Genomic DNA, 72089 nt, shown 5'->3' on the forward strand with positions numbered 1-72089 from the left:
ATCTGCATATTCTCTATTAGCATAAAGGTCTCAGCATACATCAAAAATTCTGATTGCACCAGAACGTAGAGGACCTGCATGCACGTAGGGGCCTGTTTTTCTCTCCTGGAATGGAAATGGACATGGGAGGTTGGCCTCCAGATGGGCCCACATCAGAGGTGTAGCCAATGTTGCAATCCTAGTCATTCCTCATATGTTAATGTGTTTGTGTCTGTGTAAGACTAGACAGAAATTGGATTGCTTTTAAAAAGCAATTCTTAATCTATTCTTAAGCAGTTGGATATCAATTTATAAGTGGTATAAGATAAAATGAAAAACTGTCTAGACTTGAAGTGAAGAAATATAAATGACATTTGCGTAAAGGACTCTTGTTCAGCACTGCAGAGCTGAAAGTCGTAGATCTGCTTCTGCACACAGTCCCCTTTCAACTCTGTCATCCAATTTCAGGAAGGTTTCAGTTTCCCCTGTGATTTTGCAAGAGGTTATGAGTAGCACAGAACTACAAAGGTTCAAGTCCAATCCTGAACCTTTTGCCCTCTCTTGTGAACTCGGAAAACATTCCCCAGGAATCACCTCTGTGATTTGAGAGATGATGGTGGCATACAGGCTATTCTGTCTCTGCCAGTCAGGTCAAGGTCCACATGTCCAATCCCTTTAAGCTGTCCCTCTTCAAATTAAAAAAATCTCCTCACTTAGGCCATGCTCTTCTCAAAGATATCTCTGCGTACTGCACAGTAAAGTCCTCTTGTATAATACTACTTCAAAGAACAAAAGTGCTATTTGCCTCTTGCCTCAAGGCCCATGTGCCACATCCTTTAAATGCAATTATGAGTACTTAACATGAGTAGTCTCGCTCATTGTCGCTTTTTGAATTCTTATGCGAATAATTGGCAGTGTGAGAAAGGGATTCATGTTGCCATTCAGTGTCAGGCCTCTTTCCAAGCTCCTTTGAAAAATAGCCTGTCAGAAATTCAGAGATTTGAGACTCTCTTGTTGCAATAGCTTCAGAGGAAGGGTGGAAGTGAAGGTTGCCAAATGAACTATAAATTTTTTGGAACACCCCTCAATCAGAGCCATGTGGTGTGCTAGTTTTAAAGGAATATTTGACAAGGTGGTCTTTTTAATTAGAGTTATGATACAGCATATACCCCAGCCACTGTCTGTTGATTTCTTTGGTAGGCTATTCACAAATGTGACTAATTAAAAATACCTCATATAGAAGCTCTTTTCATTTAAATGTGCACTTTGCCTATTGAATGGAGTATGCACTCAGTTTTTCTGGTCAGAAAAGAATATTCACACAACTGCTTTTTTTGTGTGAATGAGTGTTCATTTTAAATGTTAATTCTAAAGTGTAGAGTCCAAATTGTGTACTGCAATATGAGTGTTGAACGTAATGTGTGATGAATTGTGTGAGGCAATGCAGATCAACAGTCATTCAATGTACACACATTGAATGAAATATGTGAGTAGAGCTGTAGTGATTTGGTATCAGGAGCAAGAGAATCTATTTTAGGAGATATAAGAGTGAGGCATTGTTTCCTTATGGAGTGGGCTGGGGTTGGACCAATGTTGTAGGAGGGAAATAGCATACAACATGAGAGTGCACCTTAAAGGTTTATGGGAACTAGGGAGAAAATTGTAAGGGTCACAGGTATGGGGGTGCCAGCTTGCCTTGTACCTCAGCTGCTAAAGAGACTTGTTGTGATTTCTTCCAATTTAAGACCTCATTTAAGTGTTATAGGAACCTTCCCCCCCCCCCAGTATATAGACAAAATTTCATTAAACAGGGCACTTAACACCTACGTATGCAATACTTGTACATTGCAATGGCATTAATCCAGACTACAGGTTGTTGAACAATGAGGGCCTATACAAGGAACCTGAATTAAATGAAACATTGGCTACATGGAATGAAATGCAGCTAATTCGTTTTACACACATGACTTCAGGTGCCAATAAAACTGGGTATGAGCCAGCTCTTCAAACCACGTAGTAGTGTCCCTAAACATAAAAGTACATCTTCTGGATTTTGTTATTTTATAGAAATAAAGCAGGACCAAATTATCGTGGGGGGGGGGGGCAGGGAAGAGAGTGTTTTAGTGCTTTGCACCCACAGCAGCTCCAATCCTAATTACACCTTGCTCCCATGCTTTATTTTTAATGGAAAAAAGCTTCAAGTAAAAACAAATGGAAGCTTTTTTCCATTAAAAACTGCTTGGGGAGTGCAACCAGGCCTGGAATCACAGCAGAGGAAAAGTTGTAAAGCCCTCCTAATAGCAGTAGTAGTAGTTCTGGCCCATTTCATTCATCATCTCTCTGCCCTATTTACTTAAAAAATAAAATCCACTAGATTTACTTACAGTTCAGATTCACGTCCAGGTTGACCCTTAGCAATCAATCATTTTGGAAAACCTCTCACTGTTCTTCACATATGATAAATCCTTATCTTCTGACATGTCCCTATCTTGCTCTTACTTTGCCTCTTGAGCAAAATGTTGTCCAGTATTTTAAATTGTTCTTCAGTGGTAAGGAGGGCAGGAGGTCTGGTCTAGAGGGTAGAGCCTCCATTTGCCTGAAGATTAACATCCACAAGGTCGCCAGTTCGAGGCCACCGGCACCGTGCGACCTTGAAGCAGCTGGCAAGCTGCAGCTGAGCTGTTCCATCTGCTCGGACCGTGGGAGGATGGAGGCCAGAATGTTAAACCAGATCGGAGTGTAACAGCTTGAATGTGGTGGTTCTTGAAAGAGAGAACCTTCTTTCAATTTGTAAAAATCCCTGCGTGGATTTAATAAGCCTGCCTGTGTAAACCGCCTTGAATAAAGTCTTGAATAAAGACCAAGAAAGGCGGTATATAAATACTGTATATTATTATTATTAACTGGAATTCTTCTGCTTTCATGTCCTTCATTCAGTCTTCAGGCACTATCCAAGCAGAGGCAAGTAAATTCTGATTCAGGAGATGCATACGCAACTGGTTGAGTGGCCGTATACTTTTTGTCAATGGCTTCGCATCAACCTGGAAGACAGTTTTGAGTGGGGTGCCCCAGGGCTCTATCTTGGGCCCTATTCTCTTCAACATCTTCATCAATAATTAGGATGAAGGGATAGAAGTGTGCCTCATCCAATTTACAGATGACTCCAAGCTGGAAGAGGTACCAAACACAACAGAAGACAGTAGAAGCCTTCAGAAAGACCTAGAACAGTGGTTCTCACACATTTAGCACCAGGACTCACCTTTTAGAATGAGAATCTGTCAGGACCCACCAGAAGTGATGTCATGACCAGAAGTGACATCATCAAGCAGGAAAATTTTTAACAATACTAAGCTGCAATCCTACCCACACTTACAAGGAGTAAGGCCCATTTACTATCATTGTTCAAAGAATATACATAATAACTTGTTAAAAGTCAGGTCTGTCACATTTCCCCAAATGCAGTCACATACCATGGCAGCATCAAGTCTAATATAAATAATGAAATGAATGGGGACCCACCTGAAATTGGCTCATGACCCACCCAGTGAGTCCTGACCCACAGTTGAAGAAACACTGACCTAGACAAAATGGAATGCTAGACTAAAATGAATAAGATGAAGTTTAACAGGGGCAAGATTCTGCACTTAGGCAAAAATAACCAAAGATGCAGGTATAAAATAGGAGATACCTGACTTGGCGGCACATGTGAAAGGGATCTTGGAGTTGCAGTGGATCACAAGATGAACATGAGTCAGTAGCATGATGCTGCTGCAAAGACCCATGCAATTTTAGCCTGCATTAGTAGAACTGTAGCTTCCAAGTCACGAGAAGTCATAGTTCCTCTTTACTCTGCATTGGTCAGACCTCATCTGGAGTACTGTGTCCAATTCTGGGTACCTCACTATAAGAAAGATGCAGCCAAACTGGAGCCGGTTCAGAGGAGGGCGATAAGGATGATCAGAAGGCTGGAGAACAAAGCCTTATGAGGAAAGGTTGAGGGAACTTGGTATGTTCAGCCTGGAGAAGAGAAGGTTGAGAGGGGATACGATAGCTCTCTTCAAATACCTGAAGGGCTGTCATATGGAAGAAGGGATAAATTTGTTCCCAACTGCCTCTTAAAATAGAACTAGATCCGGACGCACAAACTGCAAGAGAAGATATTCTGATTGGACATCAGGAAAAAATCAAGGCGGTTCAGCAGTGGAACAGATTGCTGAGGGAAGTGATGGACTTTCCCTCACTGGAGATCTTCGAGCAGAGGCTCGACAAGCAGCTCTTGGAGATGCTGTAGGAGGATTTCCTGCTACAGGCAGGAGGTTGGACTAGATGACCTATTAGGTCCCTTCCAACTCTATGATTCAATGAAATACATGCATATAAACACAAATTGTAAGTGCAATGCTTTTCATTCCATCCCTCTGATAGGAGCCTATCCAGGTAAGAAATTGGGTTGCTGAATTTGTTTTGATTTGCAGCTACTCTCTACTAAATTCCATGGAGTCTATTGTGAGATTAATGCAACCCTAAATCCAATTACTTGGGAGTAAATGGATTCGGAGAAACTTATTGCTGTGTAAACATGCTTAGGGTTGTATTGTAAACACACTTAAAAAATTTTTTTTAAGAAAATGGTTAAAGCAGTAGTTTTCAGACTGGGTTGTTGCGAGGGCCTGGTCTCTTTTCCTTAAGGGGCAGGAGCAAGGGGGGAGGCAGGGAGGAGGCAGCGACGTGATCCCCAGGATCAAGCCATTCAAGAGGGTTGCAGGGACTAGAATGCACTCACCAGTCCCTGCAGCAACCTGTCCGGGGTGTGGGGAGCCCTTCGCGAGCGCAAGTTAAGGAGGGTGTAAGCAGGTGAGGCAGCTGTGATGCTTTTTCATGGACAACAATGAGGGGCTTCTGCCTTACCTGCCACCCCCATACCACATGTCCCTGCCATATAATGGTGGCAGAACTGGTCAGAAAGTTCTTGTGCCCTCTTCAATAGTTGTTTTAGTTTGTCTATTTAAAGATAAATCTATTTTTCATCAATAAAGCTTCTGGTATGAAATGACATAAGCTCCGTAGGGTATTAATCACATTTGCTGGGCAGTGTTTTAGACTAGACAAACAGCTGATAAAGCATTTGGTAGAACAAAATTTGCATCCATCAATCTTCACTTGGCTTGTGAGCCACACATTTTTATTTTTGTACAGTACGGATGAAAGTGTGGGTGAAAGGAAAAACTGTTCCTCCTTTTCAAAGTCAAACATTCCAACAGTTCTTCAGAAGGGAGCCAGCAGCAGCAATCTCTGAATGAATGGTGATGGTGGCTTCATTCCTTGCTGAAAGGAGTTCATCTTCCCTTTTCCAAACTTTTTTCAAAAAGGTATGCCCGTGCCATAATTTTATCAGGCATGCGTATTTATTTACACTGATATCCCACACCGCACCATGGGGCTCTAGAGCAGCTCAAATCAGAAGAACAATAAAACAATGAAAATCAATCAAGATAATGTAACAGCATAGTCAGCACACAGCAACAAAGAACAGCAGTCATCAATAAACAGAGTTCAAAAGCCTGGCCGAAAAGGAGGTTTTAAATGGTATCCTGGAGCTGGGGAGAGTGGGAGCATATAGCATGGTAATGCATGTCGAACTTGGAGGGCCATCACAGAGAAGGCCTCTTCCCATGTGAATGTCGTTCGTGCTTTCCTAGGCAGCAGCATGCGAAGCTGGGCCTCCTCAGATCTTGGTCTGATAGTTTCATAAGACATCAAAAAAAGTTGTTGCCTCAAGCTCTGTAGGGTGCTATGGGTAACAGTCAATGCCTTCATTTGGTCTTTGAAAACCAGTGCAGCTTGCAGAGGATGGGAAGCACATGATTGATGTTCCTGCTCATCCCCCATTAGTAATCTAGTCCCAGTTGCAGTTTTCAGATACTCTTCAAGGGTGGATCCGCACAGAGCATTTGCAATAATCTAAATGAGAGGTGATTGAAGCATGGATCACTGTGGCCTGATTTGCTTTTTCTAGGAAGGACTGCAGCTGGCACATCAGATTAAGATAGACAAAGGAGCAATTAATTAATTAATAATTAATACAGGTATTTATATACCGCCTTTCTTGGTCGTCAGATTTCTCCTTAGACTTTATTCAATGCGGTTTACATAGCCAAGCTATTTAAATTAAGTACACTTCTGTTCTGCAGTGAGTCATGGACTCTTCGCTCACAACAGGAGAGGAAACTGAACGCTTTCCATATGCGCTGCCTCCGGCACATTCTCGGCATCACCTGGCAGGACAAAGTTCCTAACAACACAGTCCTGGAACATGATGGAATTCCTAGCATGTATGCACTGCTGAAACAGAGACGCCTGTGTTGGCTCGGTCATGTCGTGAGAATGGATGATGGCCGGATCCCAAAGGATCTCCTCTATGGAGAACTCGTGCAAGGAAAGCGCCCTACAGGTAGACCACAGCTGCGATACAAGGACATCTGCAAGAGGGATCTGAAGGCCTTAGGAGTGGACCTCAACAAGTGGGAATACCCTGGCCTCTGAGCGCCCGCTTGGAGGCAGGCTGTGCAGCATGGCCTTTCCCAGTTTGAAGAGACACTTTGCCAACAGTCTGAGGCAAAGAGACAAAGAAGGAAGGCCCGTAGCCAGGGAGACAGACCAGGGACAGACTGCACTTGCTCCTGGTGTGGAAGGGATTGTCACTCCCGAATTGGCCTTTTCAGCCACACTAGACACTGTTCCAGAACCACCATTCAGAGCGCGATACCATAGTCTTTCGAGACTGAAGGTTGCCAACAACAGGGATTTTTACAATTGAAAGAAGGTTCTATCTTTCAAGAACCACAATTCAGATGTTTCTTTCTGATCTGATATCACATTCTGGCCTCCATCCTCCCACGCTCAGAGCAGATGGAATAGCTCGGCTTCAGCTTGTCAGCTGTTTCAAGGTCGCATGGTGCCGGTGGCCTCGAACTGGCGACCTGCGGATGTTATCTTCAGGCAAACAGAGGCTCTAGACTAGACCTCCTGCCCTGGTCTAGCCCATTAATAAGCAACAATTAATGTATTGAGTAATAATATCTATTTTTTATGTGTTTTTCTCCTAGAACCCCTATTGCCTGTACACAATGCTACATGATATTGTTGAAAATAATTCCTGAACACTTTACATGAGCTTGTGATAAATCTCACAAGGCAGCAAATGCCTCTAAAGAAATATATTATTTCCTGGCTACTCGGTGTTCAAGCAGTCTCATGCTTGTATTACTGTTCTCTGCTTGATGAAATTAATCAAAGCTAATCAGTATTAATCACATTTCCTGGGTTTATGTTTTAGGTAAATAGCTGTTAACATATTTGGCAGAAAAAGTATAGTGCATATTTGTTCACTTTTGTATATATAGTTGTACAAGCATATATTTATGTATATGCATATATTATTTATGCAGATCCCTACGCCACATACCTGTAATAATACTCAATAACTAATGGAATACATCTTACAGGTGGTGCAGAGAAAAAGGAATGTTTCAACTGTATGGTGGAATCTCCCTGTGTAAGGGAGACCTGTAAGGGATGCCATAGGGCTGGTGAGGACATAGCTTCTCCTGCTTAGTGTCTAGCAGGAAGCCCCAGGTTTTTACTTTGTTACTTAGTTGAGTAGTTGAGTTATTGCCACCATTCAAAATGAAGGAGTCCAGGAAAAAAGATAATGCTTTGGAAAAACCCTGCTTTCAAGTGGATAGAAAGCCTCAAAATCCTGGGATTTTACTGTTTTAAAACAGTAGCAAAAATGTGATCAGAGTGATGTGGCAGTCCAGTTCCCTCCAGAGTGAAATTGGACTAGACAGGAAAATCAGTCAAAATACTGTTTAAAGAGTGCATTAAGTTGCAAGGCTTTGGAACTATGGGGTGATGATTTCAGGTCATATGGACAAACATGGATCTTCTGGCAAAACAAACAAGGGTGTGTGTGCAAAGTTCAGCAAGGAGGTTACAAAGCAAGTTGAAAGTAAGCAAAGTATGATATGGCTAAACCAACTGACTAAACTGATGGGCTTTCTTATCTCAGTTTACCCTGTTCCAGACTTTCAGTCTTCATGCCCCCAGGCTGCCAAGGAGATGGGCACCACCCACACTGATCATTTGATGGGCCAGTGCTGGCCCAGGACAATTGTACATGGGAGGCTCGTTCCTAGGTTTTAAAGCTAGTGGGCATAACCCTGCATTACCTGAGAGATCAGTCATGTGAGGTCACTTGCAGTTTTTGAATTTCTCATTTCAGATGACAGGTGGGCTTCAGGGCTCAATGAGCTGGTTCAGGATCAAGTTTTGCTTTGTTTTAATTACTGGTTAAGATGAAGGTGATTAAACATTGGACAGAAGTGGGAAGAATAATGGCTATTGCTTCAGGATGTCTCAGCAACCTCGGGAAGCTGCAGAGGCACTGCAAAAACCTCTGGGATGTCTATTGTCAGTGAAAATTGAAGTTGAAATCACAAGACCCTTTGGATACAGGTGCGGCAAAATATAAAAGCTATTACATGGCTTCTAATGAAAATAGTTTCTCAATAGTATTACCAGGGCTTTTTTTCTAGTAGAACGCACCGGAACGGCGTTCCAGCACCTTTTAGATAGGACTACAATCTACTGCCTGCAGCAATCAGGACCAGGCAGGACTACAAGGAGAGAGAGGAGGCGCATGATCTGCCCTGCAATGCTCTCACAATTCCATGGAGGGTGGTGCTTCTCATGGACATGCCCATTTCCTCTCTCAGCCAATCAGAGCCCTGGGGTTTGTGGGCAGCTGGGCGGTTGAGAGGGAGGCAGGGCGGAGTGAGCCAATCACGGTGCTTTATGAGTCAGAAACGGTTGCGGGGCAATGGGACTTCCCTCAACACAGCTGCTCCTGGAACAGTCCCGCAGTGGGCCAGCAGGACGTCGTAGATCCACCCCATGCCACTTTCACCCCCCTTTCCATTATACTTGGCGTAGGGACCAGCAGCGCAGCCATGAGCAGGTGAGAGGAGGGTGGAGGGGGGCAAGCTTCAGAGGGACTCATCCTGCCAGCTCAGCCCCTCCCATCAGTGTCTCTGCCTCCTGCATCAGTTACCAGCCAAGTCCTAGGGATGTCTACTCAGAAGTAAGTCCCATTAGTCAATGGGGCTTACTCCCAGGAAAGTGTGGGCAGGATTGCAGCCTCAGAGCCCAACCCTATGCATGTCTACTCAGAAGTAAGTCCCATTAGTCAATGGGGCTTACTCCCAAGAAAGTGTGGGCAGGATTGCAACCTCAGAGCCCAACCCTATGCATGTCTACTCAGAAGTAAGGCCCATTATAGTCAATGGGGCTTACTCCCAGGAAAGTGAGGATAGGATTGCAGCCTTAGAGCCCCATCCTAGGCATGTCTACTCAGAAGTAAGTCCCATTAGATTCAATGGGGCTTACTTCCAGGAAAGTGTGGCTAGGATCACAGCCTGAAGTCCCAGTGCACCACGCTTACTGGTCAACCAGTTGGCACTGTGAACTAGTCAGCAAAACTGACCTGCTGCTAGTGTGCAAAGATTTAGCAGCAGGTTGATATGCAGAAATCCAGTTGCTGAAACTTACCCTGCTGATAAACACCACTGGAGTAAGAGCTGGTGGAAAAAGTTGGCAGTCTAATCCCAAGGGAACTCAAGCTACAATCCTGTCCACACTTCCCTAGAAGTTAGCCCCATTTAATATAATGGGACTTCCTTCTGAGTAGGCATGCATAGGCTTGGACTCTCAGGCTACAATCCTATCCATACTTTCCTGCGAGTAAGCCCCATTGGGGCTGAGTATACATGCATGGGATAAATAAATAAAAGATTAACAAGCTGTGAGTTCCTGCACCTTTTTTTTTTTTTTTACAAAAAAAGCACTGAGTATTACTGAAAATGGCACTTGCAATTATTAAAAAATGCCTAATAAAGGTTTTGTTGACTGACTATTAAAAAATGATCGAGTTTATGACAATAGTTGCTCATACATGGATACCTCAATCACAAATTTTTCTCTGTGGAAAACTAATGTGTGTTATACCATCCTGGACATCATTATGATAAATATATTATTGCTGTGAACAAGTAAGAGTAAGTTCAAGAGAAAAATTAAGGATTTGTTTATGTAAGAATGTTACCCTTCAGGAAACTTCTAGATGGTTCTGATGACTGGCAAGCTACAGAAAGAGTCGATTTCAGGTATGGGTTACATTGCACTACATTGCAGAGTTACTGCATACTAATCTCTGCCTTAATGGGGTGGGTAATGGACTAACAGAATGGGCAATAGAATGGATGCAAAAACACCAGACTGCTTTACAGGACTGTCATAATGCTCAATTTCTCAGTCACAGTTCCTCCTCCACCAGCTGCACCATGTGGATAACAGTGATGGATCGCATTTGCATTAGCAAAGCATTAATGTTTAAAAACCAAAACAGAAAATTATACTGAAATAAACTTCGAGTTAGAAAGAGCATTAACTCTTGTCACTGATGCAGCCTTTTGTTTCTGAATGGACAGACTGCTGCCTAGTCACAGGTACACCAAAATATGGATTTCTCAATGGTTGCCTATGGGCAATGATCTTTTCTGCTGCTGAAAAGATTTTAAAAATGGCTTCAGAGTGAACTAGAAAATCCCTTCTCTAGACAACAGATATGCCATTCTTGGGAGGATCTCTATCCATATCAGTGTTACTCCCAGGGATGGGCAAATCCAGCATAGCTTGGGTTGAGTCATGAGTCTACACCACCCTGTGACTTGACTTGAAAATGAGTCCTAACGGGGGCACTTTCTGAGTCAACTGGAGCATTTTTGTGACTCGAAAAGACTTGAGCCACAAGTCTTTTTGATACATGTGTCAGGCTCAGAAGGAAAATGGAGCTGCTGCTGGGGTGTGTTTGTGTGTTGGAGTTCTCTTTAATCACTCCCCTGCTGCCCCATCCCCATCTCTAAACAAAGCAGGAGGGGGTGGGATGGACTGCGAGAGAGTGGGCACACAAGTGGCAAGAGGAAGGAGGGTCATGTGCAGCAGCTGTGAGGTTTACCCAATCCTTTACAGCTGTACTCAGAAGTAGTTCCATTTTAGCCAGTCATTCAATGATGCTTCCTCCCCCCAAGCAACCATGAAACTCACAGTAGCCATTCATTTGGAAAGCGTGATCTCTATGAACCTGGCCCCCGCTTCCCTGCCTCCTTTTCTCCTGGGCTTTTCCAGTCAATTCCAGGGCAAGAAAACTCTTAGGCTTCTCCTCCTGCCCTCCCTCATCCAGAGAAATAAACCAGACCAACCATCCTTCCTCCAATGACCATCAGTTCTTTCTTGTCAGAGATGGGCAAGAGAGCCCACTCTCACCTCCCCCCCCCCCTGCTCAGATGCAAAAGCAAACATTAACCCTTCCCTGCCTCCTGGCTGGAACTTCCCTGCTGCTCCTCTGCATGATGACCCCATGAGGATTTTCACACCATGAAAACAATAAGCAAGTACACCCAGACACAGGCAGACCCAAGCCTGCATGTCAAGGGAGAAGTGCTGAGTGAGGGGCCCTTGACTTGAGCATTTTGCCAAGTCTTCCGCGTGCGTGACTTGAATGTACTAGTCAGCAAAAAACACTGATTTTTGTTCCCATCACTTGACTTTAGTTCCCATCCCTGGCTTCTCCTAACTGTCAATCATAGCCATGATATCCCTCATTGACAAAAATCAATGGAAGGCAAGACAGGACAAATTTCTTACTCATTGAGCAAAATAATACAGCCTGCACATTTTGCCTGGCATCTTTGCTTTATGAGGGCTGTAGCTTCCAATTTTTTTTACTAGAATATGAAAATCAAACCAATTAATGGTTTAAATGGAGAGTGGATGGCATGGCTAGAGTCCAGATAAAGCAGTCCAATTGGTTCATATAGTAATCCTGACTGTACCTTTAGCCTTTCAATGCTACAGTCTGAGTCCAAACTAACCAAAAAAAACTAACCAAACTAACCATCTTGAGGCCCAGTTGAGAAAAAGAAACCCCATAACCCCCCAACATACACACAAACACACAGATAGAGAAGGTTCAAAATTGCAATAGGGCTCTCAAATACCTTGATGATTTCAAAATTAATTTGATGCATGGCAACCCTCCATATACTCATGAACCCACATTTATCCTCATAGACTTACTTCAGGTTATCCTGAGGACAGAAGTTTCCTTCTCTTACAGAACAATCCTATGCATGTCTTCTCAGAGGTTCAGTGCGGCTTACTCCCAGGCAAGTGCATATAGGATTGCAGCCTCACAGCCCAATCTTTCTTTCTTTTTTTAATTAAATATTTTATTTATTTATTATAGATGAGGAAAATGGGTTAGACTTTCGGCAGGTACTACACAGGTTACATAGAAGGATATGGCCCTAGATTACAACATGCATTATTCAAACAAAAACAAAAAAAGAAAAGCAATCAAATGACTGAAAAAACACAGTAATCTTCAATACAAAAGCTATCATATTTGCCATTCTAAAAATTTAGATTTATCTAAACACTCGATATTAACTAAAATTATCTATCCAATCATAAAAAGACTTATAATATTTTCTTACTCTACCTAAATCTTTCTCTTTCATTCTTTCTGTTAAAACTTCAATTTCTGCTATTTCATAAATTTTGTCTATTAAATTTTCTCTAGTTGACACGTCTGTAGATTTCCAATTTTGCACAAACAGTATTCTTGCCACTATAACAATATGTATAATAAGGTATTTTCTATATTGGTCTTTAATTTCTGATGCCACATTTAGGAGGAATATTTCTGGTTTGAATAGTAATACACAATTCAATATCTCTTGCAAGAATTTATGTATCATTTTCCAGTATTTCTTTGCTTTTTTACATGTCTACCCCATATGATAAAAGGTTCCTTCAACCTCTTTACATTTTCAGCACTTATTTGATGACCCAGAATACATTTTTACTAATTTCTCTGGAGTTAAATACCATCTATAAAACATTTTATATAAATTCTCTTTAAAAGACACTGCTTTAGTTATCTTAATAATTATATTCCAAATTTGTTTCCAGTCTTCCATCGATATATCCAAAATTTTTTGCTCAGCACACCATTGCATCTTTAACTATTTTGTCCTCCATTCTTATCTCCAGGAGAAAATGGTACATTTTTTTTATATATTTCCCCTCATCAATCAAAAATATTTTATTAAAACTTATATCTTCTTCATAAAAACTTCTTTTTTTGGTAATCTTGTTCTTATTTGCATTTCATTCCACCAGTCCAATTTTGTTCCTTTCTCTTCTAACTCAAACTTACTTAAGATCTCTCCTTTAATATTCAACAGATCGTTATATGATTTATTTTAGTCTTTTTTAATCCAGTTCGGATTAGTTGCTAATTTCAAGCGGTTTTATCCATCTGGGTAATTTAGAGTATATCTTGTATTTTATCTGTTCCCATATCCAAATTAAAGATCTTCTTAAAATGTGTTGTCTAAAATAACCATGCTGTTTGACTTTATCATAAAACAGGAATGCCTATTTGTAATTCATGTGCTTCTAAAATTAAAATTTTGGAATTTGGTATGAGTCCCCAATCTTTTATCCAGTTTAGGGCTGCCACTTGATAATATAATTTCCAGTCTGGTAATCCAAATCCTGCTCTTTTTTTCTCCTCTTGAAGTAATTTCCGTCTAATTCTTGGTTTTTTACCTTGCCAGACGAATTTTGTAGTAATTTTATTCATTTCTTCAAAAAAAGTTCTCTTCAAAATAATTGGAATAGTCTGGAATAAAAACATTAATTTTGGTAATATTTTCATTTTCAATAGAGCTATTCTTCCCATTAGGGATAACTGCAGTTTATTATATTTCTCCAAATCTTTTTTTATTTCTTTCATTAATTTAATATAGTTGACTTCCACTAATGTACTTGTCTTTTTGGTAATTATAATTCCTAGATATTTTACTTTGTTTGTTATTTGTAGTCCAAATTCTTTTAATTGTTCTATATCATTGTCTTTTATTTTTTTAGGTATCATTTTGGTCTTCTGGTAATTTATTTTTAAACCTGCCACTTCCCCATATTCTTCTATCAAAAATTCTATGGAGTTAAGTGGATCTTCCAAAATAAATACCAAATCATCTGCAAACACTTGTAATTTGTATTCTTCACTTTTAATTTTAAGCGGTTTCATCCTGTTATCTTTTCTTATTACATTATTCAACATTTCTAGTATAAAAATAAACAACAGTGGTGAAAGTGGACAACATTGTCTTACTCCTTATTGAATGTTGATTTCTCTCATCAATTCTCCATTTACTCTTATCTTTACTTTTTGATCTGAATATATTCCATGTATCTTAATAAATTTTGGGCCAAAATGTAATTCTTGAAGACAGTTAAAGTCCCAATGTAAATTGTGAAAGGCTTTCTGGGCGTCTAAAAACACTAGGGCTAACTTCTTATCTGGATGCACTTCAAAAAATTCCAATATGTTTATTATAGTTCTCATATTGTTTTTCAATTGTCTTTTTGGTAAAAAAAAAAAAAAAAAAAAAAACCAGTTTGATCTTCTTTAATTATTTGATTTAATTTTTTTTAAAATCTTGTAGCTAAAATTGAAGCAAAAATTTTATAATCTGTATTTAAAAGTGAAATAGGTCTATAGTTTTTAATTTCTTTTTTATCCGTGTCTGCTTTGTGTATCAAAGTAATTGTTCCTTCCTTCCATGAGATTGGTATTTCTCCAGTCTCCCATATATCATCAATCACTTTTTTGAATGGCAGCAACAATACTTCTTCAAACTTCTTATAATATTCTGCTGGTAATCTATCAGGGCCTGGCATTTTTTGGAGTTTTTGCCTTTTGATCGCTTCTGTTATTTCATTTATAGTAATTGTATTTTCCAATAGATTCTTTTGATCAGCTGAAATTTTAATGCTATTATTTTTCTTCAGATATTCTGTTTCTTTCTGGTGTTCTATATTTTTTCTCCCATATAATACCTGATAAAATTGTTCAAAAATTGTTTTCTTTACTTCTGTTTTCTCTTTTCCCATCAAATCTTTCAATGTCTTAATATAGTTATTTTGTCTTTCTTTTTTCCGCTTATAAGCTAACCGTCTTCCTAGTTTGTTTGCATTTTCAAAAAAAATTTGCTTTGCCATTTTCAATTTCTTCTCAATCTCCTGCGTTTGCATTATTTTAATTTCATGTTGTACCTTCTTAATCTTTTGTTGAATTCTTTGATTTGTAGGTTCTTTCTGTAATTCCATTTCACCTTTCTCTAATCTTTGTATAAGATCTTTAATTTTCTTCTCTTGTCCAATTCTTTGTTTTGCTGCATTTCTTATTGCTAATCCTCGGAAAAATGCTTTACTCGTATCCCATACAATTTGTGTTTTAATTTCTGGATGAAAATTGGTCTTAAAAAAAATTCCATTTCTGTTTTCACTTGATTCAAAAATTTCTGATTGTTCAAATGAGTTGTATTTAACTTCCAACTATTTCTCCTTAATTTTTTATTTATAAAATTGGATTATGATCTGCAAACGTATTAGGTAAAATTTCAGTCTGAAACATTCCATCTAAACCGGATATTGAGGCCCAACACATATCAATTCTAGACCAAGAATTTTGTGAATTTGAATAATATGTAAACTGTTTTTTCTCCAGGTATTGTGTTCTCCATGTGTCAATCAACTGTAATTCTTCTGCCATTTCAAAAAAAGGTCTAGGTAGGTTCCTCCTCTTTTCACAGATCTTTTGTCAAATTTTCTGTCCCAATTAGCTTGAAAAACTGCATTAAAAACTCCAAATTAAAAAGGATCCCTGTCTTCTCCCATGATTAATTTCTCATATAATCTTCTGTAATACTTATCTTGATGTGTGTTTGGTGCATAAATATTGACAATTAATGCTTTTCTTGTTTCAACTTAAATCTCTACAACCAGAATTCTCCCATCTTCCAATTGCCACTTCAATTCAGGTTCAATTTGGGGTTGAATTCAGGTTCAATTTGGGGTTAACAAATGTAGCTACCCCCCTTTTCTTTTGGTGTGGGTCTGAGGCAAAAAATAAAGTTCCCATTTTTCTATTATTGAGAAATCTAACATCATTTTTTCTAATTTGTGTTTCTTGAATACAGATAACATCTGCTCTGGTTTGGTATAATTGATGGAATATTCTTCTGTGCATCTGAGGAGAATTCAGTCCATTAATATTTACAGAAAAAAATTTCACTTGTTGTTCAGCCATTTTCACTTAGAATTTTTTTTGCCTTTCTTGATATTTTCCTTGTTCTCTGTCTTTTTTGTATTTTCCTTCTTCCTCCCACTGCTCCTTCTGCTTCTTCTTCTTCTTCTTGGCTGTCTTCTATATCTTGATCCATCTCTTTCTTTTTTTTCTTTTCTCCATTCTGTTTGATCCAAAGATGATGATTCTTCTTGAGAGAGTACTCTCTTTCTCTGAGAGTTTCCTGTTTTGTTCTCCTAGGCTTTCTCCATATTTTGATAAAAATTGTTCAGCTTTCATCATTGAATTTATATTAAATCTTTTCTCTTTATAAACAAACAGAAGGCCTTCTGGAATTTGCCAACAATATTTCACACTATTTCTTCTTAGTATTACAGCAAAATTTCTATAAGGTGTTCTTTTTTGGTGAACTTTCCAGGGAACTTCTCTCAAAACTCTCACTTGCTCTCCCTCCACTACTCTTTGTTTTCCCTCCAATCTTTTTAATATCCCTTGAAGTTCTTTTCGTAAACTCTCTCTCTCTCTCTCTCTCTCTCTCTCTCTCTCTCTCTCTCTCTCTCTCTCTCTCTCGGTTCCAACTCCAACTCCATTGTCAACTACTCTTCTATTTGACTTCTGGTGTCTTCTGAAGATTTTTCTTTAAGGTTCTGTATTCTGATAATAAATGCTGCTTTTTCCATCTCCTGTCTCATTATAGAAGTCTCTAGTTCTTTGTTTTCCTTTTGCATTTGATCCATTCTCTTTTCCATCTCCAACATACTTTTATTTGTTTTCTTCATATCTCTCTTTAAATTCTTGACATCCTGTTTATTTTTTGTAATCTGAACCTATGTACTTGTCAGGGAGGAGTTTATTTGCTTCATTTGTTCAGAGAGTTTGCCTATCTCTTCTTTCATGTCATTTCTAAAATCTTTCAACAGATCCAGTAATGAAGTCTGGCTTTCCCTCCTGTGCTCCATAGCTGCATATGTAGCAATTTGTGATCCAACTAACGGTAATGTCTTAGGTGTAGTTTTACTAGCTTCCTTTTTTGATGTCATTCTTTCCTTTTTACTATTCTTCTCTTTCTTAATAAAAAAGAGGTTCTTTTAATCCATCTAGATCCGTCTAAAAACACATCAATTAAAAAACCACAATAGTCACAATTCAATAACCACAAACACTTATAGATACAAAAATTACATTAATCTAGCAATTAAAAAATCTATCAAGTCTGATTTTCTTATTTCACCTTCTTATAAAGTTAATCCCCAAGTTTTATATCCAAAAAGGATATCTTGCTTCACCTTCTTGTAATGCTAATCCCCACATTTAATATCCAAAAAATGTGGATCAATAATCCAATTCAAATCAATACCAATATCAATTCAAAACAATGTGTCTTTAAAAGCTCTGTCTCAGGTCTCTAGCTATAAGAACAAAAATGAATTGTTCCAGCAGTTAAAAAATCCACCAAGTCATATTTTCTTGCTTCACCTTCTTATAAGGCTAATCTCCAAGTTTTATAATCCGAGTCATCCAAGTTTTATATCCAAAAAGGGTGGATCAGTAGTCCAGTTCAAGTCAATAACACTGTCAAATCAAGTTAATATCTCTTTAAATACTGAGTCCTGAATCCAGCTTCAAGCCTCTTGCAACAACAGGCCTAAATCCAGTTCCAAGCCTTTTGCAACGAAAATGAAAGTAGAATTATTTCAACTGTTAAAAGTTAGTTGTTTATTCCTTCTCCATGCATACCATTATAACAGGGTGATCTTTTATCTTCCCTTATTTATTTAGTCTTATCTTTTGTCTTTTCTTCCAATCACCCTTATTACAACAAGAAAAAAAAATGCTCCAGCAGGGTCTTCTTTACATCCGAGTTCGCCGCTTTCCCCTCTAGGTGGTTGCCAGCCAACATAAATAATCTTAAAGTTATCTTTCCCTCCTTCCAACCCCTTGATTGCAATTCTTTTATAGCCTGTTAATGAACTGATTATTCACAGTTTAAAACCTTTGTTTGCTCTCATGTTGTATCTAGTGGGCCGTGGGGGGGGGTCACCAGCTATCCGAATCTGTCCAATATGGCGACCAGGATGCGATGTGATCCAGCATAGAGCAAAATCGGGATATCTCTGAAACTACCGTCTCTAGAGATAGTCCCAATTCACGCTCTCAGCCTTCATTCCTTTTTCTTGGCAACGAAGAGTTCCTCATTATTGAGGTCCTCTGGAAAACACATCTATTTAGCAGTTTCCCCGGGAGTCCTCCCAGGTTCCCTGCTACTGCACTGAGTGTTAATTCTGCCTCCCTCACAGCCCAATCTTAACTAAAACTGTCCCCTACAACACAGCCATGCCAACAGAGCACATGCTGCACCTTACAGGAGGCTTCCTCAAGGTAAAAGAACATTTGTTCCTTTACCTCAGGGCAAGCCTCCACTGCCCAATGAGTCTCCTCTGATCTGCATCAACCATTTCACTAATGAGAGTCCAAGGTGAGTAGGGGGGAGGAATGGGGATAGGATCCTGGTGCATGCTTGTGCTACTGGGATCCACACTTCCTCCTCTGTTCTACCTCCCGCCTGCCCCTCTCATCACCCAGACACTCCCCAGTTCCTCCTCCTCCCTGCCTCCTACCACTCACCCTCTGCACCAGGTTACCTGTACTCCTGCCAGTAGCTAGCAGCAGCCTTTGATACCACCACTGTTTGTGATGGTAGTTCTGGAATTATTTCCAGCAATGCATAGTTGGTGTTCTGCTCTCCCACTGTTGTAAAGCCCAGTTAGGATTTCACTGTTAGTTACATTTTCAATTCCCTTTTCAGAAGTACATTTGCTCCCCATTGTGCGAAGTGTCTTCCACAGTATGAGATCCTTTGATCTACAATACCATTGCAATCTTTCTACTCCTCCCTGGAGTGTTAGAAAAAGTTTACTGTTTAGAAGGTGTTATTGGTCTATTGATCAGCAATCACACTCTTGATGTTTGCAGGGGGAAGGAAGCAAAAAGGTAACACCAATAATTGGTATTAAACAGGTCATAACTTTCTTGAAGAAAAAGGGAAATAACACACAAACTATGAAGACCACTGGGGCACTGGTGGGAATAACCCTTTCTGGTGACCTATCCAAGGATACTGTCATGAACAGTCAGCTGAGATTCAGTCTGGTACAACTCAACTCAATTTATCAAGAGCTTCACCTGAGAAATAAGCCATTGTCCTTGGGCAAGTTACAGAAATGAGGTAGATTCCCAATTGGAACTGCTTATAAATCCCTATTGGTGGTACCATATATCTTCATTACCTTAGACGAGGGGTGTCCAAACATTTTGGCAGGAGGGCCACATCAGCTCTCTGTGTCAGAAAAAAAAGAATTAATTTACATTTCAAATTTGAATAAATGTCCATAAATGTATAAGAGATGGAACTTATATGAATGAATGAAGTTCTTGCAATAGCTCAAGGCCTATAAAAGGCCTTGCACAAAGCAAGGCCAGCCTTTCCTTTGCTGCCACTGCAGCATCACAGACATGAAACAGCAAGCAGCAGAGGGAGCCCTCATTCGACAGCTCATGCGAGAAGTCAAACAGTTGGCCATCACGCTGGGAGCAGCTGTGTTGGGCCAACATGGGCTCCAGCAAGTCTCTGGAGGGCCAGAGGCTCATTGGAGACTGGGGACTCCCTTTGAGCTGGATTGGGAGTCCTTGAGGGCCACAAGTGGCCCCAGGGCCAGGGTTTGGGCACCCCTGCTAGACAGCAGAATCATCTGTGGACTCCTCAAGTCACACAAGTGTCTTGCCTTTCCATTATAGAGTCCTACTAGAAAATACCAATGTGAGAAATGATTTGCATTCAAATTCTCACTCAAACATAAAGATTTTCTGGGATCAATCGCAATCTCTCTGCTGTAAACATTCCACAGAGTTGTGAGGATATAAGGAAGCAGAATTCCATGTATGACACTCAGAGCTTCTTCAAGGAATGATGATGGGTAATTATCACTCATTGAATTCCTGCCATGTCCCTTGCCCATCACTACTATTTTTCCATGTCTGCACTGGTCCTTCTGCCCAACCTTGTGATGAAAGAACAAAAGAAGTAGTTACTCAAATGGCCAAAATGTAAATACAATTTAACATAAATTAAAGTTTACCCAGGAAAAAGAAAGAAGAAAAGCTTGTAAACACAACAGCCAGTCAGGGCTTACATTCCGTAAAACATTCCTTCTTGGCTGCTATAAGCACTGGATCAGTGTGCTCCATGTCCCAGCTGGGTGGGTGGGTTGGTATGTTGCCTGCATACCCCAACTAACAGTCAGTCAAGGTGAGATCTAGGTGTATGAACTGCTTGTCATGGTAAGTCTCATGGGGCCTGAACATGGGGTCTCCCCAGACCAGGAACATGCGGTCCAGGGAGGCAAAGCCTTGCCTATTCTACTCCAAACCTCAGCTTCCCCTGTGAATGTGCATGTTCCACCAACTGTCTGAAGGGTTCTGTGATCACAGGGGAGGTTGAGCTGCTGCTAGACTAGTGCTGAGGCAGATGAAATCTGAGCCGCCCAAGCGAGTGCAACAACTCGTGTGTGCAATGATTCCCTGTGATTGTGCATGTGCTCCGCCCAGTTTCTGACTGGTTTTACGATCACTAATGACGCTCAGCTCTCGTCTGCTTGAGCCAAGTCTTTAAGAAGGTATCTCCTGGTTTTTGATGGATTGTCTTTCAATAGTCTGCTCTTTTGATGTGTTTAAATTATACACAGAAGTCATTCATTCAACACATGCTCTGCTCTTTCAACTCTCTCTCAATCTCTTGCTCAATTGACTGGTCTCACTTGGTGGGTCCTACAGTATGGGAGCCAGGCAGGGTTGCAATTCCAGGACTGCTGCTGGTGCTCCCAGGCCTTGGGTGCAGGTGCCTGCATCAGCCAGCAAGGTGGTGCCTCAGAAGGCTTTGTGCACCAGTGCTCTCTGGCCAGCTTTTCCAGGTTCACCTTGCCAAGCCAAGTCATACAGCTCTGCACCGGGACCATGCAAGGCTGATCAGATGGGGGTGAGAGACCTTGGCCCACTGTGAAGCGCCTCCACAGTATTGGACCTCACTGCATGTCACTGCTCTAGACTTATGACAAGTTGGCTTAAAGCCTTGCAATTTATTTTTTTACCCCTTCCCAACAGGCTTAGGCAAAACAGGCAAGGAAATTTTTAAATTACAGTCAGTCAAAAATTTCCCAATGTCATTTTCTTACTTTTTATTGCAATCAAATTTTAGCAAGCTGTTTTGATCTAGAAATTAGTATTAGCTAATTAGCCATGCTGATAGAAAATTGCAGCTAACAAACCTCAAATTAACACTTCACATCATTAAGGATTCTTGCACATACACTCTTTTGTGTATTGTATGTCAACAGTGATATAGTTGACAGGATAGCTTATTATAACTACATCAGTGTCATGTATAACTGCAATGCTCATTCCACTTTCTGCAGGGCAGAGATTCTGTCATCTTGGGGTCAATAGGTAGATGAGAAAAGCAGGCAGAGAGAGAGAGAGAGAGAGAGAGAGAGAGAGAGAGAGAGTATGCAACATGTGACAAGATTCTTGGTTAAAAAGTCACAACCTTGCTTATCCTGTACATTTCTGTTGCAAAATGCAAACCTCCCTTTGATCTTCTCAGGGCTCAATCCTATCCAGCATTCCAGCACTGATGCAACCATGCCAATGGGGTGTGCACTGCCCCCTGTGACTGGGGGGTAGTCACGGGGGCCTCCTCAAGGTAAGGGAATATTTGTTCCCCTTACCTCGGGGTTACATTTATGCTAGAAAGTTGGATAGGATTGGGTCCTCATACAATTATGAATTTTCTTCATTTTTTATTCTTAGCTTGAGGTTGGCCCTTAATTTATTCTTTAACTTCCATGTATACACAGTGCAAATCTGAAAAGAAAAGAAGGGAGATGAAATGAGAGGAAAATGCCCAGCTACTTGCAAACTCTTTTTGTATTGCAGCCTAAACCATTCAGTGAAGCCTATGTACAATTATAGACTATAATGGCTGGTTGACACTGTTAAATTCTTCCCCGCAGCCATGGATTGTACAGAAAAAGATTAGTACGAACAGTACAAATCGGGAGCTGGCAGCCATTTCTGTGCTATCACTTGTACTTTTTTCAGGAGTTGTGATCACAAAGGTTGCTTCCGAGCCAATAGAATCTAGCAGCTACAAAGTTCTTGGTGCAAAAGAGAGAGCAGATAGTAAGTCTAGCTGATGGGAGGTGGCCTGCAGCTTGATGCCTAATACAGTGGGAATGGCCTAATACAGTGGTTATCACACATTCAGCACCAGGACCCACTTTTTAGAATGAGAATCTGTCAGGACCCACTGGAAGTGATGTCATGACTGGAAGTTGTATCAAGCAGGAAAATTTTTTACAATCCTTGGCTGCAATCCTACCCACACTTACCATGAGGAATTGCACTGCGGCACTTAAAGTTCAGGGCAGAGGCGGGGAAATTGAGGCAACCGATCAGCTGTTGAATCAGTTTGGACATGCCAAGGCTGTTGCCGGGGCCAGAAAGGTCTTCCCAGCCTCAGTCCATGCCTTTTCAGCAAGTTGCGAGCTGCTCCTGTGGTCTGCTCTGCCTACAGGCCAGGGGCCTTCACACCTCCCAGGCTTCAGGGCTTTCCTTTCAAGCGTTTTGCTCTTGGGTTAGTTGGTCACCATTTTCTTTGCTTTTCCTCTGGAGCTGGGAGGGGGACGTCTGGACTGCTGGCTCTTTGAGGAGCTTCTTGCTCTTCTCTTTAGCTGCCTGTTGTGGGTGTTCTCACTTTCCCACCTTGGTGTCCTTTAGCCTTTGTTCCTTGTTCTTTCCTACCCCTCCCATCCTGTCTAATTGCAGTGGCTTGCGGCTGATCAATGAAGCAAGGCTTCCTGGTTTAGCAGCCTACAATATCAGTGGAGCAAGGAGACTTGTTAGGTGGCTGTCTATTGCTACAGATTGCTGAATCATTGGACATCAAGCCACCTTCTCCGGTAACTGTGGTGCATATGGGTGAGAATGACTTGTGCCAGAGGACATCATTGTCCTTGAGGCAGCAAGCCCATAGGGATCTCACCGTGATTCAGAACTGGTTGCCAGGGATAGTAATTGTCTGATTGGACATGCTTCCCTGGAAGGTTTGGTGGAGATGTCAGCCCTCCCCCCTTTGTGGCTGACATCTCCTGGAGGAAGATTAATGCATATCTGAGGTGGGTTGTGTGTCTCAGCTCAGTGGGACTTTTATTTCTCACCCAGTAATATGTTCTCCTCACTGTCACTGTTCAGAGGAGTATTTTTGTTCATGGCTGGGACTGATATATATTTATTTTGACCTGCAGCAGGTCAATGGAAAGCAGAGCCTTTTCGGTTTTTGTGGGGCAGTGGGGTGGGGGTTAAGCGCTAGGCTACCCCCCCCCCCCCCGTGTGGCAGGTGGCGTGCTGGCTGGGTAGCCAGGAATGGGGATGGCGTGCATGCTGAGGTAAGCAAGGTCAGGGAGTGAACCAGGACCACTCTGACAACACTTGTCTGGGTTGGTGAGGCTGGCTGGTGAGCCCCCTGGCTGGTTAAGCAAGGGCCAGCTCACGGCTTAGCCTGTGCAGGTCAGTGCTGGCCAGCTGCCTCGACCCCTTGGGGTTGGCTGGGATAGGCTAACCCTGTCTCTGACGGGGTGATGCCTGGAGTCAGGATGTCACATCCATGGGGTCTTGAAGGAGGTAAACAGCTAGTGCCGTTTTCCCCCAAGCTCTTTGTGGCCAGCAGGCTTTGGGGTTTTTACTAGCTCACTTTTTCCCTACTGCAGGTTATTTTTATTAATTCAATAAATTACAATCATCCCAAGCCTCTGTCTCGTGTCCTTCTTGGGGAATGCCTGGGTAATATACATAGCAGGTTGTTAAGCGCACAGGTCTGTAACATTTCCCCAAATGCGGTCACAAACCATGGTATCATCAAGTCTAATATATTAAAAGTAAAACAATGTACAGGGATCCACATGAAATTGGCCAGTGACCCTCCTAGTGGGTTCTGATCCACAGTCTGAGAAACACTGGCCTAACAGATACTCAGACACTCTGTCTCTCTCCCTTTCCTATTTCGTTTCTTCAGTATTTTTTCCTTTCATTATAACCACGAGCCTGGCAGTGATCTTCTTAACAGAGGTCTCCCAAAACACACTGTGTAAACCAGCTGTGCCAGCAGTTATCACACCAAACTAATCATCTGAATTCATCATGCACTCAATATTCTTGTGTGCACACACACACCATAATTTAAATAAATTATATTAATTTGGAGGGGCAAATGCTATTATATATTAAAGTCCGTGATGTATAATACTATTGCTTTACCTTTGGCTACCTCTCAGGTAGGAAAGTAGATTAGGACTTCTATGGCACATTGGCAATCTAGCCATATTGAGCCAAATGCTTGAGTACCTCATTAGAAACCTCAGCATAAAATGCTCCACTGATTTTGTGATGATTCCATTTTTGGCAGCTGAAAAGTTGCATTTATTCCTTTCTGATGGGCAGCTGGTGACCTCACAGCATCTTGATTTCAATATACCTTGCTTTGTTTCTTCAGTTCAGTCCAAGCTTTCATCAGGAACACTATAACCATTAGGATGGATGCCCTGGGCATTCTCTCTAATAGCCATTGATATGCCTGCATTCATTTAGATTTATCTAAAGCCAATGCAGTACTTTTGCCAACAGCAAATGGACATTACAGTCCATGGAAGTCACTTTCCCCATCAACTTAATACTCCAATAATAACATAAGGACATCAAGGAACCACCTCATTGCAAGTAAAATAATAAACATGCCTCTACATAAGTCATGTGGAGCACATAGGCATCTTCAATTTATAAAATCAGGAATGTTCTCACATGTGCCCATTAGCTGGCTGTCAAGGTATGTATATTAAGGCAAGGGCCAATCTAGACATGATGACATCTGTGCAGCACAATCCTAACTAAGGGTGGGGAACAGGAGGCAGGGCTGGGACCCGACAGTTATGCCAGATCCCAGCCCCGTTCAGAGCGGAGCGGAGTGATTTCAAGTCACTCTGCTCTCCGCAGACTTGTGCCACCACAGGAGATGGCACAAGTCTGAGGAGACCCATTGGGGCCAGGGTGGCTTACCCAAGGGTAAGGGGAAAAGTTTCCCCTTGCCTCTGGCTGAGCCACTTTGGGCACCTTTACTGCTCTGGATACAGTGCAAGCCTCTTGGCTTGCCTGTTTCAATGCAAGATAGGATTGTGCCCATAGTTGTTTAAGATGGTTAATGCAGACACTGGAGTCCCAATTTGGATTGCGGGAGTAAAAAAAAAACAAAAAAAAAAAACTCTGCTTACTATACAGTTTTCCTCATCCAAATTCTGCCCCAGGAACTATTTGCCCACATGGGGGTGGAACCTACATATGATACTTGTATACTATGTTTTCCGCAGTAGGAGAAGTAGCAACTCAAGAGAGAGTGCAGATTCAGTTCAGAAAAACAGCAAAGGGGTGTTGCTCCCAGCAGAGGCGATTGTCTAGTCAGCAACCATGTATTTACGTGGTGTGGCTGCAGCATGTACTTCTTCCTCTTCCTGCACCACCAAGTGCCTAAAAGTAAGAGTGGAAATGTCACTGGCCACCACTTCTTTTTCATTGCTTTATTAGAAGAATAACAGTTCTTCTTCTTCTTCTTCTTCTTCTTATTATTATTATTATTATTATTATTATTATTATTATTATTATTATTATTAACAGTATTTATATACCGCTTTTCAACTAAAAATTCACAAAGCGGTTTACAGAGAAAAATCAAATAACTAAATTTGATTAGTTATGGTGGTGGGGGGGGGGTTCCTGCTTTATTTTTAAAAATCATGATGCTTAGAAATGATGTTAATCCCTTGAAGAGTAATTCACACTCACTGTCATTCTGCTAAATTCTGCACAAAAATGTCATACATGTGGTTGCTTAATACTGTGAGCAATACTAAAACTTGCAGACTCAGAAAGTGCTATTCTCCCCCCCCCCCCAAAAAAAAATTAATTATAAGGTTTGGAATCCGATCCTATCCAACTTTCCAGCACCAATGCAGCCTCAGTGCAGTCCTGAGAAGGCTTGAGGGGGTCTCTGTGAGTGTCCCTCTCCCTCCTGCACGAGGTAGCACATGCCCCAAGAGCTGCATCAGCACTGGAAAATTGGATAGGATTGGGCCTTGGAGACATGTGCAAATGGACATCATTCTGCAACCGCATATAATGGCTACTGTGTTGGCGGTTGCAATTCTTTAAGTGGGTTTTGCTTTTTAAGTCAGGATTGCTGGTTAAAATGAATAGATAATGTGATTATAAAAGTAATTTCAGAAAGGCAAAGAATGCATTCAAGATGACAAATAGCTTCTAACTAATCCCTCTGGAGTCTTTAACTAAAAACATGATACAGCTCTTTTTTCATTAATTGAGCACATAAGGAAGCATTTTAAATGTGATTCCCACTAGGAGTTCAGTTAATCTCTGCTGAAGAAAACTGGATTTAAAGTATGTATTTTTAAGAAGCTTACAACTTCAGTGAATACAATAAACTACACAACTGGAATTATCTCCTCAAAATATATGTTCATTTTTTTTTAAATGGGAATTCTCATATTCTTAAAGATTGGATGACAGTTGATTGTCAACACCAGGATTAGAAAAGGTTCAGACAATATGTATGTTATCATAACCCATTTCCGGATATATGCAAAGATTTATTTTGAAATATTTTCCAAGTAGTGCAAATGAAAACAATCACCTTTTCTGGCCAAAAAATGCTTCCAAGTTGAAATAAGTTAAGAGAAGGGAAACCCAAACACTGCAAACAATCTGAAGAATTTTTTCCCAGTACATTAACCCGGAGTTGCAACTCGCACACTGGATCCTCTTCCCTCTTTTGCAAGTCTCCTGCTCCTCTCTCTCCTTGGACATGTGCCAGCTACAGAGCTGGTGCAAGTCCAAGGAGATACATTGCAGTGTGGGAGGCTTCTGGAGGGGCAAGGGGAAATGCCGCAGACACCCGCCCACAAGTTGATCTCACAGATAAGTCGAGGGCAGGTTTTGAGCAAATCATGGAATTTTCTAAGACCCTCGGATAAGTCGGGGGTTAGACTTAGGGGGGTGTCTGACTGATTTTACCTGAGACCAGATCGGCACTAATTGTTACCTAAGAACTATACAGTCTATACAGAACTAATTTATTAAAAACATAATAAAAGATCATAAGATACATTTTTATTCTTTTTAAATTTTGGTCTTCACCACCTTTATATAAACACTATATGTGCACTGTAAACAACATACCAGTAGAACAGTGGTTCCCAACTTCATGTACTCCCAGGGGTACTCAACAGTACCTTTAGAGGTACTTGAAAAAGAATGGAATAATGGCAGAAAAAGGCAGGCCATGCTCCAGAATGGTTTGCAGGGCCAGCAAGGTAGGAAGGAAGGTAGTTAGTTGGCTGTGAAAGCCCCACCAATAGCTAGTTTTTGGTCATCAGTTCATGTATGAACCAATGATTGAAAACCAGCACAGTAAAAAAGCTGAAACATAATATGGAAAGTGATCAGTCACCCAGAATTTCTCAGCACACTTCTGGTGCAAAACAGTGCAAAGGCAGAGTCTTCTGTTCTTCAAACAGATAAAACAATTTGTTTAATACACAAATTTATTCCAACTTCAAAATTTGGGATTCCAAAAGCAGAATTTGAAACATTCCTTTACTACCATAAATCCTAGGCCCAGAATCATCTGATGTTGGTCTCACAGGCCTCAGCTACAGTCACATGCCCCAATCCTATCCCAAATTTGAATTTGTGCCAGTGATTGAGCTGGCATATGTCTGAGCTGCCCCATAGCAGCTACTGGGGCTTTCCCCAGAGCAAGGTGTCATCCTGAGGACACCTCCAGCAGCTGAAAATCTCCCATGGGATGCAGTGGAAACTGTGCAGGTGCCACTGCATTGCCACACAGGGATTTAGGTAAGACTGGGCTGACAGTATATCATGATTTTGCTGAAGGCTTTAATATCAGGATCTCCCTTTGTGATTGGATTTCAAGTCCTAGGCCAGGTTGAAAGAGGACTTGAATGCTGACAAGTGCAAAGCAATCTAAAACTGGGGAAATTCACCCAAGTTATATTTGTATTTGTGCTCGTTTTGTCCTCAGTCATAGGGAAGCTTCAGGAACTTTCATTTACAGCCACCTGCCTCTTTCGTTGTTCCTCAAAAACCACATTTTCCAAATAGATTTTGGTTTTCTCTCTCAGTGGTGTAAGTGGGGGTCCCGGCACTCAGGGCAACCCCCAGTTGGAGTAGATCCACACTGATCTGAAAACTGCCTTCCTCTTCTCCCCTTTCTTTACAGGGGAGGGGACAGCCCTCCAATCCGCAATGACCCATGCCCAGAGTGGCTGCGCACCTGCAGCCACTCTAGGTAGGCATGGTTCCCAACTGCATCTGAGTAGGGCCCTGAAAGGGGAGGAGAGGAGGGCAGCCCTCAGAGCTGCTGAGGAGACCACCTGGATGGAAGTGGCACACGTCTCCTCTGATTTTGAAGGAAGCATGCACCACTTCAAGTCCTGAAGGAGCCGTTCGCGCCACTTCTAGTGGTGCAGATGGCTCCTTCGGAGCTTCTTCGTGCTATTGGAAGGCGCCCAGGAGGCAGGTGGTGCTCAACTCCTGGGCACCTTCCAGCAGCATGAAAAAGCTCCATTGGAGCCTGGGCTGCCTGTTCCCTTCCCCCCCCCCCCTTATTTCAAAGGGGGAACAAAGAAGGCAGCTTACCATGGTAATTGCAGTGATGATGACATCACTGCAATTATTACCAGGGGTGGCGAGTAGGATTGTGGCCCCTGGTGGGAAAACCGCCAGGAACACCACTGGATAGGATTGGGTTGTAACGTCCTCTGGACTACACTCCAGCTTCATTGAAAATCAAAGGAAATGGTTAGTGGGCACAATCCAACCAAACTGAGACCTTTTAAACCCCATTGTTTTCAATGTCCTTTCTGAATGAAACTACTATTTTTAACTGGATTGCATACAATATTTTTCACTCATGCAAAGCTGACTCATGGAACTCTCATCACTAAAAATACCAATTATTGCAAATGAACTGAAAGAAGGACTGAAAATGAATGAATGACATTATAGGCATATCAACAGCAATTATGTGGCAGGCTAAGGACATTGATTCTAATGCTTAGATTGTCCCAAATGCCTTCAACTGCCAAGACATGACCTGGAAGTTGAGTTTGGCCGGAAAAAAAGGTCACTGAACTGAACTGATCAATAGTCATATATCCATCATCAACTATTTGGCTGTGAAGTGCAGTCAAATTGGAATATGGAAATTGTAGCGGCTGTGGATAATGATTTTATATAATTGCAATTAAGAATAATTTTATGTAATTACAGTTAATAATGATTTTATGTAATTAACTTATTCTTAAGCAGCCAGTTGTGGAACTGTCCCATGCAAATTCCTATATGCCAATCTAGTGGATCACTGCAGTTGCATATATTCCCCCAGGACTGTAATGTAAAGACTCAAATGTATGTTGTCTGCACCTACCAGATATTGTGGAATCAAGAATAATACAGCATAGCACTAAACTACTACTACAACTTATTTATTATTATTATTATTATTATTATTATTATTATTATTATTATTATTATTATTAACAGTATTTATATACCGCTTTTCAACAAAAAGTTCACAAAGCGGTTTACAGAGATAAATCAAATAACTAATGACTCCCTGTCCCAAAAGGGCTCACAGTCTAAAAAGATGCAAAGAACACCAGCAGGCAGCCACTAGAAAAGACACTGCTGGGGTGAGGAGGGCCAGTTACTCTCCCCCTGCTAAATAAAAGAGGAGCACCCACTTGAAAAAGTGCCTCTTACCCAATTAGCAGGGATAAGAAAGGACTTTCCCTTCATTCACCTTCAGCTGGTGTTTGAATTCACAAGGGGGTTCAGGGTTTGAATTCACAAGTGGGTGGTGACCCAATCTTGGTGCCCCAATATGTTGCACCAATGACACCACCACCAGTCCTGAATGTTCTTGTCTGGGTTTCTTTTTAAAAGAGAAGATGGAAAGCAGAGAGAGAGAGAGAGGCTGACTGGGTGCAGAGGAAGTCCGATTCCTCTGCCCTTAATAGTTGTGTCAAAAATTGAATATTAGCAGTTTTTCTCACTCCTGCATGACAAAGCTCCTCTTCCCAAATTCCCTCTTCTATACCATTCTTAAGAAACTTTCCCTCCTTTTCAGGAGCTGGTCACCCTGAAGAAAGGATATGTCTCACACTGTATGAATATGAATGTATAATTCAGGTACATAATAACATTGCTAAATTGTTATGAAATATCGTTTTGCTGGTGGTGCTGTACATCTGCTCTCTCTCAGGGTATGATTCAGTGGACATCTGTTTGGTTTCATTTCACTTTTTAATGTTTTAGACTGCAGATTTTGCTGCAACAGAGCCAGGGGAAAAGAGAGCCCTTGGGCATGGAGAGGGCTACTATCCTTAACAGCAAAATTAACAAACAGCATGAGATTCATTTTTCATTCTTGTGATTTAGTAAAGGGAATGATGGGGGTGGGGACCTAATTAATATTGATCATAACTAATGGCACTCACATTGCAAGTTTCTGGCAAACTAATTTGTTATTCTGTTTTTTTAACAATGCCATGCAAATTATACAGTGAAGCAAAGTTGCAGACAAGGAAGGGATACATGGAAGTTAGGGATGAGATAAATCACAGGGAAAACTGAGATACTGCCCTAGCTGAAGTTTGCATTTTATGATCAAAGATTGATTACAGATATGGAGCCATAAAATCTTTCGTTGGCATATCAGATAGAAGTCCTATTTGGCATTGTCACCCACCCTTGCCATTCATTTGCTTCTCATAACAAAAGAAAAATACAAAACTATTTAAAAAGCAAATTTAGATTTTTTAAAAATAGCAAAACATACCAGAGGACATAGAGGAAGACAATAATAACAACAAATATGAGAGAACTGTTTGTCAAGACTACTGGACTGGGAGGTGGATCAGGCCTCCCAGGAGGGGATGGGATTGGACGCAGCAGCGCAGGCTGAATCCCAACCCCAACTCCTGGCCTGATCAACCTTACCCAGTCTGCTCAGATTTGTGTCAGCGAATTCGTGGGTGCAAACCCAAGTAGCTCCATAGGGTAGTTGGTGTGCAATATAAGGTAAGCATACAACATGGGATAGGCACATGACATCCCTAGATTGGGATGCCCATGTCTTTTGCCTCCCATTTCTGCCTAAGAACAAGAAAAAGAACAAGTCAGCAGAAGAGGTGCATCAGTAAGTATAGGATTGAGCTCACAGGCACACAACCCCTGTGCACATTGTCTGCCCCAAGGCAGGGGAAAATGAAAATGTTATGGAATATGCATTCTGACTACATGTAAACTTTTTGGAAAAAATAGAATTGAACTTCTCAAAAAATAAACTCAAATGGCTTTCTGAAAATTGAAAGAATAAATTATTTCAGCCACATGGGCAAATTTGAGTCAGGATTCATCATACCTTAGAATTACAATACATTTTCAGTGCCAAAGCTCAGCCTTGGAAACATGAAGCAATAATGCCTGATGGCTCAGAGCTTTTCTCACCACTGAAATCACATCCCACCACCATATGTCTGGGATTAGAGAGATCATTTCCCAGTTTTGGAAACAAGGGAGTAAAGTGTTGGCAGTGGTGTCACTGGGAGGGTGCGGGGGGTATGGACCGCAACTGGTGACACGCAAGGGGGGTGACGCACACTGGGGGGATGATGCGCTAAAATCACAGTTTTAGGAGCAACCCTGTCATACCTTATACCGTTGGATGTGGAATTTCCAGTGGAATGCAATGCAAAAAACCAGAGTGAAATAGCTCCTTTCTTCAAAAGTTATGGCCAAAAAACCGGAAACAAAAAAATGTATGGAGCCCTATGAAAAGTGAAACCGAGCCGTATCGTGCGTTTACTCGCGATTAGGCGTACTTGCCTTAGTCCATCGGAAAGAGCAGGCTGAGAGGAAACCAACGACACCAGAACAGTCCCTATTCAATGAATGCAGCCCAAGAAAAAAAACACCCAAGAAGGAAGTCTCTCCCTCCCAGCTGTGAGCATATTGAGTCAGAGCCTGAAGAACTGTTGAAACAGGAGGTCTCAGAGGCAGCATCTGCAGAGGCAGATTCTGCAGAACCCAAATCCACTGAACCTTCTGAAGAACTGCATTCCCCAGTACTGCAGCAACAGGCAAGTTACTAGTGCCAGTAATAGGTAAGGCAGGCTTTGACCAAGAGGAGACAAAGTTCCAGGTCAGAAGGCTTCTCCTTTTCTCTCTTCAGGTAGGGAGGTAGAGTCCAGAAGTTTGTGGGAGAAGCATTTAAGGCATGAGCATGCCATGTGCCACTTTTTATGTACAGAATCTTGAACATGCCACTCCACCTTAATGTCATTTTAGGGATTACCCTGATAGCTAAATAGAGCCTCCAAGTTCAAGGGCAGTATATCTCTGAGTGCCAGAAGGTACAGAGCAAGAAACATGGAAGTGCTCTTACCTATTTGGGGCTTTCCAAAGACACCTGGCTGACTTCTGATGCCATAAAGGCTGCCTGCATGGACCTTCAGTCTGGCCCTGCAGGACCTGTTCTAAAGTCCATATAAGGTGCAATCATTGTCCTTCTGCAAAGCCCAGTCTGCGTCTACCTGCCCATCTTCTCATTCTCAAAGATGATCTTAGCTGGGAACTCTTTGAGGATGATTTTCTTGAATAAGGCATCTCCACCTGACTAGTCCACCTGGGCTTTGCTGATCTCTTTGCTGATTGGCCATCTCTGAACTACCCTACCTACCCCCACCACCTTCTACAGTCCACCAGAGGCCTTCTTTGATAAGCTAGTGACCTGCCTGTTAGCAGAATGCAGCTCTCTAGCATCTGCCCTACTGACTTTCTCTCCTGTCCATCATTCTTTTCCTGCCTGTCTCCCCATTTTTCAACCAAATCAAATCAAACAGAGTTGATGTGGTCAGCCACTGCTCACTACAGCATTAGAAACTTGAGAGAGTGCTGTGTAAAGAGTAGCAAAGAAATCAAGCAAACCATCAACTGCTGTGGTGCTTTTGTTATTATTTAAATGTTTTTTTCAAAACTATAGGACAGCTTTGCACGTGCCACTCAGAAAAAGTTTGTGTGAACACGTGCCGTGGGTTGGCCACCCCTGATTTAAGGTCTCAGTGTACCTGATCTTATCAGAGCAACTTGCTCCCTTGGAACTATCCATGGTACTGTGTTTCTTCCCTGCCTCTCCCTCACCTCCATGGGCCTTTTCTTGTAGTCTGAATCTGAACAGGAAAACCACTTTAAAACACTTCCCTTGGCAAGTTCAGGGCATAAACAAGGAAGCACCAACAGTCTGAGACAAGATCATAGCCCAAGATATGAACGGGCTGGGATGAGGACATCCCCATTTAAGGGGGACTCCGTCACAGCCAAAGCCAAGCAGGAATTAGCAACCATGGCCAGTCAGAATATCAGTCTCCAGTGCACATGCTGAGATGAATCTTTTCCATAGCACTCTGCACCATGAATAAAGGGCCTTTGAAACACCAGGAGTTGTTGCCAGACTGGTAGTGGGCACTCTTGAGATCCTCCCTCTGCCCAGTAAAGGCGAGGCCGTCACAGCCATATAAAGACATGTACAACTGGTGACCCATCAAACAAAAGACAGTCCCCAAACCATGTATTGTAGTGTGCCAGGTTCTTAAGATCTCTCCCCCCCCCCCCATTTTAGCATTCCTAAGCTGGATATGGGTAGATTCTCTAACTGACCAGCTGACATTCAGCTTAGTAAGCTGCAAGTTCTGCAAGCCTGTCATAACTGGTGTACTAGGCAAGCTGACCAACATTGGATCATTTCAAAACACGCAGCTGCAGAAAATTGCTGATTTGTTTATTTTTTTTGCTGTGGTTTCCAACAAAACTTAATCAAATTCATGACTGCAGCTGACCTAGCATTTTGCATTCCCATTTAGATATTTGTCCCAGCTTTATGTTTGCAAAGGGACAAACTCCAAGGGATTCCAGTCCAAAAACTCTGCCCCACGTACCTCAAAAGGCAGCATTGCTCGTTCAACTGCAATATTTTAGGCATTTCCAAGTGAGGCTGTGTGAAAGCTGCCTTTGGAGGGTCAGGTATTGTGTCCCCCCTGTTCTTCCATCCCTGTCACTCAGCACAATGAAATTTAAGTGGCTATTTACAGACATGCTGCCTTTTCATTACATGGTGACCTCCCATCCCAGTTTTTTCATGTTATTTTATTAAATCATCTCTGTGGAGCACATGATGACAGTGATTGGCTGATACAGTGCACCTAGCCATGTTTAATTAATGAAAGCAGAGGAAAGCACACAGTAATCTCAGGTTCCACAAGGCAACCTCATGAGACAGAAAATTATATGAGAAGAGCAACAGTGCACAGCATGATGAGAAATGTCATTTTTTGGTGGTAGGCACTGAAATGCAGAAATGAGAAAACTGGTGCCAAAGCAGTAAGGATGTAAGTGCCAGAATTTGGAAAAAGAACTGGATCAGGTGTCTGCGCAAAAGTTATTTTTCTCTGGAACACTGCCTATCTCTTTGAAATACAATCCCAACTAAATTTCAATTTGAGAAGCTCACTGGAGGAGAAGGTTAGAAATACCAAGTTTTCAGGATCCAAACAAAATGAGAGCATCTCATGCAGTGCAGGCTTCTGAAAGGCTCCACATACGCCAAAGCATATATTGCATTCAGCCTCAACTTAAATTTCACCCCCAGCATCTAATCAGAAATGCTTACATGGCTGAGTGCATATAGCAAAACATTTTTGGTTCAAAAATTCAATTGCTGCTAACTGTGCAAGTAAGCAAACTGATATTTCGTATTACGGGTTGAGTAGGCCATTTTCTATTGCTGTTTATTGTTCCTGCAGCCTTGTGGATGCACAAAGAGTTATGGAACATTCTGTGAGAGAATATCGTCAAACCACGCTTTGTGAAATATCGTCATCTGTCTATATACTAACAGCAAAGTCATCTGTTTAAGTGCCTAGCAGATTGTAGGCAACATGGGGCCACTCACAGACAAGGTTCTGGTTTGTGCATACTCGGGGGACTTCTGAAGTACACAGAAGTTGGTACATTTGTAAATTGAAAGGAAAATAGCTCTCCTATTTCTCCCCCCCCCCCACCTCAAACCAGCCTGATACAGATTGAGTATCATCAGTAATCCCCAGGAGACACAGAATAGTGAGGTAACAAACTGGAAAAAAATAGCAACAGAGCATGGGCACATCAGGAGTGCTGAAAGGGAGGAAAGGTTGGCAGGAGGAGGCAGCTGTCAGAATTATGCCATCATTATACCCTTCTGCTCCTGTCAGTGCTGAGCAGACTTCACCTGTGCACGTTCCCAGGCACTAGCATCAAACAGAAGTCCAGCCAGCAGGCATGCAGCAGAGCTAATCAAGTCTGGGTACCAGGCCTGGCAGCAGGATCAGGGGACTCATCCTCCTTCAAGGGGCATCCATCCACACCTTTGCCTTGCCACTGCTGTTGCTGCTGCTTTAAAGCAGGGGTCTCCAAACTTTTTGGCCAAAGGGCCGCATCAAATATCTGGCATGGTGTGGAGGGTCGGAAAAAAATTTAAATATAAAATTTAAATACATAAATTAGAGATGGAACTTAGATGAGTGAATAAATGAATGAATGGGCTCATTCATTCAACGTCTCTGGCCTTCAGAACACCCTCCAGACACAATCAGAGCACAGTTCTGGTCATGTTCAGCTGAGTGGGCCAAAGGCTTTCAGGAGATCAGAGGCTGGCAGCGGGCCGGAAAGAGGCTTACTGCGGGCCGCATCTGGCCCCCGGGCCGGGGTTTGGAGACCCCTGCTTTAAAGGAAGGATAGTTTGCTTTCACAAGGTCAAGTGAATGCACCAGTGTTGGAATGCAGAGCAGTTCTTAATTTTTTTTAAAAAAGGAAATGACAAGATATCTGCAGAATTCATAAATTTTCCTCTCATTTTGCCCATTTCACTGAAGAGTGGGGGGGGGGGGTTGGTTGGTTAGTTGGTTGATGATGATAGTAATGGTGGAGGGATCAGTGAACAGGTAGTGCAGGATGGTGAGCTACAGGTATCCCTTGGAGGGGGTGGAGTGGACCTGAATCCATCACCCACTGCTGTCTCTGCTGGTGCACCTCTATGCTCACCTCTCCCATTGAGGGCAGCTGAACAGTTGAGGGCAGGTCCACTTCTGTCCCCCACCTTTTGCTTACAAAGTGTGGACTATGCAGCCTCCTTGGTATATACATATATATGTCTTCAGTTTGAAATGAGCAGGTGCATTGTAAAAGCATGCTCATAAACAGCAGGGGCAGAGTGGGAAAGCTGCATGCAGCAATCTTTGTAACTACAAAGAAGGGGTAGATAGACTTCAGATTCCTGTCCTTGCCTATTTGATGCATTGTAAGCATCAAGTTGGAAGAGAGAGATGATCTATATCCATGGCAACTCCCCTCTTTTCTTTCCAGCAGTGCTCCCAGCACATCGGAAGAGGATCAGAGCGTCCAGTGGAGCAGCCGGCTGGTGAGTATGACAGATGGGTGAGGGGCTTAACCATTCTCTGCACCTCCACAAGTGCAGTTCCGTGCAAACATTTCAGGTGGCCTCCTCGTTGGGCTGTCCCTGAGTCAACCACACCACTTCAGCACCAAGACAAGAGAGCTTTACTAGTTCACATAAGAAAAGCTTTCATTGAAATAACGACATATCACTACAAACCTTTAAGAAATAAGATGCCGGGGGGGGGGGGAACGACATGAAAATGCAATAGTATGTGGAAATAGTATAATGAATTGTACAATAAATAGTAAAATACAAATATGGGGATATCAACTGGACTCCCAGGAATGCAGTAGCAATCCCTGGGAAATGAGGCTGATTTAGAAGTACTTGAAGAGAAGGATATGAACGTATATTTGACTCTTTCTAAGTTTAGAAACTATAGAAGTACAATGTCCAATGAAGAGTAGTAATTACAAAGAAATGTTAATCACTTTGTATATATGCAAGAGAAGCTTAGATGAAAGAACACTAAGACGACTGTGTATGTTTGTCTTAGCCACTCAGTGGTGTCTTTTTGTTCAGTGACTGAGAGGCACTTCTCAGTTGTCTCCTTTTTATAACACTGTGGAGGAAAGTAAAACTGCCAGGAAACTCTTTCTGTTTGAAAAGCTTTTAATGATTTGTCTCCAAGGACTGTGGTTCTTATGGTTTAGAATATTGCTGTTTTAGCTCACTTACTGGCATTCCTGATCACAGACGTCTGGTAAATTTAATGAAATATGAATCATTTGGAATACAGTGTTGTCAACCAAAAGTCTGACTTTTAGATTCAAGACTGAAGGTCATAAAGAAAGATAGATTTCAACTTGGAAATGGTTTGCATGGTAGCTGTGGTTTTCTTTTATTTCCAGTTCTGAGCCTAAGGTAGTTTACAATTACAATGTTAAATTATAAAAAGAGAAGGGAAGCATTATACACTGGAACTTTCCTGCAGCAATTCCACAAAGAGCCCCAATAAGGGCTGATTTTTCAGCAACCCAGAGAATGGCTGGCAGTTCTGATTGGGTTTCTGTGGAAGAGAAGGTGCACAAACATGGATGGGGCAAGTCAGGCATGGCTTGACTCAAGTTGAGTCACAAGTCTCCGCCCCCCGTGACGCAACCTGAAAAGAACAATTTTGCAACTCAAAAAGGTTCAAATCTCGAGTTGTTTCCTTTAAAAAGTCAGTCATGGAATAAAATGGGGCTGTTGCCAGGGTGTGTGTATGCGCATGCTAGAGTTCTCTTTAAACACTTCCCTGATGTCCCCATCCCATCTGTAAACAAGGCAGGCAGGGGTGGCACAGATTGCGAGAGACAGCGGTCAGAAGCAGCAAGAGGGAGGAGGGTCATGCACAGCACCTGTGAGGCTTACCAGGATGACCCAATCCTTTGCAGCTCTACTCAGAAGTAGTCCCATTCGCACTGGTCATTCAGTGAGGCATCCTCATCCCAAGTAACAAAGGAGCCATGAGGAGCCATGTGTTTGCTCCTCATGCACAATCACTACAAACTGCCCACCGTTTCCCTGTCTCCTCTTCCCTGGGCTTTCCCAGCCAATTCAAAGGCAAGAACCCCCTTGGATGCAGTGGGGAGGGAGTGGGATCCTTCTGATGGATCCTATCCCCCATTTTGCAACTTGACATGCTCCCTGTCCCAAAAGGGCTCACAGTCTTAAAAAATGCAAAAGAATACCAGCAGGCAGCCACTAGAAAAGACACTGCTGGGGTGAGGAGGGCCAGTTACTCTCCCCCTGCTAAATAAAAGAGGAGCACCACTTGAAAAAGTGCCTCTTACCCACAACCACCCACTCCATGGTGAAATTTCCATAACGTGTTCCAGTTTAGCTAAACAAAGGAATGTCTGTATTAAAATATATATTAACAACATAAAAACAAGGACTGTCAATCATTAATTGCCAGATGCGCTTTTGATTTATCTGAAATAGTTATCTTTAAGGCTAACAAAAACAAAGAAGGATTTGCTACACATGAGAAGTATTTTATGGGAAACTTACAATGGGATTTAGCAATCTTTTATTAAGCCCAGTTCAGAAGCACATAAAAACAAAGAAGTGGAAAAAAAACACCTTACACATTCTTACAGACTTTGCTTTGTGATAATTAAAAAAACATTTATTGCACTTCGTTTGATTCAGTCTCAATAATATTTATATATCATGCTTATCACACATTTTGTTTTTGATGGCTAGGTTTTAATTCATGGAACTGTGTAAAGGGGAAAAAAGGAGAAAGTATATCAGTCAATAGAAAATTGTCTCAACCACAGTGATGAAACAAGGAACCAACACAACAGAAATTGAACATTTAGCATCGGCTTATATTATCTTGTAAGACGCTATATTATATTAGTAGCAGTCTATAGCAGTGGTTTCCAACTTCTACGGGGAAATTAAAAGGGGAACTGGGAACCTTGTAAGTCTTTGTGGGGACAGGGGAATCCCACAGCGTTCACAACTGTGGCATGACCAAGGGGCTTCTTTACATACCTGGAGGTAGCGCAGGCCTGCGGCAGGATGCAGGGGGCTTGCAGCCCACTCTGTGGGCCTCCCTGCTGCTCCAAATACCTGTTATCTCTGATTGCAATCCACTTCCAGGTTATGATCACAAAACAAGAAGTGGGATGCAATCGGAGATAACTATCTGGAGCGGCAGGGAGGCCCACAATACAGGCTACAAGCCCCCTCACCCTGCCGAAACCAGCGCTATCTCCAGGTATGCAAAGAAGCCCCTTGGTCACAGCAATGGTGTGACTGCTGCAGCCATCGCTTCAGGGTCACTCCCCTTAAGAGTGAGTGTCCTGTTTCCAGTTCTCCTGGTGGGTCACGATCCACCAATTTGAGAACCACTCCTCTAAATCAGTGGTTCCCAAAATGGTGGGTCTCGCTCCACCAGGGGAACTGGAAGAGGGCCATTCTCCCTTAAGGGGAGTGGCACAGAAAGGGTGCCCTGGTAGCATCACAGCTATTGTGGTTGCACTGGGACCAAGGGGCTTTTATACATACATGGGGTTGCCTAGGCCTCTGGGAGGGTCACCCATCATGATCAGAGCTATTTGCAGCAGTGGGGAGGCCTGCAGAGGGGGCTGTGATCCTCCCAGATCCTCATGTGACTCCCAGGTATATGTAAAAGCCCCTTGATCCTGGCACTGCTGCGATTACTGCAGCGCCATTAGGGCCTCTCCCCCCCACCCGCAAATACTTACCACAACCACTGCTCTAGATCTTTTCCACATCAGAGACCCCTATCCTATGCATGTCTACTCAGAAGTTAGTCCCATTATAGTCAAAGGGACTATTTGACATGGGGTAAGGGGATAGGATTGCAGCCTAAGAGTGGGCATCCTGAGATTGCACTGGGCCAGTATAAGTCTTGGGAGTGTTGCAAATGCACCATAAAGCAGGTGTGCCGACTCCTCCGGAGTCAACCGGGCCAGTGCATGGAGGTTCACTGGCCAACAGAGGCCCGATCCAGTCTCCGCACCAATGGAAAGGGGTAAGTTTGTGCCGGCTGAGTTAGGCCAGCACAGGGGTCTGGGGTGTGTGTGGGAAGGGTGGGGAAGAGGCGTTTCAGGGCAGGGGAGGGCAGGTGGTGGGCAGGCCAAGGGGCATGTGGGCCAGGATCCGGTATTTATGCTGGATCCTATTCCTGCTCCCAAGTAGCTGCTCAGATCTGTGCCACCTACAGATCCGAGTAGCCCCATTGGGGCTGCTGTGGAGTTACCTGGGGGAAGGAGAAGTGATTCCTCTTGATTGAGCTTCTTTTGTCCCCAACTCTGCTTTGGATGCAGGGCAGGCCTGAGGGCTCCAGGGCAGGTTAGGATTGAGCTGTCTTTTCTTTTAACCTGCCATTTTCTCAGTCCCTCCCCCCACCTAAGATCCCTTCTTTTCAAGGGTCCTGTTTCTCTGTGTATAGACTGCTAAACACTAGGATCAGAGTATCTAAGCCAATGGCAAGAGAATCCTTTGGTGCAGTTTAGCCAATCATCTCTGGAAAGTCCTTAATACATTGCACTATACATGTTATTTCCGAAGACATAAGAACATAAGAAGAGCCCTGTTGGATCAGGCCCAGGGCCCATCTAGTCCAGCTTCCTGTATCTCACAGCAACCCACCACTTACCTCAGGGAGCACACACAAGACCACAAGATACTTACATCTCGCTGCTTCCTCCCTGAATCTAGTGTTCTATTTACGCTCACTCCCCCCAGTGAAGACACCAGCTTGCAATCAGGTTTAACTTGTGCTACTTTATTAATCACAGTGACCGATTTTTAATGCATAAAATTTACTGAACACACCTTCCCCGCCTCACCAGTCTGGGGTAGGTACAACATCCAGGTAACCATTTCCTGACAGGCAGTAAATTCTCATCACTTATTGTGTTCAATATCTACCAAGTAAAGTAGTTTGTTCTTGATTTTCTCTTTGGCACATACAGTTCAGGAAATGGTCTATAACAATCAACATCAATTTTATTTTGAGGCCAGGTGTCTGGTAAAGTACTAAGGCCTACAATCAAATGCTTTTCTTCTTTGAGTTCCCACATTCTTTTTGAGTTACTTTGGGTGAACATGACTATAAAGCAATAGGTTATAATTTTCTCATCACAGTGATTTAAGCAATTCAAGAAAAGAGCTCAGAAAGCATGTTTCCAAATGCTATTCTAGGAATTTACTTCTGCAATGTTTTCAAGTACCTGGAAGCTATAATTTCTAAACAGAAGCACCAGGGTGAACTGCGCAAACACAACCGTCCATCCCAAACTTCCTCTTATGTTGCTTCTTGGAAACATTTTGATCTTAGAGGCAAACATGAAATAGACATTAGACCAGCACAACCTGTGACTAACCAAGCTGCTTGAAAAGCTATGTATTGTGGATAACCAGGTGTTTGACTACTCTCACCTTTTGGCAGTTCCTAGTAGGTTCCTGCACAGCTGGTGGGCTATGGTCAGCTTGAAGAGTACCATGATATACAGGCCCCAATTGTCCTGTACCAGAGTCACCTAGCAGGCTACTTCGGTTTTATAAGAACTTTATCTCAACATTTGCCAGCAATTTTGGCATGTCTCTAAGCTCCTTTCCCATGAGTCCCGCTGCCCCCCATAAATCTGCATGAGCTACAAAAATGGCATACTTGCACAGAACCTCAGTAATGAATAAACCTACTTTCCTCATGTTCCAGTGTCATTATGATTACCATTTCCCTGCCCTTAACATTATTAGCCTAATGGTGTCAAGACAGCGAGCTCTAGCAGTCTAAGGCTTCAATAGGGTTTGGGCCTTAGTTTAGCAGCAAACTGAAGTTGGTTACTATACAATGTGTGAAAGAGCCCATACACATGTAGGCAAATACAATTACAGGTATAACCTAATAATCCATGGATTTTTTTACCCATTTTTCACCGATTTTTTCAACCGAAAATTTTTTCAGTTTTATCTCAACACAATGAGAAATTAAAAGAAAAACATCCCTTTTAAAAACAGCCTTGCATATTGTTGTAATGGGGAAGAGCTGGCAGCAGTCAATCAATTTCTCTCTTTCCAGGCACTTAGAAAGATTTCACTCCTAGGCAAGGTGGAACATGTGAAAATGCAAAGCAGAAGTGATTATCACCTCCCTTTTGCATTCTTTCCTGAGAAAAGAAGTGAAGGGAGGCGAAGTGAAGGGAGAGGTCACTTGGAGTGAAGCCTTTCTAAGCACCTGGGGAGAGATTAATTGATTGCTTGCTTGCCTGCTGCCACTCTTGTGCATTGCAGAGGTAAATGGCTATTTTTAAATCGCTGAGCAAGGGGATATTGGTTGGCAACCTTCAGTCTCGAAAGTCTCCTACAGCACCCGGTATTCCTAAGCGGTCTCCCATCCAAGTACTAACCAGGCCTGACCCTGCTTAGCTTCCGAGATCAGACAAGATTGGGCATGTGCAAGGTATTTTTTCCTTTAACATGATTTTTGGCATCTGCAGGGGGATCCGGAAACAGAACTCTCATGGATACCAAGACTCAACCTGTATACTTATAACGCTAGTAGCTATGTTGAAGTTAAGGTACAGGTGATAAGAATGTACATTAAGAAGCTACATTTCATGAGAACAGGAATCCATGCAACAGCAGCTCCTTAAGTTACATTTTCAAGGAACAGGCTCCCACTTGTTATTCTAAGAAGTGTAGATTTTATCTTGATATTAATGCATACTGAATTAATACAACAGATCTGGTTTATATTAGAATCACGTAACTTGCTGGAATTTGATGTGTTGCTGATAGGTGTGTGTGCATGCACAAATGCACTCAATGCATGAGTGCGTATGTGCACTCATTGTGGGGTGTTGTACCATGGTTTTCCATGTTTGATTAAAAAAAACATAATAAAATAAAATCATAACAAGAAGCTACAGTTCCTTTTCCAGATAGCATTTCTGAAAGCAACCACTTGGGAGCCCAGGCCAAAGCTTCCCTGGAGGAAGATTTGGTATCTTTTAGAAACAAGCATGGAACAGAGGTCTTTTGCTGGGCACTTAATGTCTCTATAAATAGGAAAATACTTGGCAAATGAGTTGAAAGAAGTATCTTAAACAAGCTTTAAGAAGCAGAAAGGTGAAAAGTGCTTGTGAACTGTGTTTGCTCTCCCCAGAGAAATCAGAATGAATGACTGGATAAGCACAATGGAACTGAGTTGTAGGAGATTAAGTCACAGGGTCAGTCAGCTTCATTCTCTCTCTCCCAAGAGAAAGAAGGGGACACAACCTATTGATGGACAAGAAAGCAAACAAGTATATTTTAAAGTGGCTATTTAGAGAAGATGGTGAATTCTTCTTAAGAAGACAAGAGCTGGTGGACTGGCTAAAAGATGGGAAGCCCAGTCCAAACTTCAACTTGTAGAGCACGTTTGCGCTGACTTGGGAGCAGGCTCTGCTGGCACAAAGATGTGCACCAGCCTGCACTGCACTGCACAGAATCTGCACAGCCGGATTCCGCCCCTGCACTGGCCAAGCAAGGTAGATTTGCACTTGGAGGCACAGGGGATGGTGGAAGAGCATACCAGGGATGGGAAGGGGCATTTCTGGGTGAGGGAGGGCAGAACAGCTGGAGGATCAGGCCCTGGACAGGGTGGAACAGGTGGTAGCAATGCAAACCTATCCTAACCCCGGGGCCCCAACTTGAGCAACTTTACATGGGCCGCTCAGATCCGCATCGGCTAAACAGCCCCATAGGACTTGGGGTAAGGAGAAAAATATCCCCATATCCTGAGGTGACCTCCAGCAGCTTCCCAACCTGTGTTGGATACAGCACAGGCCTTGCAAGCTGGATATACCAGTGCAGGTCAGGTGTTCTGCTGATGGACACTTTCAGATAGAATTGGGCCAAAAGCCCATGCATGCTTATGCGGATATGTCAGTTTTTAAGGGGCTACAAGACTGACTGTTGCAACAAACACTCCTCTGAGACCTGCAAACGTGGCCATTTCACAGCCCACACCTGTCTGTTTCCCGGTTGTTTATGAACAAATTAAATATCCTTGGTCCAATGTAGATCTTTGGGGAACCACACAGAAGTTCTTCGGATAAATAAACTAAGTTCTTTCAAAGGTGCAAAAGAAAGATTTGCACCTTCCATGGTTAGTTTACAAGTCTGCTTAAAATTTATTCTTTTTGGGGTGGGTGGGTTATTTTTTTTTTTTTTTTTTTTTTTTTTTGCTACAGAGAGCAAATGGTTAACATTATGCTCAAGTCATAGCAGTGATTTACATAAGATTACAAAGATCTGTCCTGGTAAACAAGCTTAGTCATAAATTTAATACCAGGTACATTGGGAAACGTTCAGTATGAAGGTTAGTTAAGGTTCATTTTGTCTAAGCAACATCTTTCTCACTCTTTGAAATATTAATGCAAGCTAAAAATACTTCCCTATCTCACTTGTGTTTTGCAATAATGTATTCATTAATATTTGTGAGCAACTCAAGGTAGCAAAGTGATAGGATAAAATATATTCAATACTTTAAGATACCCCTTAAATTACCATACTTACTATTTACTGTCTGATATTTTAGAAGTTTTAGTATAATTCTCTGAAATAATACCTGTGGAAGGCAACATTTCAGAAAACTTGTGTTCCCACAGCAAATGCCATTCATGATTTCAAGGACAATGTCATGCATCCAAGAGCAAGAGCATCTGAAGCCATAATATCCAATCCATTCGCAAGAGGCCTGAATAGACAGAGCAAAATTACTAGCTTGTGAATGGGAAGCCCTTAGGGTGACTATCTTTTCACAAGGGAACCATAGAGCGAACACCAGGACAAAATTACTTTGTTCCAAGTACAGAAGCAATATCGAAAAATTACCAGGGATAAGATAGTAACATGCAGAGGAAACTGTAAAAATGGGGCAAATGGACACGACACAAATCTGCAAGAAATTGATGAACAATCTCTGCATAAAAGCTGGTTCCAAAGGCTCTATATGCTCTAGTGCAGGGGGGCCCAAACACCAGATGCGGTCCGCAGCGAACCTCCATGCAGCCTAGCGAGCCCCCACCATCCAGGCACACAGATGAGCCCTGTAATCCTCTGAAGATGAGGGGAGCTCTGCATGCAGCCTCCCCAGCCCCTGGAACACCTTCTAAGGTCACCTTAGAAGGTCATTTCTGGTTTTCAGAAAATCTAGAAGTAACATTTTAAGGCCCTAAAAGGTTTTTGGAGGGCCGGAGAGGGCTTCTCCAGCCTTCCAAAGTCCTTTTAAGTTTTTGACGCAAAACCAGAAGTGACCTTCTAAAGCCTCCCAGAGGTGTTCCGAGGGCCAGGGAGGCAGCACGCAGCCTCCCCCTCCCTCAGAATACCCTGCAAAGGTGAGGGGAACAGAGCTCCCCTCGCCTACCTGTAGAGAGGCTGCAGGAGCTGGCTGCAGGGGTAGAGCCTTCTGTGTTTGAAAGTGTTTAGGAACTGATTTGAATTAATTAATTAATTCATATAAATTCAATCTCTAATATATTCATTTATGCAAATTTATGTAAACTTATTCATTTATGTAAACTTATTCAAATTTGAAATGTGAATTTTTTTTCTGGCCACCTATACTGTGTCAGAGAGATGATGTGGCCCTCCTGCCAAAAAGTTTGTGCACCCCTGCTCTAGAAGAGTGAGGAAATGGAACCTAACATGGGGCAGTGCACACAAAAGACAGGGACAGAACCAATTCTTAGTTCATAGGGTCATCAGGGAAAGAGAAAAATTTTAACTTCCACACCAGTAGTTTTACCAAATACTCATCTTTATGTTCACTTATATAAGAAGTGAGACCCTGATCTTTGTATTTCTCCAGAGTTTTCTGTCCCTGAATCTTGGATGTCCACAGCATATCCATCAGATATGCCTTGCTTTTAAAAACTGAACGTGAAAAATTAAATGTATATTGAACTATGTGCTACAATGTACATGTTGTAACTGTGGATACAAATGACCATTGCTTTCAATGGGAGGCACACTGAGACACACATTAAGATATGCATCCAAATGCAAGTCTATACTTTATATACTTTGCTTTACATTACATACTCCCATGCTCAACCCCCTTGCACAAGAGGCTGCACATCCAACTGTGCATAATTTTGTTTTTCTTGTCAGAAATTGGATAGAATGACAGCAAGAATGAATCCAGAACAGCTGTCTGACTCTGCATTAGAAATACAATATCTTTGTCTGAAATCAATCCTGCAGGTTTCCACTTGTCACTATATATAAATGAATTGTTGCTATTTCCTGCTAAGAGGAAAGGAAACATTCAGTACTGTGATTTACTGGGAGTAAAAATAGGATGTCTGTTTTTTAGCAGGGGGAGAGTAACTGGCCCACCTCACCCCAGCAGTGTCTGTTCTAGTTGCTGTCTGCTGGTATTCATTTGCATCTTTTTAGACTGTGAGCCCTTTTGGGATAGGGAGCCATTTAGTTATTTGATTTTTCTTTGTAAACCGCTTTGTGAACTTTTAGTTGAAAAGCGGTATATAAATACTGTTGTTAATAATAATAATAATAATAATAATAATAATAATAATAATAATAATAATAATAATAATAATAATAATAATGTCTATCTGTGATATAATTAACAGAACCCTCTAAGAACATATGCAGAGTCCTGCTGGATCAGGCCAATGGCCTATCTGCTCCAGCTTCCTGTATCTCACAGTGGCCCACCAGATGCCTCAGAGAGCCCCTTTCGTAGAGCAGCACCTATGAAGAGGGCCATGTGTGTTCTATTTCCCAGGAGTCCTTAGAGTATACAAGCCCTGTCTCCATGTGAGGATGTGTGTGTGCCCCTACACACACAGCTGACAACTCTATAAGGAGGAGCAGAGATTTATACAAAGAGGCACCTACTTTAAGTCACACTGCTGACTGATTTGTCAATTAAGAAACTTCAGAAAACATGAGTGATGCAAGCACCCAACTGATTATCTGTATATTTCCAGGAAGCAAAATTAAGCCACAGATTGTAAAGACAGAAGTACTGGCTATGTCCAGGTTGGCAAAGTATCAGAGCGACAGTTTCTCTGTACTGCTTAGCTGTGCCTGGATGCCATGTGCTAACCTGATTCATGGCAGGTAGACTGTCAGAAACACTTGTGGATTCATTTCCCTTTGCACATCAGTTGACAATGCTGTGTGCCAGTACAGCCAGATCCAATTTTTAGGTTTTTTTGTGAGCTTCTTGTTACAGCTATATGCACCTTTGCTTTTCCATTTTCATTTAGATCTGACTGACTAGGCCTGGCTGGAGTCAGACTCATGCCATTTTTGGAGGTGAGCCTCCATAATCCATTTTGCACTGCTATCCAATTTTCTGAGGTACTCTTGCCAACCAGCAATCCTGCTTTAGAGGACTTGTTGTGATGTGCATTGACTACACCAGGACTGTCAAACATGTTTCATACAGTGGGTGGAACAACATTCATGGCACATGTTGAAGGCTGGAAGTGACATCCTTAATCAGGAAGTGATGCCATTAAGCAGATGATGGCCAGAAATAAGTATTTTGTTCTCACATAGGAACTTATCAGCTGCAAATGACAGAAGAAAAAACAGACAAATTTTGATCATATTTTCAATATATGGGAGAGCCCTGATATCACACGAGCCACCCCTGCTTCTGCCAAGGTGTCATTTCACAGCTCAGCAGCTAAGAAGTGCTCTGCAAAGTGATGCCTTGGCAGAAGTGGCACTGCTGAAAAGGCAGCCTGCATGATAATTGGGCTCATTCAGCACCTCAATAGCATCTCCCTCTTTCATCCCTCTTCCTCTTCCTCTGTAGCATTCCTTGCCTTCTGAGGCATCCTTCCATCTCTCCCTTCCAGAGCCTCTGCAGAAGCAGTGATGCTGAAAGTGTGGCACTGGGAGAGTTCAATTCTGGACTAGACTACTAGGTTTAGCAGTACAGAACAGCCTTCTCTTTCCCCCCTTCCACTCCTGACACCCCCAAACCCATAGCATATTCCTTCTTCTTCCTCTTTAGTCCTTAGTTGGTGCTTGGGAAGCAGGTCGTCCTCTCAACCAAATAAAATATTTCTCAATTCTTGTCCTTAAATTTTGTCCCTTAGGGAACAGTACTAACCTGCGCCAGCACAGCCAGATTACAATGGCCTGTGCTGTATTCTGTGCTATAAGTTACCTCAGAGTAAGGGGATATTTTTCCCCTTACCCCATGTCACACTCCAGCCTACCCTATGGGGCTAAGATCTGTGCCAGCGATTTATAATTTGAGTGGGTGTTCATGCCCAGGAGGGGGTTTGGGATATGGCACGCATTGCTGCCTGCCCCCTGCCAGGCCTGGTCCTCCCCACATTCCACTCTCCCCCTGCTCAAAAATTTCCCCTCCCCATCCCCAGAATGCCCTCCGCCACCCATTCCCTACTCTTCCCAGCATGAACTTACTTCCTAAAGTAGGCACAGGGGCTGGAACTGGCTTTGGCAAGCTGTCGCGGGCCTCCTCACTGGCCCAGCTAACGCCACAAAGTTGGGAGCACTCGGGAGCTGGCACAGGGGGCCTTCACCAGCTCAAATGCCGATTTGGGCAGGGCTGTTAGTACTAGTCTCTCTTGTTATGATTGGGGGCTTGTAATACATTCAGTAACAAAATCATCTAAATTCACCAGCAAACATGATCACAAGGGGTAAGCCAAGGACAGCTGCTATGCTAAACTTACAACTTTAATTTGAGTTTGTTTTCTTTCCAATCTTTGGTCAACCCCAAAGGGATCAATCTTCCAGGCAACCATGACTGAGTTATAAACTGGCATTAATACACATCACAGTTTGCCATTTTTAAGCCTTCTATTGTTTTTAATAGCCTTTCAGAGGCTTGGGGAAAAGGGAGTTCTATTTCTCATTCCTTGGAAAATATCAGTAGTGTGTTTTTCGATGCCAAAAGAAGAATGCCAATTTCATTTTTCACTGTAAACAGTTTAGTCTCATTCCAATTGTAATATAATCTGCAGTGCACAAACTGTGGTGAGTCGGTTGATTTTGTCTTTTTTCAAAAACATGTTTCTTCCATTTCCCTGTTACAACCTGAAGCACTTTTATTAGTCACAGCCAGGGAAAAGTCAAACCAATGATTTCAGCATTTAGATGCCCATCATTTAATAGTACTGAGGGCCGCATCAGCTGTGCACTTAACATGGCCGCAGGCACATTATTCCCTATGTGCACACAGGTAATTTCCATCCCAGCCATGCACATACACACATATATGATTGCATATCTCATCATCAGCAATAACTGCCTTTGGTGTGGCAGCAGTTTCTTACAATAACTTCTATGGGCATGGCCTGAGCAGTTGGTTAAAATCATTTCTCCTTTCCGTAAGGATGACTTGTAACTGGATGTATTAGCTAATGCATGAAACATTTGGCTTAGCTAAGTTTTGCTGAAAGGAGGGGAAGGCCCAAACTTGTGATAAGAGATAAGAAGAAGAGCCAAGAAGAGGATTGTGTTTAGGAGTGGTTAAAGGCTGCTTTGCAAGAAGTGCTGAGGGTGAGAAGTGCAAACACTATAAGTTTGCTTGATCAGACAGAACCGTGATCTGGAGGATGGGTTGGCTTTCTGGTCTAATGGGAATATCCTTTGGGAAGGATGATCATCTAGAGAGTCAAGGGAGCCTAAAAAGGGTCTGCAGGCTTAAGCTCCCTGTTTTTCCCTTCCCCAACTCTCCAGCAGGATGCTCTCCTCCTCAGCCATTGCGAGCCCTTGCAGCCTGCCTTTCCCTGAGCAGGTCCCCACTCAGTTCAAGGAGAGGCTTTTCCTCCACAGCAGAGGAGACCTCCTGTGTGTCTACTCAGTAGTAAGCCCCATTACAGTGGATGAAGCTTACTCCCAGGAAAGGGTGCCTGGGATGGCAGCCTTGGAGCCTGCTCCTATGTGTGTCTACTCAGTTGTAAGCCCCATTACAGCGAATGAAGCTTACTCCCAGGAAAGGGTGCCTGGGATGGCAGCCTTGGAGCCTGCTCAAGGCCAAGCGCAAGGACAGGTGAGTGGGAGCCCACGCAGGTCTGTTCTAGAGTAAGCCCTGGGCTACTCCCAGGAAGGTGTGGAGGGCTGTAGCCTCAGCCTCCTCCTGTGCAGGTCTACTCACAAGTAAGCCCCGCTATAGTCAGTGGGGCTTCCTCCCAGGAAGGTGCGGAGGGCTGCAGCCTCAGCCCCCTTCTATGCAGGTCTACTCACAAGTAGTCAGTGAGGCTTCCTCCCAGGAAAGTGTGGAGCGGACTGCAACCTGAGAGCTCCAACCAACTTGTCTGCTCAGAAGTCCCATTGTAGCCAATTGGGCTTACTCCCAGGATAGTGTGGAGAGGGTTGCAGCCTGAGTGAGGGAGGGCAGGCAGGCAGGGCAGCAGCTGGCCTGTGGCTGCCTCCCCACCTTTGGCTTCTTCTCTTCCCCACCTCTGGTGTCTGTGTCCTTTTTCCTTCCAGCAGGGTGCCTCTGGAAGGTGGGGGGAGATAAGCAGATGTCATAACCGCCATATGTATTGGAATGCTGGAAGATCTGGTGAGGAGGTAGGCTGTGGTGTCAGCAGTGGCCCCTTTAAGGGTAAGGCCTGGGCATCCAGCAGAGTGTGCTGAACAGCTGCAGCCACTTGAAGGCAATAGGGCCCTCAGGGATATAATGGGCACCTGAGGAAGGGGGTATGGGTTGTAGAAGGAGTGTAGGTTGGAGAGGAGACTGACTAGGCTTATTGACTTTGACTTGGATACTCTGACTGACTTACTTTGGAATCTGACCTTGGACTGTGACTTGGCTTATTGACTTTGGACTCTGCCCTGGATACTCTGACTGACTTTGTGACTAATGGACTGCTGGAGACACTGGAGTTTGAAGTGTGGCTGCTGTGCCCAAGACCTGCTAAGGACCAAGGGTCTGCTGTAGTGGCAGGAGGCTGCTTGCAGGAGAGAGGACCTCTGCAGGTTGAACAGGCAAGCCCCCCTGGAGGTGGGGTCCAGCAGGAGTGCAGGGCAGAACCAGGGTCATTTGTTGGGGGAAAGAAGGGGAGCTAATTTGCTTAAAGTGGGCATAATTCTCCAGGCAGAGCTTGGCCTTGGAATCAGGCAAAACACCATAGAGGACCAGGTGTCTGAAAACACAGGACAAGAATGTATGACAGAACTAACTAAAAGCTACAAGAGGGGTCTACATTATAAAAATGGGACCTATAAGAGTATGCTTAAAAAAATGGGACCTATAAGAGTATGCTTAAAAAAGGTAAAAAAAAAACTATATATGCAGTATTATCTTCATTTTAGATGGGTTTTGTGGTTCCTGAGGTTTTTTTCCCTCCAGAAAATGGATCCAAATGGCTCTTTGAGTGTTTAAGGTTGCCAACCCCTGCTCTGGGCAATGGGATAGCTAAGGGAGTGCAGGAGGCAGCAACTGTACTGGGCAACAAGCTTTAGGGGGGCAACAAACGGAGCTTGACACTAGTGGCCAAACTTGTGAAAACCATAGTGTGTACAAATAATACCACAATGTCATATTTCATTGGGGAGAAACTGGCCTATGCCATACCCCTTTCATTACAGCAATAATGCATCGTATGAAACAAACAGTTTACATGTGGAAGCCCAGTTGGCACCATTTTGGCCATATGGAGGATGGTTTACCTGGTCATACACACTCCAATTTCTACTCCCTGCTGTATGCTTTTTACTCAAGAATTGCTTACATTCCGGTTTCTTCTATGCAGTCGTGCATCACTTAGTGACACAGATGTGGACCGGCAGCCCCATTGCCAGGTGAGGCTTGACATTATGCAAACCTTCCGAAAGGCGAGGGGAGTCATGATCCCCTCGCTCCTGAGGATCAGAATCCCCATTCTGGGCAAAAATATCTGACTTCTGGTTTCCTGGGAAACTGGAAGTCACAAGTTTTCAGCTGAAACAGCCAGTCTGAGCCTTGTAAAGGCAGTGTGCAGATGTGTGCTGCCTCTGTGAGGCTCAGTAAAGTCTCAGGAAGTGAGGGGAGCATGGCTACCCTTGGCTTCAAAGGCTGGGGTGTGAACAGGGACCAGGAGCAGCTGTCTCATATGTGGGCCGTTGCTGGTTAGAATGCCACTAAGTGACGTTCACCTATATTACAGTTTCTATCATTTACAGACAGGCCCCTATATCTGCTGAGCTGGTTATCTGTGGATTCAATTATCTGCCCGCCCCCCAGGCCCATTATCATAGTTTAGATCCTTACTGGGGTAAAAATGTTTTTCAATGTACAGGTCACTATAAGCATTCCAATTTATAGCAATGCACAGGCAGGCTACCAGCAGCCTGAATGCTTGAAGAGACAAGATCAACATTAAGAGGAAGCAGGAACAGTCAAGGTTTCATACTGAAGTCAAACTGTTCTCTATTGTTTAATAAGGTAGTAGCTGAAAATATTGCTAACTTGGTTCAGTGACTCAATAGGAACTACTTCGCAAATAATAAAGACTATGGAAAGAATATGCAAATTGAGTATTTGCATGATTTTTACTGTAATATGTTGCCTAATTGAGTCTGAGTTTCTCCTCGTGGGTAAGAACAAGGCCCTGAATCTTCAGCTGCTTGGTCATTTGAATCGGGCAGGGCGCATGAGAGGTGGGTGCAGTGGGGTAGGGGAAGATAAAAAGTACTGAAGAAAGTGACCAAAATGGGCTTGGGCACCTCACTTATGAAGAAAGGCTACAGCGTTTGGGGCTCTTCAGCAGAGACGAGAACTTGAGTCAGGTGACTCGACTCAGAGTCGCGAAAATGCGTGTTTTTTGCTGACTTGTTTACATTCAAGTTGTGCCATTGGAAGACTCTGAAAAACACTTGAGTCAAAGACCCCTCAACTTGGCCCTCAGATTCTAGTCTGTCTGTGTCTGGGTGTGCCTGCTTACTGTTTTCACGGTGTGAAAAATCTTGCGGTGTCATCATTCAGACCTGGCAAGCAGCAGGAAGGTTCCAGCTAGGAGGCAGGGAAGGGTTAGTGTTTCGCATTTGGATCCGAGCAGGAGTGGGGGGAGGGGCCGTGGCCTCTCTTTTCCTTTGATGATCACTGGACAAAGGATGGGAAGTTTGATACTTTCTTTGGCTGAGAGAGGGCAGGAGGAGGAGCCCAAGGGAGTTCTTGCCTTAAGATTGGCTGGAAAAGCCCCAGGAGGGAGAAGGGGCACGAAAGCCAGGGGGGAGCCAGTTCATAGCAATCACACTTTCCTCCTCATGGCTCCATTGTTATTTGTGAGGAGGGAGCCTCATTTAACAACTGGTGCAAATGGGACTACTTCTGAGTAGAGCTGCAAAGAATTGGGTTGTCCTGGTAAGCCTCACAGCTGCTGCACATGACCTGTCCCCACTGTCACACAGTCCCTCCCACTCCTCCCACCCTGTTTATAGTTGGGCAGGGACAGCAGGGGAGTGTTTATAGAGAACTCTCACACACATACACCCCAGCAGCAGCCCTGGTTTTTTCCCCCACAGAGGGCTTTTTAAAGGGGGTGACCTGACTCAAGTCCTTTAGAGTCATGAAAGGGCAATTTGGTGACTTGGAAAGTGCCCCCATTATGACTCATTTTCAAGCAGAGGAGCAGAGACTTGTTACTCAACTTGAGTCAAGTCAAGCTGGATTTACCCATCCCTGCTCTAGAAAAAATTTGCCTGAGTGGTGACATGATTGAGACATTTAAAATTATGCATGAGATGGAACAGACAAAAGAAAACATTTCTTTACCCAGCATGTAATTAAACTGTGGAACACCTTGCCACAGGATGTGGTGATGCCTGTGATGTGTGGAGATGGATGTGATAGGTGCCTTTAAAAGGGGATTGGACATATTATGGAGGAAATGCACATCACAGTTTACAAGAATGTATATCCACCCTCCTAGTTCTAGAAGTAGGCTATCTCTGACATGCCAGATGCAAGGGCATACAGGATGCAGGTATGTTAGTCTTCTGTGCAGGAATCTTGTATGCTCCCTGAGTCATCTAGTGGGCCGCTGTGAGATACAGGAAGCTGGACTAGATGGGCCTTTGGCCTAACCCAACAAGGCTCTTCTTACGTTCTTACAGGCTACCGTTAATGGCATAAAACCATAGTGGATTAAATCAGAATAACTAATGAAGAAGTGAAAGGAAGAAACTTTGTACCCCCTGATAAAATTTATCTCAGAGACCCTGGATTGAGGTACCCCTCTGGTTTCAGCAGGCATCAGTCATATGTTTTCAAGCATATCTTAGCAGCCAAAAATTGTTTTTTGGAAAATAGGAAAGCTGAATTTCCCAGGAAACTGAATTCTACTCTCACTACCACAATTCTTTCCTACTTCAGAATGATAGCATTACAAGCTTAGATGTAGCACTGAAGAGCTAGTATTGCCCAAATAATACTAATAATCCTTGGTGGGGGACACACACAAAGCAAGTCCTAAGAGATTTCTCAAATGTGTTCCTTACAACAGTATCCAAAGAGGATTAGGCTACGAGGACCTTGGATTTTGGCAGTTAGCACAATACTTTCTTAGTTCCATTCTGTGATGTGATGTGCATTGACATATTTGAAAATGAAAGTACTTAGCATGTTATCATGCTTTTGCAGAGTTTTACACTGGACTCTCTGAGGGCTAGTTTACCTGTTGCATTTCACTCCATTTCCCTATTTTTTTTTAACTTTTAATGCTGTAGAACATCAAGCCTGAATAGATATTATGAACAGAAAAATGTGTAGCAAGCCCGACATGACTCTATGGTAAAAACACCAGCAACTGGGCAGATCCTTTCTTCTGCAAAATTTTATAAAATCTAATTAACATTTCCCTCCTCTAACAAACCCTGTCATTCTTCTGCTTTAAGAATTCATTGATACCTACGGTATCAATTAAGGTATGAAACGGGGTTTATCTAAGAAAGGCCAGCACAACATGTGACCCAACATACTGAAAGTAGACTAGTAGCTATGTATGGTGGCTCTCCAGAGCCTCAATGAGCTTTCTGCACTTGCTGCCTACCTGCGGCCATAAAACAGGAGAGAATGTCTAACAGTAGGCCAGTTTCAGCACATGGGAGATGGGCAGTATTTTGCTCAGTAAATCAAAATTTGTTCCAACTTTTCTGATAGTCTTAATAGGAAACACAGCACAAAGCATCCATTTCCATTTCAAATGCTGGTGATATACAACTCCACTCTTCCCCCATCCCCCAAATTAAATTTTGCTAGTCTTATCAAATCTCTTAGCTTATTTCAAAATGTCTCAGATAATTCAATTTGTTAAAGGTTTAAATTCACTTCAAACATTGCTTTAGGTAAAATTGTGTCAATTTATTGATAGCCTCAGAAATTCTGCTGTCTCGGAAATACTCTAAAATTTTGCCTAGGTAGATATTCCCTCAGATTTTGCTTAAGGTGAAATTTCAGTAGCAAGTCTGCCAAAGACAAACTCAGGCTGCAATCCTCTGCACACTTCTCTAGAAGTACGTCCCACAGAATTTAATTGGGCTTACTTCTGAAAAGACATGCATAAGATTGTGCTGTTAGCCTCACTCATGATGGACTGTTTGCATGTTCGCAACCCTGCTTCACATCACTGGCTGCCAGGAGAAGGAGTAAGGAAGTGCAGATCACATGTGCATACAATGTGTACACAATCGGTATTCAACATACATGTGATTGTTGATTTGAATGCATGCACATCACACAGTTATTCACTGCAGATACTTGCCTGTAAGTCAATCTCACAGATAAGTTGAGGGCAGGTTTTGAGCCAAAATCATGGAATTTTCTAAGACTCTTGGATAAGTTAGGGAGGGGATAAACTTAGAGGTGTCTGACTATAGCTTTGTCTGATTTTACCCGAGTTCAGATCCTGAAAAATAACCTACCAGTAATTGTAACCTAAGAACTGTATAATCTAATTTATTAAAAACATAGTAAAAGATCATAAAATACATTTTTATTCTTTAACTTTTTAAATTCTGGTCTTACTCTGATAGAGTTTTGTAAACACTATCAGAGTACATGCACTGTAAAAAATATACCAGTAGAATCATTAATCAAATCCTTCTTTAAGGTGCCTGATGTGTTAAGCCAGAGGCTCTACATATAACATACAGCATACAACACATAACTGGGAGTATGCAATTCCATTCACAGCAGAGAGACAAGCAAGAAGGACTGAGCATGAACAAGTGCAGCTACATATACTTGCAATTCTATTTATAATAATAATAATAATAACAACAGGTATTTATATACCGCCTTTCTTGGTCTTTATTCAAGACTTTATTCAAGGCGGTTTACATAGGCAGGCTTTATTAAATCCCTATTAAATAGGGATTTTTACAATTTCAAAGAAGGTTCTTTCTTTCAAGAACGACTACATTCAAGGTGTTTCATTCCGATCTGGCTTCACATTCTGGCCTCCATCCTCCCACGCTCAGAGCAGATGGAATTGCTCGGCTTCAGCTTGTCAGCTGCTCCAAGGTCGCACGGTGCTGGTGGCCTCGAACTGGCAACCTTGTGGATGTTATCTTCAGGCAGACGGAGGCTCTACCCTCTAGACCAGACCTCCTGCCCAGAAGTATTTACTCAGAAGTAGACCCCATGCTTTTCATACTATATTATTAAATTATATTATTTAATATTAAATATTATTATATTATATTCCTATATAAAATGCTAAAGATTATGATCTTGCTACTTTTCTTTACATGCACCTACAGGAACTGGATAATTTCCAGTCACATCTCTATCTATGGCTCTAAATTACCCCTGCTAATTGGGCAAGAGGCACTTTTTCAAGTGGGTGCTCTTCTTTTTAGCAAGGGGAGAGTAACTGGCCCACCTCACTGTCTTTTCTAGTGGCTGTCTGCTGGTGTTCTTTTTGCATCTTTTTAGATTGTGAGCCCTTTTGGGACAGGGAGCCATTAGTTGTTTGATTTTTCTCTGTAAACCGCTTTGTGAACATTTAGTTGAAAAGCGGTATATAAATACTGTTAATATTATTATTATTATTAAATCAGGGGTCTCCAAACCCCAGCCTAGGGGCCAGATGCAGCCTGCGACAAGCCCCTATCCGGCCCGCAGCCAGCCTCTTGTCCCCTGAAAGCCTCTGGCCCACTCAACTGTACATGCCCAAAGTTGTGCTCTGGTTGTGTCTGGAGGGTGTTCTGAGGGCCAGAGAGGTTGATTGAATGAACCCATTCATTCATTTATTCACTCGTCTAAGTTCAATCTCTAATTTATTTATTAAAATTTTACATTAAAAATTTTTTCCCAGCCCTCAACACCATACCAGATATTTGATGCGGCCCTCTGGCCAAAATGTTTGGAGACCCCTGCTCTAGATCAAGGTCCCATAACCACACACAAGTGCACCCAAGCCCATATGGAGATGCTACAGTAATATAGTATCTTCAGAATGACGTGTGCAGACACACATATACCTGCTTGCCTGGTTGAGAAATAACCATAATTTTGAATTGGTTGGTATATAAACCCATTTCTAGTTTGCCACTGGAATTCAGTGGTAATAAGTAACAAGGTTACCGCCTGCTCCCCCTTAAAGGACATTTCAGTTTTCCTTCAGGCTAGGCTCCCAAGGGGCTGCTTAAGAGCCCAATCCTATCCATGTTTATTCAGATACAAGTCTCACTACAGTCAATATGGCTCTTTAGAAAAGACCCTGATCCTGGGAAAAACTGAAGGTAAAAGGAGAAGGGGATAGCAGAGGATGAGATGGTTAGAAACTCTGGAAGTTAGTAGTAGACAGGGGGGCCTAGCATGCTGTGGTCCATGGGGTCACAAAGAGTCGGACATGACTAAACAACAAATGACCATTTTTAAACATCTGTAGGCATTCTGAAGCTATCCACAGTGATCTTGAAGCACTTGAGGCCATTTTTAAAAGTATTTGTGGTCAACCTGAAGTTATCAGCTGTGGTCATTTTGAAGCTACCTGCAGCCATTTTTAAACATCCACCACCATTCTGAAGCGATCTGCAGCTATTTTGAAGAAACTGCAGCCTTTTTAAAGCATCTGCAGCTATCCTGAAGCTATTTGCAGTGGCCATCCTGAAGCTATCTGCACCATTCCGAAATTATCCAGACATTCCTTACCAGGTTAGCTACCCCTCCCCCCAATGATCCCACATGATTCAGTATCCACGGATTTAGTATCTGCTGGGGGTTCCATGAACCTAACTCCATAGCGTGATGAGAATTTACTGTACAGGAGGGTCCCGTATGCACAGATTCCATATCTGTGATTTCAGTTAACCACAGGTGGGGGGTCCCCCCACACTCTCCCATCACAGATCCCCTCACCTCTGGAGGTTCTTCTGAGCCCTGCAGAGGCCACATGCATCTGTCTGCAGCCTCCACGGGGCTCAGAATGGCCATTTTGACTTAAAAAGTCACTTCTGTATTTTTTGTAAAACCAGAAGTAATGTTTTTGTGTCTTAAAGGCATTAGGAAGGCCAGGGAAGATAACCGTGGATGCAGGGGAAACTCTCTAGGGCAGAGGTACTCAAACTTTGAGGGATCTTTACTCCCTCAGTAAGTTCTTGCAGGGGAGGGGCTAGGGCAGCAATGCGATCCCCAGGATCACGTCGCTAAGGGGGGGGCGAGGGGGTGCTTGTGTCTTACTTGGACAGATGTAGGACTACAGCAGGCTGCAGGAGGTGCGGGGAGCCCTGCGCAGCCCTCCCCGAGGCTTGGAACTTTCCCTGAAAGCGGGCGCAATTTGTGCCTACTTTCAGGGAAAGTTCTAAGCCTCGGGGAATGCTGCAAAGGGCTGCGCAGGGCTCCCCGCACCTCCTGCAGCCTGCTGCAGTCCTACATCTGTCCAAGTAAGACACAAGCACCCCCCTTAGCAACGCGATCCTGGGGATCGCATCGCATCGCAGCCTCCCTCCCCTTCCCCCGCCCCTTAAAAGGGACGAGGGAAGCGTTACAGAAACTGGTGGGTCACAATGCACCAGTTTGAGAACCACTGCTCTAGGGCTTCCCCAGCCCTCCTAATGCCTTTTAAAGGTATTAAAAATGTTACTTCCGGTTTTATGGAAAATGCAGAAGTGAATTTTTTTGGCCAAAACAACCATTTCGAACCCCACAGAGGCAGACATTTATATGTGTGTACAAGATACTGTGTGAGTAAGCCCTAATAAAGTTAGACCACATTGCAGAACACATTATGGAGAAGGGGAAGGGTTTTCATGGGGCTTTCATTTTCTGTGGCAACCCCATGTTCTTTGTTACGTGTAGTTCTGCCCCAAAAGTGTCCAGGTAGCATATTTGGAGTTCAATCCTACCCAAATCCCTCCCTGGTGATGCAGCAGTGCCAGTTGAGGATGTGCTATCTGGGGGGGAGGGGGCAGTCACAGAGGTCTCATCAAAGTAAGGGAACTTTTATTCCCTTTCACCAGGCATGGCTCCATTCCCCCAATGAGTCTCCTTAGATCTATGGCAGCAATTTTGCTGATGCAAGTCTGAGGAGAGTAAGGGAGAAGGAAGGGGACAAGGAATGGGGTATTGATCCTGAACGTGCCAATGCTGCTTTTCATAGCTTGCTGGTGCCATGCCAATGAATATTAAAGCATTAAATCTAAGACCCAACACATTTATACTAGGCTGCAAGCAAGACAAAGTATTTTAGTGCCTTATATAATCTGGGCTCCATCTTTTCAGAAGTGTTTCGTGTTTCACACTACCAGTTGCTTGATTTACTTGTATCTGTAGCCCATTTTCTGAAATAGATCACTTTATTACTTAAGTTGGCACTCCACTACTAGGAGAAGGAAAATCCACTCCTTCCAGCTGGCTCGTCCCCTAATGTTTGCATGTGAGGACTTGCTGATGACTAAGATAATGAGAAACTATAAACTATCCCTTTGCGTTCAGTACTTCTCCATAATGTCGGCTTCCTTTTAAGCCTTCTGTTGGCACGTTCCTAATTCTGCTTAATAGTAATTCCAATAATGTACGGGAAAGCAGGTACCTTTTAGGCTGCCTATAAAATGTCTGCAATTGTAACTGAAATTCAAAGAGAAACTCTGACCACAATTACTTTAACCCAAGAAGTGCTTGAACAGACCTTGCGTATTCAACATCAGGCCAGGGCAATTAATTCAAGAGCCATGTTATAATGGCACCAGTGCTCAAAAAGCAGACAATAACCTTGACCAGACAATTTTTGAACTTCTGTTTCATAGAAGTGAAGCACAAATTCCTACCATTATTTTTTTCTTAGATATATTCTAAATCTTAAAGAGCTTTTCCTTTCCATTGTGTTAATCACCATTTGTGCTGTGCAGACTATAAATACATTTCTAAATTTAAACAGCACTTATTGTATTACTAATACACTGGCTATTCGTCCTTGTGTCATATGCTAAGGACCTGCTGCGCATAAATCCAGCCAACTTTTTAAAGCTATGAAAATGTCTCTGTTACTAATGGGTTTTCAATAATATTTAAATCTTATCCGAAACAACAAAAGTGCAGGCTGTCTTCAGAGCTATAAATAACTCCCCACAAAAGATTGAAGGAACCAGTAGTTAACAACATGCCAAGTCTCTTCCTGCTGACCTGATGTGTCAAGTTATCTGTCCCTCTTTGCAGATCTATAAAGCAATGAAAATTCAGAATATTAAGCTAAATGCTGAGGTTGAAGGCAAAGAGACACAACTTTCAGCTATGGTTCTTACTGTCAGCAGATCCAAAAACATATCCTCATAGTCCTCTTCAGGCACAGAGGTAAATAGGCATATATAATCTCAACCTTTGTAATTGGCAGGCAAGAAGCTTCCAGGTGGGTCAGATTCACTGTGCTGGTGCCTAATCTGCAGTTGAAAAAGAATATCTTGCCTATTGCACTAAGGTGAACCTCCAGCAAATGATTGGCCTGTTCCTGGACATGAAGAACAGCCAGTCCTGACTTCAGTTATGACTCGGATAGTGAAGTTGCAAACATCCTATTTCCAGAATCAGTCCCAAGAAACCAGAATTTTGATGGAGCTAAATGGAAAAAGCAATACAGGGGAGTGGGGTGACAGATATTTGCCTCAATCTAAAACTTGGTGACTATGTCAAATTCAACTGAATGTATTAAAACAGTGTTTCTCAAACTGTGGGTCAAGACCCACCAAGTGAGTCGCAAGCCAATTCCAGGTGGGTCCCCATTCATTTCAATATTTTATTTTTAATATATTAGACTTGATGCTACCCTGATATGTGACTGCATCTGGGGAAATGTTACATATCTGTACTTTTAACAGGCTACTGTGTATATGCTATTAACAATTATAGTAAATTTGACTTACTCCTGGGTAAGCATGCAGCCTAGGATTGTTAAAACTCTTCCTGCTTGATGATGTCACTTCCGGTGGGTTCTGACAGATTCAATCAAAAAAGTGGGTCCCGGTGCTAAAAGTTTGAGAACCACTGTATTAAAAGAATAATTCCAGCTGTGCATTTTACATTTACCAGCATTTTTAAGATGCAAAACAATTGCACTTCAAGAGCCCTGGGGTTTCCTCAGAGAATTATTGGGGGTTCCTCAACAATGGCAAATACAAAACATAAGGTCCAATCCTGTCCAGGCTCTGCCCAGAGCATGCAACAATGCTGACAACACATGCACTGCATGCTATGGACCACATGGGCACCAGGAAGCCCCAGAGAGGTAAGGAAACAAAATTTTTACTTATTTCTCCATAGAAGGCTTGGTACCCCAATGGGTCTCCTCAGACCTATGCCAGCTCTTTTGTGGGCAACCATTACTATATTTAAAAAAAAAAAAATAGGTATTGTAGTGAATGTCTAAAATGTGCTGAATTTTGAAAGTCCCAGGTTAATTTTGCAAATGTCTATTTCCCTTCTTTTTTGGTATATTCTAGGGCAAGCTGTCAATTGCATTTAGGTATCTGGCAACTGTCAACAGTGTGTCTTCAGACACCACATCATAACAGTTAACATGTATTGTCGATATTCAAATACGTATCTCGACATTCACCAAATTGTGGATAGTCACTGTAGCAGATATAAAGAATTGCTACATCAGACAAAGAAAAACATGAGTTCATTTACCCCAGTACTGACTTGCCTCAGTTCTTCAGTTTCACAACCAGGCATCATTTTAACATTTGTATGTGTGAAAAGTATATCCATTTGAGATGACAAGGGCTGAAGCAAGAACTTCACAAGTGTGAAGGTGGAAAGTGATCATTCAAAACGTTTAGCAGTCAGCAAGTAGACTCAGGCTGCAATCCTATCCACACTTATTTGGGAGTAAGTCCCATTGACTATAATGGGACATACTTCTGAGTAGACATGAGTAGTACTGAGCTCTCATTCAATCAAAACAGGCGGTGGGCACTTCCTAGGAAATGACCTATCCCATTTTGCAAAAGTGGTCAAAATCATTTTTGAGGGGTAAATTCAAATTGTGTAAAATATAGGAAGGAGGTGAAACTATTAAAAAACCATTCAAATGCTAAAAGGACACATATTACTTTCCAGCTGCAGCAATTGCATGTTGGAAGTGCAGAAACTGTTATGCCAAGTTTGAACCAAGTTTGGGACAGAATAGTAGATTTCCTGCATCCTTGGAATCCGTGAAAACTTTGCTAATAAACATTTTGGGCCATTTCCAGCAGGTAACTTCAAGTTAGTTATAACATGTAACACCACGTAAAATAATTTTATTGATATTTCAAGTGGAGGTTCTGTAAATGTAACTTTGAAAATACAGAATGCCTGCCAATATTTGTCTGGAACAACTATTTCTTGTGCTTCAATATTATATGTACTTTCCTGGGAATACGCCCCATTGGACACAATGGGACTTACTTTTGAGTAGACAAGCATAGCATTGTGCTGTTGCAGTCTTTGGCTTTATATAATCTTCTGGCCAAATCAGCTTTTAGCAGAAAGTACTTACAGCACAGAAAGTAATACCATACTAGCCTTGAAAATGTACTCTTATTCAACAAAGGGGAAGGTAGCTAAGAATTATACCTTTAATTTGTCCAGAGAGCATTACAGGGCCATTTTACATGGATCATAAACATATGTTATGATGATGCTGTAGTGAAGTCTATTTATAATGAATTACTGGGCCTGAAACAGGCTTCAGGAACACAAAATAATCTTAATTATAAGATAAAGCCACAGTACGGATCACATTATAAAAAAATTGTCTTGCAGACAGTGGATTCCAAAACTGGAGTTTCTTCCTTTGTCGTTTTTATGTAGCTTCATGTGACCATAACTCTTCGTAAGTAGTTCTCCTATTTACACATGGATTGAAACTACAGGGAAGTAGATTTGTGTATACCGCAAAGGAAGAAGGGCTCGACTAGGTCTAGGAGGGTGCCCGCATGGCTAACGAGCCAAGTTAGAGAGGCCGTAAAGGGCAAGGAAGCTTCCTTCCATAAATGGAAGTCTTGCCCTAATGAGGAGACTAAAAAAGAACATAAACTGTGCCAAAAGAAATGTAAGAAGATGATATGAAAGACTTTGAGGAGCATATGGCCTGCAACATTAAGGGGAATAATACAAGTTTTTTCAAATATGCTAGAAGCAGGAAACCCGCCAGAGAAGCGGTTGGTCCTCTGGATGGTGAGGGAGGGAAAGGGGAGATAAAAGGAGACTTAGAGATGGCAGAGAAATTAAATGAGTTCTTTGCATCTGTCTCCATGGCAGAAGAGCTCGGGCAAATACCGCTGCCCGAATGCCCCTCCTGACCAAGGAATTAAGTCAGATAGAGGTTGAAAGTGAAGATGTTTCAGACCTCATTGATAAATTAAAGAACAATAAGTCACCAGGCCCTGATGGCATCCACCCTAGAGTTACTAAGGAATTAAAGAATGAAGTTGCTGATCTCTTGACTAAAATGTGCAACTTGTCCCTCAAAATGGCCACAGTGCCAGAGGATTGGAGTATAGCAAATGTCACACCGATTTTTTAAAAAGGAAGGAGGGGGGACCCAGGAAACTATAGGCCAGTCAACCTAACATCTATACCGGGTAAGATGGTGGAATGCCTCATCAAAGATAGAATCTCAAAACACATAGACGAACAGGCCTTGCTGAGGGAGAATCATCATGGCTTCTGTAAGGGTAAGTCTTGCCTCACAAACCTTTTAGAATTCTTTGAAAAGGTCAACAGGCCTGTGGATGCGACATTATATATCTGGACTTTAAGAAGGCGTTCGACACGGTCCCTCACCAAAGGCTACTGGAGGCCACAGTCAGGGAATTAGAGGGCAGGTCCTCTCCTGTTTGAAGACCAGGAAACAGAGAGTGGGTGTCAATGGGGAATTTTCACAATGGAGAGAAGTGAAAAGCGGTGTGCCCCAAGGATCTGTCCTGGGACCGGTGCTTTTCAATCTCATCATAAATGACCTGGAGACAAGGGTGAGCAGTGAGGTGGCAAAGTTTGCAGATGACACCAAACTTTTCCGAGTGGTGAAGACCAGAACTGATTGTGAGGAGCTCCAGAAGGATCTCTCCAAACTGGCAGAACGGGCAGCAAAATGGCAGGTGCGTTTCAATGTAAGTAAGTGTAAAGTCATGCACATTGGGGCAAAAAAATCAAAATTTCACATATAGGCTAATGGGTTCTGAGCTGTCTGTGACAGGCAGTGAAGAAGGCCAATTCTATGCTTGGGATCATTAGAAAAGGTACTGAAAACAAAACAGCTAATATTATAATACCGTTGTACAAATCGATGGTAAGGTCACACCTGGAGTATTGTGTCCAGATCTGGTCGCCACATCTCAAAAAAGACATAGTGGAAATGGAAAAGGTGCAAAAGAGAGTGACTAAGATGATTACTGGGCTGGAGCACCTTCCTTATGAGGAAAGGCTACGGTGTTTGGGTCTCTTCAGCCTAGAAAAGAGGCGCCTGAGGGGGGACATGATTGAGACATACAAAATTATGCAGGGGATGGACAGAGTGGATAGGGAGATGCTCTTTACACTCTCACATAACACCAGAACCAGGGGACACCCACTAAAATTGAGTGTTGGGAGATTTAGGACAGACAACAGGAAATCTTTCTTTACTCAGTGTGTGGTCGGTCTGTGGAACTCCTTGCCGCAGGATGTAGTGACAGCATCTGGCCTGGATGCCTTTAAAAGGGGATTGGACAAGTTTCTGCGGGAAAAATCCATTACAGGTTACAAGCCATGATGTGTATGTGCGACCTCCTGATTTTAGAAATGGGCTATGTCAGATGCAAGGGAGGGCACCAGGGCGCAGGTCTCTTGTTATCAGGTGTGCTCCCTGGAGCATCTGGTGGGCCACTGTGAGATACAGGAAGCTGGACTAGATGGGCCTATGGCCTGATCCAGTGGGGCTGTTCTTATGTTCTTAGATTTAGCTGGACATGAGGAATAATTTGCTAAATCTGAACAGGTCACCTTGAGCAGTTGTGGTCTCTTCCTCACTGGAAGTTTTCAGCCAGAGGCTGGGCAGCCACCTGCCAGGGATGCTGTAGCAGTTGCCTGCAGTGAGCATGAAGCTGAACCTCCAAGGTCCCTTCCACCTCTAACATTCTATGACTCTTCATATTTTCCAACTGTCTTGATTTACCAGGAACAGTTCCCTTTCTCTGCTTCTGTCCAAGTAAATCATTTGTCTTTAAACCTGTTTTTGCATGTGCGGGGCATTTTGTTAATGTGCACATACATCGTGCGCTAGTGTTGCTTTTCTTGATGTTTCAGCTCCTTTCCCTTAGAACTTAAATCTCTGTGTGTGGGACAAATATATTTAGACTTCCAGTACACATGCACACAAATGAATGGGCATGTACAATAAAGTGCAACCTGCCATTTCAGATACTAATTCTGGTGAAGTTCTTTTGAACTAAGTATGGTATCATACAAGATGACATTTTAGATTTGTCTAGGAAGACAAATCATTCTTTTTGCTTTCAAATCACTCAGCCAGACTCAGATGATTTTGGTGAAGTTAATCCTCTCTCAGCCACCTGAACACAAAATGCCCATCTGCATGAGCTGCAACTATTCTTCTGACAACCAACCACATCAATTGTTAGAGCAAGCATAGTATTAAATGCTCTTAACAGCATTTAAGAGCATAGCATGCTGAGCTTTGTTATGCTGAGCTTACTTACACACATTATACGGTGCTGCTTCAGAGGCCAATATGGGACAAGCTATTTCAAGGCAGGTGGAAACAGCAGGCTGAGATTAACCTTCAGCAGTGTGTAATTAGGGACAGGAGATGCACAAAACCAGAATGAGCATTAGACTACTATAGATATTACGCTATTCTTACCTATGAACTGTTGGAGAGCATTCTTTTATGTGCTAACCCACTCTCTAGTCATTGTCTTTGCCACTCACATGAACAAAAATCTTCTATATAAGCTTTTGTGGTGGGAATATCCAAACATAAAACTTTGTTACTAAATATTTTTAGTAGAGATCATTTTAACAGTTATGTGTTTAGGTTTACAGTCATTTTTATAGTTACTGCTAAGCATTATCAGCCCAGTGTTAAGGAACAGAACTACAGTTGCTTTTAAATTAATGAACCAAAGGAAAGCACAAACCTTAAAAGGTTAATTTAAAGTCTTCCTACCCCATTTTTTTTTTCTTGGAAATTTCCATTATGCAGATTGAAAGCAATGCAGTAAAACTGAAAAGCAGCCCAGAAGTCACTGAGAATAGTTGGAGGAATGAAACAGAATCTACAACAGCTACGATCCATCAGTAATATCCCCCACTAGTTGCTGCCTCCTGCCCCCAATTTGCATGTGATTTGCAAATTTCCCTCTGGGCTTCAGTAAGATTTTGTGAAACTGCCAATTTTAATCTCGGATTTTACTGATTATTTAGAACAGTGAGGCTTTTCTAGTTAAATATCTCTGAGTTGATACTTATGAGAAAATATCAATCAAAAATGGGAACATTTGCCTTGGGTGCCCTTCAAGGAGAAAGGTGGAGTATGTATGAATAAACAAACATTTGTGGATATTTAATGTGGGATTTTCATTTTTAAAGCATACCAAATCATATCCACATTAGATATTTGTGTGTGATGTTTAGGATATTTCTGTTTGATGATGCAGGAATATTGGTACCTGGGGCAGAGGAGCTAAATGGTGCACATTTGTCAAAGAGGGACACAATCCTCTCATGTGCTTGTGCAGCTTCTGTTCATTTCAATAAGGAAATGTTCTGTTCATTTGCTCAGAAGAACAGCCTACAGGCTGCAGCAATTACCAAATATGCAAACCAGAAGGGTCATCCTATAGAGGGGAATGTCAACGTCAGAACCAGTGGATACAAAAAAGATGGACAGGTATGTTTTGAACGTATGTTTTTCATCAGGAAGCTGTTTGACAACCCAAAGGTATGATCTTGTACGATAGTTACCCAGTTATATAAAAAGGGTACTACAGGTTCAGTCTTGTTATACACGGATTTGACTCAACACAAATGGCCCCTGCAAATAAGAAGGCATGTGCTGATCCCTGGAGAAGGGGAAAAATGCACCCCTTTAAAATCACAGTTTTAAAAACTGCATTTTACTGTTGCAGCGAGACAGTTGTACAAGTGATTACAGGTATAACCTAAGTATCCACAGATTTTTCTTTCTCAAAGCTGATAAGAAGGGCCCTTTAAATTAAAGAAAAACCGTTGTTTAATAATGCCAGTTGACAATCCATCAATCATTCTCTCTGCAGGCTTCACTCCTCCCTTCTTCCTGAGCAGGGGAAAGAAGGTTAAATGGCAGCAATTTTCACCTCCATTCTTTCCCCCTTGCTGGGGCTCCTGGTGAAGGGAGGGATTGCTGCCTCCTAGTGAAGCCTAAGCTCTGGGAGAGAGACTGATTGACTCTGTAATGATACTTTGTTTTTTAAATTGAAATATATAGTGCGTTTTTTGCCATCCATGGAAGGGAACGGAACCCTCACAAATAATGAGTCTCAACCTGTATATTCAAGTTTTATTATTCTTAACTTTCTATAACATATACTGAGGATTCCTGCCCTCAAACATGAAAGCTGAACATCCTGTCTCACAGCTGCAGACATTCTTATCCTTGGAGTTACCTTGTCAGTTCACAAGTACCAGGTTACAGTTACACATCTCAACTCTTGATGGAGCTGAATATGGGTGCTACCTCCAATTAAAATCTTTGCATGTTGTGCTGGTCAGTGGCATAGATAGTGAGGGGCCGGTCCACCCTAGGTACCAGCCTTGGGAGGGGTGACACCACAAGTGACCAAAATCACAAAAATTGCGGTGGTTAGGAATAATACATCATGTTATACACCATTCGATGTGGAATTTACAGCAGAATGCAATGAAAAAACAAGAGTGAAATATTTCCTATCAAAAGCTATGGCCAAAACACCAGAAATCAAAAATGCAGGGAGCCCTTTGGAAAGTAAAACTGAGCCATATTGTGCATTTACTCATAAGTAGGCAAACATGACTTAATTCACTGGAAAGGGCAGGCTGAGAGGAATCCAATGACACCAAAATGGTCCCAATCCAATGAACGCAGCCCCCCAAAACCACCTGAGAAGGAAGTCCCTCCCTCCAAGCTGATGACTATATTGAGCTCTATGGAAAGAGCAACTAAGCATTTACTCATGAGTAAGCCTTGGCTGTACCTTGGCTCATGGTCAGGTCAGGCAAAGGGGAATGAGGCCACCAGAATAGTCCTGACCTGATGAAAGTGGAACTTAACAAATGTTTCAGAAGGCAGCTCCCTCCCCCATAAAAAGAATAAAACAAAGGCTTGAGCTGGTAAGGTGAATTTTTTTCTTGTTTAGACTTGTAAAGCCAGGTGGGTCCTGATAGTGTATGGTTTAAATATAAGAACTTAAATTAAACTGGGATAGGGCTGAAAATCTCCCTGATTTTGTTGTGTGGGGGGCGATGTTATTGCACACAGGCTACAGAGAAAATTCACTTGGTGGATCAGGACTGGCTTCCCCTTATTTAATTATTTTTCTTTAATTTAATTATTTATAACTATTTATTTTAATTTGCTTGATGATGTCACTTTCAGCCATGACATCACTTCCAGTGGGTTTTGGACAGATTGTCAGTCTAAAAAGTGGGTCCCGGTACTGATGATGGCAGCATGAATTCCATGGCGGCTCATCCACACATGCAAGTCAGCATTTGACACCGTAATAATGTTGATTATACACATATATGTATACATTTTCCACTACTGGTGAAGTTGTGCCAGTAGGGTATGCGCTGCATGCTGTAGTGGAGGAGCAGTCATTGGGGCCTTCTCAAGGTATTGGAACATGTGTTCCCTTACCATAGTGGTTCTCAAACTCTCTGGAAGAGTTTGAGAGCCACTAAGTCTTTGCAGGGGAGGGAGGGAGGCAGCAACACGATCCCCAGGATTGCACCGCTCAGGGGGCTACAGGGACTAGGATGTACTCACCAGTCCCTGCAGCAGCCTTCCTGGGGTGCAGGGAGCCCTGTGAGAGCACCTGCAGGCCTCCCCAGCCGCTTTGAAGTAGAGCAATCGCACTCCACTTCTGGTTTTGCTGAAGTGGAATGCTATTGCTCCACTTTCACTTTCTGCATGCTGGGGAGCCCTGCAGATGCCCTGGGAAGGCTGCTGCAGGGACTGGTGAGTACATCCCAGTCCCTGCAGCCCCGTTAGCAACGCGATCCTGGGGATCGCGTTGCTGCCTTCCGCCCTGCCCCCGCTCCTTAAGGGGGCAGAGGCCAGAGCCCTTAGGCTGGGGTGTCACGATACTCCAGTCTGAATATCACTGCCTTACCACGTGGCTGAATTGTAGCCATACCAGAGCTGGAAATTTGGATAGGATTGGGCCCTCAAAATCTTGGTCATTAATATCTTCTGATTTTTTTCAGCTGAACTTCATACTGAGTTGATGACCATTTTCTAATGCAGACCAACTGGCCAGTTAACATCTCACATGCCAAACACATAGCTTTAGAATGTGAAAAGCCCTGCTGGACAGCTCTGGATTAAAAATTAAGCAAAATAAGCACATGCTTAGGGCATCAAGGGATGGGGGGGGGCAGTTTAGAGTTTTTTTTTCCAATGCTGGATTTACCATGGACCATGGTGCAAAAAAAAAAAAAAAAAAAAATTAACCAAAACTAAGTCTGGAAAAGCACCAAATAGCTTAAGAGAATACTTCCAAAAACCAGAAATGGCTTACAGAGACCATTCTGAAGCCTGCAGAGGCTTATAGAGTGGGTTGCTTGGCTGAGAGACATCTTCAACCCCACCAGGAGTGTCCAACCCGCCATAAAAGTGGGGCACATAATATTTTCAGTGCTTAGGGCCTTTAAAGATTTTAATCTGGCCTTGCTGCTGGATCAAACCAAAGGCCCATCTAGTCCAACATTCTGTTCCCCACAGAGGCCCAGCAGCTTTCTGGGAAACTTTTCACAATTCACAAGCAGGAGAGAAGGCATGCATCTCTCCTGCAACTTGTATTGAGAGGCATACCATCGCTGAACCTGGAGGTGGTACATAGCCATTGTGACTAGCAACTGTCAATAGACCTGTCATCCATGAATCTGTCCAATCCTTTTTAAAATCATCCAGTCTGATGGCCACTACCACACCTTGTGGCAACAAATTCCACGAAGAAATTATGCACTGTGTGAGGAACCTCTTTTTTCCCTTGTAAATCTCCTATCAGTTTCACTGCATGATGTCTGGTTCTAGTTGTGTGTGTGAGAGAGATAAAACTTTTCTTCATCTACTCTCTTGACACCATATATAATTTTATAGGTCTCAATCATGTCCCCCTTATTTGTTTGTTTTCCAAGTTAAAAAAGACCCAAATACTGCAGCCTTACCTCCAAAAGAATATATCAGCTTTCGTGTCATTTTGGTTGCCTCCTTTTACACCTTTTCCAGTTTATATCTTCCAATGCAGCAAGCGAGAAAAGGTTCCACTTGGTCTTTACCTCCCTCATCCGATCATCTGCCCAGCTTCTCAGCTGGAAAACTGCTCATCTGGAACACCTGAAAACTTTCCACAGGTGTCAGACTGACACGGGGCTGGGAAGAGAATGGGTAGGATGAGAAATGATTGCATTTGCTTGCATAGCAAATCTGTAAAAGATAGCAACCCAGCCTAACTCTAAGGAACCTGAATTTATTCCTTGCTGCTTTAAGGTATACTCCCCCCCCCCACACACACACACAAAACCCCAGCTCAGTATGTTCTCTGCCTATCATTCACCTAATTCTGCCTAATCAATCAAGAATTACTGGTTGACCATTTCATCTCCCCCACTTTGCCATAGGTCTTTTTAAAATTAATTTTGGCATTGAAGAAATTGTATAGGTACAAAAGTTCATTATTAAGAAATCTTTTAGTTTTCTGAGTGTTCTGACTTTCAGAAAATATGATTTGCTGATGCTAATGATGTTATGATTTTATCTTGACTTCTTTATGCCCTTCTTTGAATTTATGACAATAAATAACCCTCACACGATGTTAAATTTTATCGTTCATATATTCACCATAATCAAGCATTGTCAGATCATAACTCACTTGGTTCACCCTGCTTTATGAGATTGTACC

Source organism: Tiliqua scincoides, chromosome 3 (assembly GCF_035046505.1).
Source record: "Tiliqua scincoides isolate rTilSci1 chromosome 3, rTilSci1.hap2, whole genome shotgun sequence".
NCBI classification, from domain to species: Eukaryota; Metazoa; Chordata; class Lepidosauria; order Squamata; family Scincidae; genus Tiliqua; species Tiliqua scincoides.